At 51.5% G+C, this 72,089-nt stretch overlaps 1 protein-coding gene across 1 annotated transcript; it reads right to left on the bottom strand.

Moving 5' to 3' along the window:
- Positions 1–48,392: 48,392 nt before the first annotated feature.
- LOC135404885 (uncharacterized) lies at positions 48,393–64,914 on the bottom strand. The gene is made up of 2 exons (XM_064639613.1): positions 64,888–64,914; positions 48,393–49,088 (listed from the first exon to the last, which is right to left on the bottom strand). Exons 1-2 carry the CDS (start codon positions 64,912–64,914, stop codon positions 48,393–48,395), a joined length of 723 nt encoding a protein of 240 aa, XP_064495683.1.
- Positions 64,915–72,089: the final 7,175 nt, after the last annotated feature.

The raw sequence follows: 72,089 nt of genomic DNA, 5'->3' as shown, positions 1-72,089 counted from the left end.
TAGAATGGTTATTTCTTCCCCACTCTCCACCTAAGACTGTTTGGACCGTTAATGACATGCTTGCTAAGCTCATTATGAAAGGTAGAGGACATCTGCAGGAGATGGATGGAAGGGATCCTGAGACGATCTACATTCCAGCCACAAAAGACAACTTAGACTGGCTTCTTGCAGAGGACGCTGGGTTTCAGACTGCATTAGCGGACTTCCACGGTAATATTTCCATTCACTTCCCGAAACATAAACTCTGGGCGGAAATAGGAAATCTACCCCTGATGGCCACGCGTCGCTGCAAACTACGACCAGTAAATGGAGTCACAGTCTTCACTGATGCATCTGGACGATCGAAAAAAGCCATCGTGACATGGAAGAACCCTGCCACAGGACAATGGGACAATAAGGTACAAACCTTGGACCAAGGTTCTGTACAGGTTTTAGAACTAGCAGCTATCCGCATGGCATTTGAATTGTTCCATGATCAACCTATGAATGTTGTCACAGATTCTCACTATGCAGCAGGGTTGGTCTCACGTCTCGAAGCCTCCTTCCTTCGAGATGTCACTAATCCTCACTTATTTACAGAAATTCGTACCATATGGTTTCTTATCAACCACAGAAAATTTGATTTTTACATAATGCACACTCGGTCACACACAGAACTTCCAGGACCCATAGCAGAGGGCAATCAAAAAGCTGATGCAACTGCTATGGCAACTACAGTTCCCAAAATTCTGGAACAGGCTAAAGTCTCACACCAGTTCTTCCACCAAAATGCACGTTCATTAAAGAGACAATTCCAAATTACAATAAACCAGACCAGAGACATAATTATGTCATGCTCTGACTGCCAGCGAATTACCCCCATGCCAGCTAAGGAAGGGGTTAATCCCAGGGGCATAACAGCCAATGAAATCTGGCAGACAGACCTTACACATATAGCTGAATTCGGTAAACTAAAATATGTCCATGTTACAGTAGACATGTATTCCAGATACATTAATGCAACAGCACACACGGGAGAAAAAGCCAAAGACGTTATCAGACACTGGCTCAGTTGTTTCGCAATCCTAGGAATTCCAAAAACCATAAAAACCGACAATGGCCCTGCTCATTGTTCTGAAAAAATCAAAACATTTCTCACAGATTGGGGAATACTCCATTCCATAGGTATACCGCATTCACCCACAGGACAAGCGATTGTAGAAAGAGCTCACCGTACACTAAAAGAAATGCTTCAAAGACAAAAAAGAGGGGAGTCGGTATATAGCCCCCAGGAACGCTTACGGAAAGCGTCATATGTTCTAAATTTCTTAAACTGTGATGATACAGACCATAGCAAGTATGAACGCCAAGAGAAAACTCAAATACTTTCATCTTCCAAACCACCAGTTATGATCAAAGATCTAATATCTGGGCAATGGTCAGGACCAGTAGATCTCATAACATGGGGAAGGGGATATGCCTGTGTATCCAAGGGTACCAAATTACAATGGGTCCCTTCTAGATGTGTCAGGCCTTATATTAGCCCTCCACCACAACAGGAGCAACCACCAGAAGAAATAAGTGAAGGATTTGGATTAGAAGAAACACGACCAACAATAGTAAACACATCACACAGTGGGGAGAAAAAAAAAAAAAAAAAAAAAGGGGAAAAGAGATATGGGTCTGTTCCCTATGTGTGTAAATCTACATTAACATTTCCTTAAAACAGGGAGAATCACAAAGAAGCAGTAAATGATACAACAGAACCAAAAGAAACATATAAACAGTAACCAATGCAGAACCAAAAGAAACACATAAACAGTAACCAATACAGAACCAAAACTCCATGAGTCAAACACAATAAAGGGTTTAAGAGTGCATTGTAAGGAGAGAATGAAACGGTGGCCACCGGAGTATGAATGAGAAAGTTGAGTGGAAGCATGTATTTGTGTGTGAAAGCAAGTACACTTTATAGCAAGACATCTTAAACACTACTTCAGACAACACCACCTCAGACACAACATCTACAACCCAACACATTTCCCTTTTAAATAAAGATGATGCCATTACACAAAGTCACCCTCAGATAAAAGGTTATCCACACCTACAAACCCTGGGTAATTTGAGATTGCTTGAATATTGCACGAACCAATAAAGTTGTCAACAGTTCAATAAAGGCCTTGTGACGATAGGCCCTGTTTTTTATAATTAGTTGAAATAAGATTGGTTCTAATAAGAATGTTAAAAACATAGTGTTTCTCAACTTGTTAATAAAAAGAGGAGGGAGATGTGGCAGGAAGAATGTAGCAATGAACCATGGGAGTTGTGGTCTCCCGGGTTCTCAGACAATATTTGATTGTCATTGGTTAGAGGGTCACGTGACATGTTCAGGCGTGGTATTTAAACCTGGGCAGTTTGAATAAACGGTAATTCTGCTCTGGCACTTGTTCGTGTCAGAGTGGGGTTCGTGCCTTGAACAGCACCTCAGGGAAGCCCCAGCATTACTGCTGTCTCTATGACACAATGGGAGGCCCGACATTCCATCCCTGGAGACGCTCCAAGAGGAGCATCCAGACCTGTGTCCAGTCAACAGAAGCGACCGGCCACCGAGCGTGACGGACCATGGCCCTGTCAGCTCTGTGGCGCCGCTCTGTGAGCTGGAGATCAGCCCTGACCCGGCTCGTGCAGCTCTTCCGCTCCCCCCAAAGCTCCGGCACCAAAGGTGAGGACAGAGCCTGACCCCGAAAGCCCCGCAGTGCACGGTGGGGACATTCACAGCCCTTCCTCCTCTGCACCTCGCCCTCCTCCTCCTCCTCCTCAGTCCTCTCAGCGCCTGATGGCCCCAGCTCGGGATGTGACTTCCAGGCTTTGCTCTTTCTCACAGGCTCAGCCAACCTGCCTCCACCAGCCCCACTGGCAAGCAGCCCTGGCGTTGCTGTAACATCCAACACTGCCCGGGGGGGGCCCCAGGGCAGTGGGAAGCCCCTGGCTGGGGCAGACCAACGTGCCCCCCAGGGTCAACTGCAGCCCTACCACCATCAGGGGAGAGCAGTGGCCCCGGTCCCAGCAGCGCGGCACAGCCAGCGCAGCCCTGCCAGCTCAGCCAACCCCTCCGGGACACCCCTGGGCAGTGGCAGCCCCCCAGACGGGAGCACCCCCATGGATGTGGACGTCACCCCGGCACTTAACATCAGCCTGGCCAGTGACGTCTCCATGGAGGAGGACGCCCCCCGCGGCTGCGACCTCTCACTGGCCACCGACGTCCCCATGGAGGAGGACACCGCCCGCGGCTGCGACCTCTCGCTGGCCAGCGACGTCTCCATGGAGGAGGACGCCCCCCGAGGCTGCGACCTCTCGCTGGCCAGCGATGTCGCCATGGAGGAGGACACCTCCCCGCCCAGGCACACCACCGCCAGCCCCTCAGCCGCACCCCAGCTCCAAGCCACCAGGGAGCCTGGGGTGACTCCAACCAGCCGCGCTCTGCTGAGTGGGAAGGTCCTGCCGCAGGGGACTCAGGGGCACTTGGCTTCCTCCCCGGGGGCTGCAGGGACCAGCCAGGATGGTGGCAGCAGCGTCCCCGCGCCCACGAACAGTGGAGATGCCAAGCTGGAAAGGCGCGGGGCGAAGAGGAAGGGGGGCTCTGAGCCAGGGCCTGCCATCAAGATCAAGGCTCCCGCAGCCGGGGCTGGGGCAGGAAGATTGGCTTAGGCCTGTTAAAGGGATAGGTCGTTTGGGGACCTATCCCTGTTTGAGGGATAGGTCGTTTGGGGACCTATCCCAGGTTGAGGCATAGATCGTTTGGGGATCTATGCCAGTTGGAGGGATAGATCGTTTGGGGATCTATCCCAGCGGGAGGGAGGGAGGGTGTTTATGTGGGGAAGATGTAGATAGAGATGTAGGGAAGATGTAGAGATAGATGTAGACGTAGATGTCGGTGGACAGAAATTGTGTGAACAATTTCAGTTGCATTTCTGAGACCTTCCCCTTGGCATGGCTGGGTGCAGAGAGTAAAAAATACTGCGCCACTAATATGGCGCAGGCCTTGTGCCAAGGTGAAGGAGGAGTTGTTCTGGCAGGAAAACAAGGCTTATGGACACCTGCTGATATCCAATTAGTACTGTACACCACAGTATGTTTGCCTTATGTATCCAATGTAACCTGGGGAAGAACCACATGTCTGTGTGTCGCAGGCAGCATATGAGCTGTCTGTCCTCTAATAAAGCGGACATTTTTGCCAATCCCGTGGATTTGTGTGCATTTCTGTCTGACCCCCTCCGCCGTTCCGTAGATATAGTTAACAGTTTTCTTCTGGTTACGGAAGAAAAGATTTTATTCCAACACCTGCCTGTGTCTGCCTGGAATGGGGAGGGAGTGCAGGGTGGCCCCAGCAAATGGCAGCAAGCAGATCCAGCAAGGCGCAAAGGGCACCAAGGGCACCCAAAGGGCACCCCGGGCCTGAGTCACTGCCAGAGGTGCAGGCTCTCACGCAGGGTCACTCCCCTGTCCCCTTCGCCTGGGGAAGCAGCCCTTTGGCGTGGCAGCCAGGACACATGGGTCCCGTGCAGGACTCGCGCAGACGGCCCCACGCCCAAAGCAGCCCTGAGCAGAGCCTGGGCACCATCCTGCCGCTCTGGGGCTTTGGAAGGCTGCTCCCAGTGAGCCCACCGTGTCCCCGGTCACCCCAGTGCAGCCTCAGACAGGGCTCCTCCGGGCTGCCCTGGGGCTGCATTGGACAGGGCCCATAAGGGAGAGGGAAGAATGCGCTGGCAACCACATGCGGGGCCTCACAGGAGCCCAGGGAGACGACATCCGTAGATCTCGGGGAGGTGACACTCGGAAGGTCTCGACCTCTGTCTTGGGGGGGATGGCGAGCCACTCAGGAGTTGATGGGTCAGGATCAAAGGGCGGGCAGGCTGGGAATGGGCACACTGCTGTGGGGGTTTGCTCCAGGCCTCCTGAGCAGGAGCAAGATGGGGAGGAGACCTCTACAGGCAGCTTGAAGCAGCCTCCAGGTCACAGTCCCTGCTTCTCGTGGAGACTTCAACTGCCCTGGTGCTTTCCCCGGAGGGTGGTCGGGCACTGGAACGGGCTGCCCAGGGCAGTGGTCACGGCCCCAAGGCTGCCAGAGCTCAAGGAGCGTTTGGACAACGCTCTCAGGCACACGGTGGGATGGCTGTGCTGTCCTGCACAGGGCCAGGAGTTGGACTGGGCGACCCTTGTGGGTCCCTTCCAAGGCAGGATGTTATGTGATTCGAGCTCTTTGGTTAAGCCTTCCTCTGGCCAGGAAGAGCTGGCAAAGCTGTTGGGGGTGGGGCAGAAGAAGGGAAGTGTGGCAGGAAGAATGTAGCAATGAACCATGGGAGTTGTGGTCTCCCGGGTTCTCAGACAATATTTGATTGTCTTTGGTTAGAGGGTCACGTGACATGTTCAGGCGTGGTATTTAAACCTGGGCAGTTTGAATAAATGGTATTTCTGCTCTGGCACTTGTTCGTGTCAGAGTGGGGTTCGTGCCTTGAACAGCACCTCAAATGGAGCCCGAACAGGGTCTTCAGCAGGTTACCGGCAACCAGGAGCAGAAGCTCTGGGGAACCTGTCCGGGGGTGTCCATATCGCCAAAACCAAAAGGAAGAAAAGAAAGAATTCAGCGCGCTGGGTTACCTCTGCAAAAAGGAACAAAAAAGGAAGAAAAAAGGACCAGAAGAAAGGACAACAGAGCTTCCGCACAGAGGTAACCAAAAATTGGCGAATATGGGAGGGTGGTTTACCCGTCAGGAGGGAATTACTCCAAAAATCAAACAAACAGCAGAAGCTGTCTCTCAACTTTTACAAGAACAACCATAGAAGAAAGTAAGTTATGGGACTTGTTATATTGGATTTCGTTGCCTGAACCTGCATTCCCTCTGACTGGACCTTGTCAAGTGTCATCTTGGAGGAAAATAGGGAACAAAATTATTGAAAAAGCCAGTGAGGGAAAAACAGACGCCCTCAAGAATTTGGCTACATGGAAAGACATTATGATAGCCTTGAATAAGCACTACAGAAAGGCAAATGCACCCGGGAGAGTGGACTTCCCCCCCCTTCACTCCTTTCCCCTCAACCCCCCCCCTTCAACCCCAGCCCCCCCACCGACCGAGTGGGGCAGGGGGGGAATGCACGTTGGTCAGGGGGGATGAGGGGGAGGGGGAGCCCTTGGGGGGAACAGTGCAGTGGCAGCGTGTGGTGTGAAGGAGCATGGCTTGGGGGCTGGCAGCATGAGCATGGCAGCCGGGGGGGATGCTGGCTTTATGCCAGCGCCCATGGCTGCAGCTGAGACCATGCCATACAGAGCAGCAAGCAGTGCTGTTGGAGCCGAGGACCATTACAGAGCAGCGCCGACCCCTGGACCGTTACGGGGCGACCGTGACACGGTGGTTGCACAGTCAATGTGCAGAAGGAGAGTGGCACCGGAGGCACCGCCATGTTGCCCCTGCCGTGTGCCGGAAGTGAAGCCGCCACCCCCAGGTTCAGGCATTTCGCCGGGAAGGGGGGAGGATGACTGTGACGGACAAATAGACAGCGAGTCTATAGAGGACACAGAAGAGAATCTGCTAGCTCCCTTTAGCCAGGGCGCTCCACTAACACCCTTTGGCTGCGCAGCGGCCATGAGACCGCTGCAGAACAACCACGCAGCAACATGGACGCAGCAAGCTTACTCCGGCCGTGAGGCGGAAGTGAAAGTGCCTCTTCCGTCACCACCAGTTCAACCAACTCACAACAAATGCACAACAGTTAAAGCATCACTGTGGCTCTCCTACCCAGAAACCAACCCACAGCCCTCACCAGCCTCAGAACAGCTTCTATGCCGAAGATGGCCTGATGGAGGAGGAAGAAGAGATATTGACTCCCTAGAAAGCTTAGCTGAGCTGTGGCAAACTGAACTCAGTGAGACAAGAGAACCAGAAAAAGGACAAGCAGTTTTGAATCCTGCAAAAGAGGAAGAACAGCAAACATGGCTACGGCTACTACTTCAGCTCGAGGAAGAAGATGTAGACTGGGAAAGCACACAGAACATCTGCCTACCCAAGCCCAGACCATCAGCAAAGTCAAAGCTACCAACGTTGAAGTGGACAGCACGTGTACTGACGGCGTTGCTGGCAATGACAGTGGTTGGTTTTGTACTGCGAGAATTTCAGCTGGGACAACACCATCCACCTCCTGACAGAACCAACAACCTAGAGGTAGCATTGCAAAACACAGCAGACATACAGCTATCAACTACCATGTTTAATTTTCTAAGTCACAGAAGGGCAACTTTACTAATTGACAGATGATCTGCTATTATAAAAAGTTCTTTTGTGTTACAGAGGGTAAGAATAATAATAAGAGGGGCCCCAAATCAAGTATTTACTTCTCACTATTTTAAAATGCTGTTAGACAAGATGCCATACACAACATGGAAAGCCAAACTTAAACAAGTAGCAAACAAACAACCAGTTACAATTTCAACTGCAGAAACACATAACTCTTTATACACAGTCACTGCAAGAGCCTTGAGAAAGCAAAACAAACAAAACCTTCATACAACACAAGCCCAAAGATGCTCCACAAAGTTGCAACATACAGCAATACACACCTCTAGATCTACTCAAAACACAAACATGCATAAATTGACCTATACCCAAATTGAACAATTAGAATGGGAGGCAAAGACAGGAATATCAAACATCCTGATAGCAGCAAAACACGGGACTGAACTACAATCCACCTTGACTGCCTTAACTGACGCCATCCAAAAAGCAGGTCTGCAGCTTGCCCCAGAAAAAATTCAACGCACCCAACCTTGGACCTACCTCGGATGGAGGATCACTCAACAGGAAATCATGCCACAACCAGTGACTTTCAAAGTAACGGACACTATGACCCTGAATGATTTGCAAGGGCTTTTAGGAGCCATTAACTGGCTGAGGCCTGTCTTGGGCATCACAACAGAGGAATTGCACCCCCTCTTCGAGCTACTTAAAGGTGACCCAACTCTCACATCTATTCGATCCCTAACCCCAGAAGCAAAACAAGCTCTGGAAGTATGCTCCCAAGCTGTCGAAAACAGGCAAAGCAGACGACAACCCCCTGACCTGCACATTCGCCTCGCCATCATATCCAGCAAGTTCCAACCTTTTGCTGTCCTTTTCCAATGGGATCAGGCAGAATCTGACCCTTTGAGAATTCTAGAATGGTTATTTCTTCCCCACTCTCCACCTAAGACTGTTTGGACCGTTAATGACATGCTTGCTAAGCTCATTATGAAAGGTAGAGGACATCTGCAGGAGATGGATGGAAGGGATCCTGAGACGATCTACATTCCAGCCACAAAAGACAACTTAGACTGGCTTCTTGCAGAGGACGCTGGGTTTCAGACTGCATTAGCGGACTTCCACGGTAATATTTCCATTCACTTCCCGAAACATAAACTCTGGGCGGAAATAGGAAATCTACCCCTGATGGCCACGCGTCGCTGCAAACTACGACCAGTAAATGGAGTCACAGTCTTCACTGATGCATCTGGACGATCGAAAAAAGCCATCGTGACATGGAAGAACCCTGCCACAGGACAATGGGACAATAAGGTACAAACCTTGGACCAAGGTTCTGTACAGGTTTTAGAACTAGCAGCTATCCGCATGGCATTTGAATTGTTCCATGATCAACCTATGAATGTTGTCACAGATTCTCACTATGCAGCAGGGTTGGTCTCACGTCTCGAAGCCTCCTTCCTTCGAGATGTCACTAATCCTCACTTATTTACAGAAATTCGTACCATATGGTTTCTTATCAACCACAGAAAATTTGATTTTTACATAATGCACACTCGGTCACACACAGAACTTCCAGGACCCATAGCAGAGGGCAATCAAAAAGCTGATGCAACTGCTATGGCAACTACAGTTCCCAAAATTCTGGAACAGGCTAAAGTCTCACACCAGTTCTTCCACCAAAATGCACGTTCATTAAAGAGACAATTCCAAATTACAATAAACCAGACCAGAGACATAATTATGTCATGCTCTGACTGCCAGCGAATTACCCCCATGCCAGCTAAGGAAGGGGTTAATCCCAGGGGCATAACAGCCAATGAAATCTGGCAGACAGACCTTACACATATAGCTGAATTCGGTAAACTAAAATATGTCCATGTTACAGTAGACATGTATTCCAGATACATTAATGCAACAGCACACACGGGAGAAAAAGCCAAAGACGTTATCAGACACTGGCTCAGTTGTTTCGCAATCCTAGGAATTCCAAAAACCATAAAAACCGACAATGGCCCTGCTCATTGTTCTGAAAAAATCAAAACATTTCTCACAGATTGGGGAATACTCCATTCCATAGGTATACCGCATTCACCCACAGGACAAGCGATTGTAGAAAGAGCTCACCGTACACTAAAAGAAATGCTTCAAAGACAAAAAAGAGGGGAGTCGGTATATAGCCCCCAGGAACGCTTACGGAAAGCGTCATATGTTCTAAATTTCTTAAACTGTGATGATACAGACCATAGCAAGTATGAACGCCAAGATAAAACTCAAATACTTTCATCTTCCAAACCACCAGTTATGATCAAAGATCTAATATCTGGGCAATGGTCAGGACCAGTAGATCTCATAACATGGGGAAGGGGATATGCCTGTGTATCCAAGGGTACCAAATTACAATGGGTCCCTTCTAGATGTGTCAGGCCTTATATTAGCCCTCCACCACAATAGGAGCAACCACCAGAAGAAATAAGTGAAGGATTTGGATTAGAAGAAACACGACCAACACATCACACAGTGGGGAGAAAAAAAAAAAAAAAAAAAAAAGGGGAAAAGAGATATGGGTCTGTTCCCTATGTGTGTAAATCTACATTAACATTTCCTTAAAACAGGGAGAATCACAAAGAAGCAGTAAATGATACAACAGAACCAAAAGAAACATATAAACAGTAACCAAGGCAGAACCAAAAGAAACACATAAACAGTAACCAATACAGAACCAAAACTCCATGAGTCAAACACAATAAAGGGTTTAAGAGTGCATTGTAAGGAGAGAATGAAACGGTGGCCACCGGAGTATGAATGAGAAAGTTGAGTGGAAGCATGTATATGTGTGTGAAAGCAAGTACACTTTATAGCAAGACATCTTAAACACTACTTCAGACAACACCACCTCAGACACAACATCTACAACCCAACACATTTCCCTTTTAAATAAAGATGATGCCATTACACAAAGTCACCCTCAGATAAAAGGTTATCCACACCTACAAACCCTGGGTAATTTGAGATTGCTTGAATATTGCACGAACCAATAAAGTTGTCAACAGTTCAATAAAGGCCTTGTGACGATAGGCCCTGTTTTTTATAATTAGTTGAAATAAGATTGGTTCTAATAAGAATGTTAAAAACATAGTGTTTCTCAACTTGTTAATAAAAAGAGGAGGGAGATGTGGCAGGAAGAATGTAGCAATGAACCATGGGAGTTGTGGTCTCCCGGGTTCTCAGACAATATTTGATTGTCATTGGTTAGAGGGTCACGTGACATGTTCAGGCGTGGTATTTAAACCTGGGCAGTTTGAATAAACGGTATTTCTGCTCTGGCACTTGTTCGTGTCAGAGTGGGGTTCGTGCCTTGAACAGCACCTCAGGGAAGCCCCAGCATTACTGCTGTCTCTATGACACAATGGGAGGCCCAACATTCCATCCCTGGAGACGCTCCAAGAGGAGCATCCAGACCTGTGTCCAGTCAACAGAAGCGACCGGCCACCGAGCGTGACTGACCATGGCCCTGTCAGCTCTGTGGCGCCGCTCTGTGAGCTGGAGATCAGCCCTGACCCGGCTCGTGCAGCTCTTCCGCTCCCCCCAAAGCTCCGGCACCAAAGGTGAGGACAGAGCCTGACCCCGAAAGCCCCGCAGTGCACGGTGGGGACATTCACAGCCCTTCCTCCCCTGCACCTCGCACTCCTCCTCCTCCTCCTCAGTCCTCTCAGCGCCTGATGGCCCCAGCTCGGGATGTGACTTCCAGGCTTTGCTCTTTCTCACAGGCTCAGCCAACCTGCCTCCACCAGCCCCACTGGCAAGCAGCCCTGGCGTTGCTGTAACATCCAACACTGCCCGGGGGGGGCCCCAGGGCAGTGGGAAGCCCCTGGCTGGGGCAGACCAACGTGCCCCCCAGGGTCAACTGCAGCCCTACCACCATCAGGGGAGAGCAGTGGCCCCGGTCCCAGCAGCGCGGCACAGCCAGCGCAGCCCTGCCAGCTCAGCCAACCCCTCCGGGACACCCCTGGGCAGTGGCAGCCCCCCAGACGGGAGCACCCCCATGGATGTGGACGTCACCCCGGCACTTAACATCAGCCTGGCCAGTGACGTCTCCATGGAGGAGGACGCCCCCCGCGGCTGCGACCTCTCACTGGCCACCGACGTCTCCATGGAGGAGGACACCGCCCGCGGCTGCGACCTCTCACTGGCCACCGACGTCTCCATGGAGGAGGACGCCCCCCGAGGCTGCGACCTCTCGCTGGCCAGCGATGTCGCCATGGAGGAGGACACCTCCCCGCCCAGGCACACCACCGCCAGCCCCTCAGCCGCACCCCAGCTCCAAGCCACCAGGGAGCCTGGGGTGACTCCAACCAGCCGCGCTCTGCTGAGTGGGAAGGTCCTGCCGCAGGGGACTCAGGGGCACTTGGCTTCCTCCCCGGGGGCTGCAGGGACCAGCCAGGATGGTGGCAGCAGCGTCCCCGCGCCCACGAACAGTGGAGACGCCAAACTGGAAAGGCGGGGGGCGAAGAGGAAGGGGGGCTCTGAGCCAGGGCCTGCCATCAAGATCAAGGCTCCCGCAGCCGGGGCTGGGGCAGGAAGATTGGCTTAGGCCTGTTAAAGGGATAGGTCGTTTGGGGACCTATCCCTGTTTGAGGGATAGGTCGTTTGGGGACCTATCCCAGGTTGAGGCATAGATCGTTTGGGGATCTATGCCAGTTGGAGGGATAGATCGTTTGGGGATCTATCCCAGCGGGAGGGAGGGAGGGTGTTTATGTGGGGAAGATGTAGATAGAGATGTAGGGAAGATGTAGAGATAGATGTAGACGCAGATGTCGGTGGACAGAAATTGTGTGAACAATTTCAGTTGCATTTCTGAGACCTTCCCCTTGGCATGGCTGGGTGCAGAGAGTAAAAAATACTGCGCCACTAATATGGCGCAGGCCTTGTGCCAAGGTGAAGGAGGAGTTGTTCTGGCAGGAAAACAAGGCTTATGGACACCTGCTGATATCCAATTAGTACTGTACACCACAGTATGTTTGCCTTATGTATCCAATGTAACCTGGGGAAGAACCACATGTCTGTGTGTCGCAGGCAGCATATGAGCTGTCTGTCCTCTAATAAAGCGGACATTTTTGCCAATCCTGTTGATTTGTGTGCATTTCTGTCTGACCCCCTCCGCCGTTCCGTAGATATAGTTAACAGTTTTCTTCTGGTTACGGAAGAAAAGATTTTATTCCAACACCTGCCTGTGTCTGCCTGCAATGGGGAGGGAGTGCAGGGTGGCCCCAGCAAATGGCAGCAAGCAGATCCAGCAAGGCCCAAAGGGCACCAAGGGCACCCAAAGGGCACCCCGGGCCTGAGTCACTGCCAGAGGTGCAGGCTCTCACGCAGGGTCACTCCCCTGTCCCCTTCGCCTGGGGAAGCAGCCCTTTGGCGTGGCAGCCAGGACACATGGGTCCCGTGCAGGACTCGCGCAGACGGCCCCACGCCCAAAGCAGCCCTGAGCAGAGCCTGGGCACCATCCTGCCGCTCTGGGGCTTTGGAAGGCTGCTCCCAGTGAGCCCACCGTGTCCCCGGTCACCCCAGCGCAGCCCCAGACAGGGCTCCTCCGGGCTGCCCTGGGGCTGCATTGGACAGGGCCCATAAGGGAGAGGGAAGAATGCGCTGGCAACCACATGCGGGGCCTCACAGGAGCCCAGGGAGACGACATCCGTAGATCTCGGGGAGGTGACACTCGGAAGGTCTCGACCTCTGTCTTGGGGGGAATGGCGAGCCACTCAGGAGTTGATGGGTCAGGATCAAAGGGCGGGCAGGCTGGGAATGGGCACACTGCTGTGGGGGTTTGCTCCAGGCCTCCTGAGCAGGAGCAAGATGGGGAGGAGACCTCTACAGGCAGCTTGAAGCAGCCTCCAGGTCACAGTCCCTGCTTCTCGTGGAGACTTCAACTGCCCTGGTGCTTTCCCCGGAGGGTGGTCGGGCACTGGAACGGGCTGCCCAGGGCAGTGGTCACGGCCCCAAGGCTGCCAGAGCTCAAGGAGCGTTTGGACAACGCTCTCAGGCACACGGTGGGATGGCTGTGCTGTCCTGCACAGGGCCAGGAGTTGGACTGGGCGACCCTTGTGGGTCCCTTCCAAGGCAGGATGTTATGTGATTCGAGCTCTTTGGTTAAGCCTTCCTCTGGCCAGGAAGAGCTGGCAAAGCTGTTGGGGGTGGGGCAGAAGAAGGGAAGTGTGGCAGGAAGAATGTAGCAATGAACCATGGGAGTTGTGGTCTCCCGGGTTCTCAGACAATATTTGATTGTCTTTGGTTAGAGGGTCACGTGACATGTTCAGGCGTGGTATTTAAACCTGGGCAGTTTGAATAAATGGTATTTCTGCTCTGGCACTTGTTCGTGTCAGAGTGGGGTTCGTGCCTTGAACAGCACCTCAAATGGAGCCCGAACAGGGTCTTCAGCAGGTTACCGGCAACCAGGAGCAGAAGCTCTGGGGAACCTGTCCGGGGGTGTCCATATCGCCAAAACCAAAAGGAAGAAAAGAAAGAATTCAGCGCGCTGGGTTACCTCTGCAAAAAGGAACAAAAAAGGAAGAAAAAAGGACCAGAAGAAAGGACAACAGAGCTTCCGCACAGAGGTAACCAAAAATTGGCGAATATGGGAGGGTGGTTTACCCGTCAGGAGGGAATTACTCCAAAAATCAAACAAACAGCAGAAGCTGTCTCTCAACTTTTACAAGAACAACCATAGAAGAAAGTAAGTTATGGGACTTGTTATATTGGATTTCGTTGCCTGAACCTGCATTCCCTCTGACTGGACCTTGTCAAGTGTCATCTTGGAGGAAAATAGGGAACAAAATTATTGAAAAAGCCAGTGAGGGAAAAACAGACGCCCTCAAGAATTTGGCTACATGGAAAGACATTATGATAGCCTTGAATAAGCACTAGAGAAAGACAAATGCACCCGGGAGAGTGGACTTCCCCCCCCTTCACTCCTTTCCCCTCAACCCCCCCCCCTTCAACCCCAGCCCCCCCACCGACCGAGTGGGGCAGGGGGGGAATGCACGTTGGTCAGGGGGGATGAGGGGGAGGGGGAGCCCTTGGGGGGAACAGTGCAGTGGCAGCGTGTGGTGTGAAGGAGCATGGCTTGGGGGCTGGCAGCATGAGCATGGCAGCCGGGGGGGATGCTGGCTTTATGCCAGCGCCCATGGCTGCAGCTGAGACCATGCCATACAGAGCAGCAAGCAGTGCTGTTGGAGCCGAGGACCATTACAGAGCAGTGCCGACCCCTGGACCGTTACGGGGCGACCGCTACACGGTGGTTGCACAGTCAATGTGCAGAAGGAGAGTGGCACCGGAGGCACCGCCATGTTGCCCCTGCCGTGTGCCGGAAGTGAAGCCGCCACCCCCAGGTTCAGGCATTTCGCCGGGAAGGGGGGAGGATGACTGTGACGGACAAATAGACAGCGAGTCTATAGAGGACACAGAAGAGAATCTGCTAGCTCCCTTTAGCCAGGGCGCTCCACTAACACCCTTTGGCTGCGCAGCGGCCATGAGACCGCTGCAGAACAACCACGCAGCAACATGGATGCAGCAAGCTTACTCCGGCCGTGAGGCGGAAGTGAAAGTGCCTCTTCCGTCACCACCAGTTCAACCAACTCACAACAAATGCACAACAGTTAAAGCATCACTGTGGCTCTCCTACCCAGAAACCAACCCACAGCCCTCACCAGCCTCAGAACAGCTTCTATGCCGAAGATGGCCTGATGGAGGAGGAAGAAGAGATATTGACTCCCTAGAAAGCTTAGCTGAGCTGTGGCAAACTGAACTCAGTGAGACAAGAGAACCAGAAAAAGGACAAGCAGTTTTGAATCCTGCAAAAGAGGAAGAACAGCAAACATGGCTACGGCTACTACTTCAGCTCGAGGAAGAAGATGTAGACTGGGAAAGCACACAGAACATCTGCCTACCCAAGCCCAGACCATCAGCAAAGTCAAAGCTACCAACGTTGAAGTGGACAGCACGTGTACTGACGGCGTTGCTGGCAATGACAGTGGTTGGTTTTGTACTGCGAGAATTTCAGCTGGGACAACACCATCCACCTCCTGACAGAACCAACAACCTAGAGGTAGCATTGCAAAACCCAGCAGACATACAGCTATCAACTACCATGTTTAATTTTCTAAGTCACAGAAGGACAACTTTACTAATTGACAGATGATCTGCTATTATAAAAAGTTCTTTTGTGTTACAGAGGGTAAGAATAATAATAAGAGGGGCCCCAAATCAAGTATTTACTTCTCACTATTTTAAAATGCTGTTAGACAAGATGCCATACACAACATGGAAAGCCAAACTTAAACAAGTAGCAAACAAACAACCAGTTACAATTTCAACTGCAGAAACACATAACTCTTTATACACAGTCACTGCAAGAGCCTTGAGAAAGCAAAACAAACAAAACCTTCATACAACACAAGCCCAAAGATGCTCCACAAAGTTGCAACATACAGCAATACACACCTCTAGATCTACTCAAAACACAAACATGCATAAATTGACCTATACCCAAATTGAACAATTAGAATGGGAGGCAAAGACAGGAATATCAAACATCCTGATAGCAGCAAAACACGGGACTGAACTACAATCCACCTTGACTGCCTTAACTGACGCCATCCAAAAAGCAGGTCTGCAGCTTGCCCCAGAAAAAATTCAACGCACCCAACCTTGGACCTACCTCGGATGGAGGATCACTCAACAGGAAATCATGCCACAACCAGTGACTTTCAAAGTAACGGACACTATGACCCTGAATGATTTGCAAGGGCTTTTAGGAGCCATTAACTGGCTGAGGCCTGTCTTGGGCATCACAACAGAGGAATTGCACCCCCTCTTCGAGCTACTTAAAGGCGACCCAACTCTCACATCTATTCGATCCCTAACCCCAGAAGCAAAACAAGCTCTGGAAGTATGCTCCCAAGCTGTCGAAAACAGGCAAAGCAGACGACAACCCCCTGACCTGCACATTCGCCTCGCCATCATATCCAGCAAGTTCCAACCTTTTGCTGTCCTTTTCCAATGGGATCAGGCAGAATCTGACCCTTTGAGAATTCTAGAATGGTTATTTCTTCCCCACTCTCCACCTAAGACTGTTTGGACCGTTAATGACATGCTTGCTAAGCTCATTATGAAAGGTAGAGGACATCTGCAGGAGATGGATGGAAGGGATCCTGAGACGATCTACATTCCAGCCACAAAAGACAACTTAGACTGGCTTCTTGCAGAGGACGCTGGGTTTCAGACTGCATTAGCGGACTTCCACGGTAATATTTCCATTCACTTCCCGAAACATAAACTCTGGGCGGAAATAGGAAATCTACCCCTGATGGCCACGCGTCGCTGCAAACTACGACCAGTAAATGGAGTCACAGTCTTCACTGATGCATCTGGACGATCGAAAAAAGCCATCGTGACATGGAAGAACCCTGCCACAGGACAATGGGACAATAAGGTACAAACCTTGGACCAAGGTTCTGTACAGGTTTTAGAACTAGCAGCTATCCGCATGGCATTTGAATTGTTCCATGATCAACCTATGAATGTTGTCACAGATTCTCACTATGCAGCAGGGTTGGTCTCACGTCTCGAAGCCCCCTTCCTTCGAGATGTCACTAATCCTCACTTATTTACAGAAATTCGTACCATATGGTTTCTTATCAACCACAGAAAATTTGATTTTTACATAATGCACACTCAGTCACACACAGAACTTCCAGGACCCATAGCAGAGGGCAATCAAAAAGCTGATGCAACTGCTATGGCAACTACAGTTCCCAAAATTCTGGAACAGGCTAAAGTCTCACACCAGTTCTTCCACCAAAATGCACGTTCATTAAAGAGACAATTCCAAATTACAATAAACCAGACCAGAGACATAATTATGTCATGCTCTGACTGCCAGCGAATTACCCCCATGCCAGCTAAGGAAGGGGTTAATCCCAGGGGCATAACAGCCAATGAAATCTGGCAGACAGACCTTACACATATAGCTGAATTCGGTAAACTAAAATATGTCCATGTTACAGTAGACATGTATTCCAGATACATTAATGCAACAGCACACACGGGAGAAAAAGCCAAAGACGTTATCAGACACTGGCTCAGTTGTTTCGCAATCCTAGGAATTCCAAAAACCATAAAAACCGACAATGGCCCTGCTCATTGTTCTGAAAAAATCAAAACATTTCTCACAGATTGGGGAATACTCCATTCCATAGGTATACCGCATTCACCCACAGGACAAGCGATTGTAGAAAGAGCTCACCGTACACTAAAAGAAATGCTTCAAAGACAAAAAAGAGGGGAGTCGGTATATAGCCCCCAGGAACGCTTACGGAAAGCGTCATATGTTCTAAATTTCTTAAACTGTGATGATACAGACCATAGCAAGTATGAACGCCAAGATAAAACTCAAATACTTTCATCTTCCAAACCACCAGTTATGATCAAAGATCTAATATCTGGGCAATGGTCAGGACCAGTAGATCTCATAACATGGGGAAGGGGATATGCCTGTGTATCCAAGGGTACCAAATTACAATGGGTCCCTTCTAGATGTGTCAGACCTTATATTAGCCCTCCACCACAACAGGAGCAACCACCAGAAGAAATAAGTGAAGGATTTGGATTAGAAGAAACACGACCAACAATAGTAAACACATCACACAGTGGGGAGAAAAAAAAAAAAAAAAAAAAAAGGGGAAAAGAGATATGGGTCTGTTCCCTATGTGTGTAAATCTACATTAACATTTCCTTAAAACAGGGAGAATCACAAAGAAGCAGTAAATGATACAACAGAACCAAAAGAAACATATAAACAGTAACCAAGGCAGAACCAAAAGAAACACATAAACAGTAACCAATACAGAACCAAAACTCCATGAGTCAAACACAATAAAGGGTTTAAGAGTGCATTGTAAGGAGAGAATGAAACGGTGGCCACCGGAGTATGAATGAGAAAGTTGAGTGGAAGCATGTATTTGTGTGTGAAAGCAAGTACACTTTATAGCAAGACATCTTAAACACTACTTCAGACAACACCACCTCAGACACAACATCTACAACCCAACGCATTTCCCTTTTAAATAAAGATGATGCCATTACACAAAGTCACCCTCAGATAAAAGGTTATCCACACCTACAAACCCTGGGTAATTTGAGATTGCTTGAATATTGCACGAACCAATAAAGTTGTCAACAGTTCAATAAAGGCCTTGTGACGATAGGCCCTGTTTTTTATAATTAGTTGAAATAAGATTGGTTCTAATAAGAATGTTAAAAACATAGTGTTTCTCAACTTGTTAATAAAAAGAGGAGGGAGATGTGGCAGGAAGAATGTAGCAATGAACCATGGGAGTTGTGGTCTCCCGGGTTCTCAGACAATATTTGATTGTCATTGGTTAGAGGGTCACGTGACATGTTCAGGCGTGGTATTTAAACCTGGGCAGTTTGAATAAACGGTAATTCTGCTCTGGCACTTGTTCGTGTCAGAGTGGGGTTCGTGCCTTGAACAGCACCTCAGGGAAGCCCCAGCATTACTGCTGTCTCTATGACACAATGGGAGGCCCGACATTCCATCCCTGGAGACGCTCCAAGAGGAGCATCCAGACCTGTGTCCAGTCAACAGAAGCGACCGGCCACCGAGCGTGACGGACCATGGCCCTGTCAGCTCTGTGGCGCCGCTCTGTGAGCTGGAGATCAGCCCTGACCCGGCTCGTGCAGCTCTTCCGCTCCCCCCAAAGCTCCGGCACCAAAGGTGAGGACAGAGCCTGACCCCGAAAGCCCCGCAGTGCACGGTGGGGACATTCACAGCCCTTCCTCCCCTGCACCTCGCCCTCCTCCTCCTCCTCCTCAGTCCTCTCAGCGCCTGATGGCCCCAGCTCGGGATGTGACTTCCAGGCTTTGCTCTTTCTCACAGGCTCAGCCAACCTGCCTCCACCAGCCCCACTGGCAAGCAGCCCTGGCGTTGCTGTAACATCCAACACTGCCCGGGGGGGGCCCCAGGGCAGTGGGAAGCCCCTGGCTGGGGCAGACCAACGTGCCCCCCAGGGTCAACTGCAGCCCTACCACCATCAGGGGAGAGCAGTGGCCCCGGTCCCAGCAGCGCGGCACAGCCAGCGCAGCCCTGCCAGTTCAGCCAACCCCTCCGGGACACCCCTGGGCAGTGGCAACCCCCCAGACGGGAGCACCCCCATGGATGTGGACGTCACCCCGGCACTTAACATCAGCCTGGCCAGTGACGTCTCCATGGAGGAGGACGCCCCCCGCGGCTGCGACCTCTCACTGGCCACCGACGTCCCCATGGAGGAGGACACCGCCCGCGGCTGCGACCTCTCGCTGGCCAGCGATGTCGCCATGGAGGAGGACACCTCCCCGCCCAGGCACACCACCGCCAGCCCCTCAGCCGCACCCCAGCTCCAAGCCACCAGGGAGCCTGGGGTGACTCCAACCAGCCGCGCTCTGCTGAGTGGGAAGGTCCTGCCGCAGGGGACTCAGGGGCACTTGGCTTCCTCCCCGGGGGCTGCAGGGACCAGCCAGGATGGTGGCAGCAGCGTCCCCGCGCCCACGAACAGTGGAGACGCCAAGCTGGAAAGGCGGGGGGCGAAGAGGAAGGGGGGCTCTGAGCCAGGGCCTGCCATCAAGATCAAGGCTCCCGCAGCCGGGGCTGGGGCAGGAAGATTGGCTTAGGCCTGTTAAAGGGATAGGTCGTTTGGGGACCTATCCCTGTTTGAGGGATAGGTCGTTTGGGGACCTATCCCAGGTTGAGGCATAGATCGTTTGGGGATCTATGCCAGTTGGAGGGATAGATCGTTTGGGGATCTATCCCAGCGGGAGGGAGGGAGGGTGTTTATGTGGGGAAGATGTAGATAGAGATGTAGGGAAGATGTAGAGATAGATGTAGACGTAGATGTCGGTGGACAGAAATTGTGTGAACAATTTCAGTTGCATTTCTGAGACCTTCCCCTTGGCATGGTTGGGTGCAGAGAGTAAAAAAATACTGCGCCACTTCTATGGCTGCAGGCCTTGTGCCAAGGTAAAGGAGGAGTTGTTCTGGCAGGAAAACAAGGCTTATGGACACCTGCTGATATCCAATTAGTACTGTACACCACAGTATGTTTGCCTTATGTATCCAATGTAACCTGGGGAAGAACCACATGTCTGTGTGTCGCAGGCAGCATATGAGCTGTCTGTCCTCTAATAAAGCGGACATTTTTGCCAATCCTGTTGATTTGTGTGCATTTCTGTCTGACCCCCTCCGCCGTTCCGTAGATATAGTTAACAGTTTTCTTCTGGTTACGGAAGAAAAGATTTTATTCCAACACCTGCCTGTGTCTGCCTGGAATGGGGAGGGAGTGCAGGGTGGCCCCAGCAAATGGCAGCAAGCAGATCCAGCAAGGCCCAAAGGGCACCAAGGGCACCCAAAGGGCACCCCGGGCCTGAGTCACTGCCAGAGGTGCAGGCTCTCACGCAGGGTCACTCCCCTGTCCCCTTCGCCTGGGGAAGCAGCCCTTTGGCGTGGCAGCCAGGACACATGGGTCCCGTGCAGGACTCGCGCAGACGGCCCCACGCCCAAAGCAGCCCTGAGCAGAGCCTGGGCACCATCCTGCCGCTCTGGGGCTTTGGAAGGCTGCTCCCAGTGAGCCCACCGTGTCCCCGGTCACCCCAGCGCAGCCTCAGACAGGGCTCCTCCGGGCTGCCCTGGGGCTGCATTGGACAGGGCCCATAAGGGAGAGGGAAGAATGCGCTGGCAACCACATGCGGGGCCTCACAGGAGCCCAGGGAGACGACATCCGTAGATCTCGGGGAGGTGACACTCGGAAGGTCTCGACCTCTGTCTTGGGGGGGATGGCGAGCCACTCAGGAGTTGATGGGTCAGGATCAAAGGGCGGGCAGGCTGGGAATGGGCACACTGCTGTGGGGGTTTGCTCCAGGCCTCCTGAGCAGGAGCAAGATGGGGAGGAGACCTCTACAGGCAGCTTGAAGCAGCCTCCAGGTCACAGTCCCTGCTTCTCGTGGAGACTTCAACTGCCCTGGTGCTTTCCCCGGAGGGTGGTCGGGCACTGGAATGGGCTGCCCAGGGCAGTGGTCACGGCCCCAAGGCTGCCAGAGCTCAAGGAGCGTTTGGACAACGCTCTCAGGCACACGGTGGGATGGCTGTGCTGTCCTGCACAGGGCCAGGAGTTGGACTGGGCGACCCTTGTGGGTCCCTTCCAAGGCAGGATGTTATGTGATTCGAGCTCTTTGGTTAAGCCTTCCTCTGGCCAGGAAGAGCTGGCAAAGCTGTTGGGGGTGGGGCAGAAGAAGGGAAGTGTGGCAGGAAGAATGTAGCAATGAACCATGGGAGTTGTGGTCTCCCGGGTTCTCAGACAATATTTGATTGTCTTTGGTTAGAGGGTCACGTGACATGTTCAGGCGTGGTATTTAAACCTGGGCAGTTTGAATAAATGGTATTTCTGCTCTGGCACTTGTTCGTGTCAGAGTGGGGTTCGTGCCTTGAACAGCACCTCAAATGGAGCCCGAACAGGGTCTTCAGCAGGTTACCGGCAACCAGGAGCAGAAGCTCTGGGGAACCTGTCCGGGGGTGTCCATATCGCCAAAACCAAAAGGAAGAAAAGAAAGAATTCAGCGCGCTGGGTTACCTCTGCAAAAAGGAACAAAAAAGGAAGAAAAAAGGACCAGAAGAAAGGACAACAGAGCTTCCGCACAGAGGTAACCAAAAATTGGCGAATATGGGAGGGTGGTTTACCCGTCAGGAGGGAATTACTCCAAAAATCAAACAAACAGCAGAAGCTGTCTCTCAACTTTTACAAGAACAACCATAGAAGAAAGTAAGTTATGGGACTTGTTATATTGGATTTCGTTGCCTGAACCTGCATTCCCTCTGACTGGACCTTGTCAAGTGTCATCTTGGAGGAAAATAGGGAACAAAATTATTGAAAAAGCCAGTGAGGGAAAAACAGACGCCCTCAAGAATTTGGCTACATGGAAAGACATTATGATAGCCTTGAATAAGCACTACAGAAAGGCAAATGCACCCGGGAGAGTGGACTTCCCCCCCCTTCACTCCTTTCCCCTCAACCCCCCCCCCTTCAACCCCAGCCCCCCCACCGACCGAGTGGGGCAGGGGGGGAATGCACGTTGGTCGGGGGGATGGGGGGGAGGGGGAGCCCTTGGGGGGAACAGTGCAGTGGCAGCGTGTGGTGTGAAGGAGCATGGCTTGGGGGCTGGCAGCATGAGCATGGCAGCCGGGGGGGATGCTGGCTTTATGCCAGCGCCCATGGCTGCAGCTGAGACCATGCCATACAGAGCAGCAAGCAGTGCTGCTGGAGCCGAGGACCATTACAGAGCAGCGCCGACCCCTGGACCGTTACGGGGCGACCGCTACACGGTGGTTGCACAGTCAATGTGCAGAAGGAGAGTGGCACCGGAGGCACCGCCATGTTGCCCCTGCCGTGTGCCGGAAGTGAAGCCGCCACCCCCAGGTTCAGGCATTTCGCCGGGAAGGGGGGAGGATGACTGTGACGGACAAATAGACAGCGAGTCTATAGAGGACACAGAAGAGAATCTGCTAGCTCCCTTTAGCCAGGGCGCTCCACTAACACCCTTTGGCTGCGCAGCGGCCATGAGACCGCTGCAGAACAACCACGCAGCAACATGGACGCAGCAAGCTTACTCCGGCCGTGAGGCGGAAGTGAAAGTGCCTCTTCCGTCACCACCAGTTCAACCAACTCACAACAAATGCACAACAGTTAAAGCATCACTGTGGCTCTCCTACCCAGAAACCAACCCACAGCCCTCACCAGCCTCAGAACAGCTTCTATGCCGAAGATGGCCTGATGGAGGAGGAAGAAGAGATATTGACTCCCTAGAAAGCTTAGCTGAGCTGTGGCAAACTGAACTCAGTGAGACAAGAGAACCAGAAAAAGGACAAGCAGTTTTGAATCCTGCAAAAGAGGAAGAACAGCAAACATGGCTACGGCTACTACTTCAGCTCGAGGAAGAAGATGTAGACTGGGAAAGCACACAGAACATCTGCCTACCCAAGCCCAGACCATCAGCAAAGTCAAAGCTACCAACGTTGAAGTGGACAGCACGTGTACTGACGGCGTTGCTGGCAATGACAGTGGTTGGTTTTGTACTGCGAGAATTTCAGCTGGGACAACACCATCCACCTCCTGACAGAACCAACAACCTAGAGGTAGCATTGCAAAACACAGCAGACATACAGCTATCAACTACCATGTTTAATTTTCTAAGTCACAGAAGGACAACTTTACTAATTGACAGATGATCTGCTATTATAAAAAGTTCTTTTGTGTTACAGAGGGTAAGAATAATAATAAGAGGGGCCCCAAATCAAGTATTTACTTCTCACTATTTTAAAATGCTGTTAGACAAGATGCCATACACAACATGGAAAGCCAAACTTAAACAAGTAGCAAACAAACAACCAGTTACAATTTCAACTGCAGAAACACATAACTCTTTATACACAGTCACTGCAAGAGCCTTGAGAAAGCAAAACAAACAAAACCTTCATACAACACAAGCCCAAAGATGCTCCACAAAGTTGCAACATACAGCAATACACACCTCTAGATCTACTCAAAACACAAACATGCATAAATTGACCTATACCCAAATTGAACAATTAGAATGGGAGGCAAAGACAGGAATATCAAACATCCTGATAGCAGCAAAACACGGGACTGAACTACAATCCACCTTGACTGCCTTAACTGACGCCATCCAAAAAGCAGGTCTGCAGCTTGCCCCAGAAAAAATTCAACGCACCCAACCTTGGACCTACCTCGGATGGAGGATCACTCAACAGGAAATCATGCCACAACCAGTGACTTTCAAAGTAACGGACACTATGACCCTGAATGATTTGCAAGGGCTTTTAGGAGCCATTAACTGGCTGAGGCCTGTCTTGGGCATCACAACAGAGGAATTGCACCCCCTCTTCGAGCTACTTAAAGGCGACCCAACTCTCACATCTATTCGATCCCTAACCCCAGAAGCAAAACAAGCTCTGGAAGTATGCTCCCAAGCTGTCGAAAACAGGCAAAGCAGACGACAACCCCCTGACCTGCACATTCGCCTCGCCATCATATCCAGCAAGTTCCAACCTTTTGCTGTCCTTTTCCAATGGGATCAGGCAGAATCTGACCCTTTGAGAATTCTAGAATGGTTATTTCTTCCCCACTCTCCACCTAAGACTGTTTGGACCGTTAATGACATGCTTGCTAAGCTCATTATGAAAGGTAGAGGACATCTGCAGGAGATGGATGGAAGGGATCCTGAGACGATCTACATTCCAGCCACAAAAGACAACTTAGACTGGCTTCTTGCAGAGGACGCTGGGTTTCAGACTGCATTAGCGGACTTCCACGGTAATATTTCCATTCACTTCCCGAAACATAAACTCTGGGCGGAAATAGGAAATCTACCCCTGATGGCCACGCGTCGCTGCAAACTACGACCAGTAAATGGAGTCACAGTCTTCACTGATGCATCTGGACGATCGAAAAAAGCCATCGTGACATGGAAGAACCCTGCCACAGGACAATGGGACAATAAGGTACAAACCTTGGACCAAGGTTCTGTACAGGTTTTAGAACTAGCAGCTATCCGCATGGCATTTGAATTGTTCCATGATCAACCTATGAATGTTGTCACAGATTCTCACTATGCAGCAGGGTTGGTCTCACGTCTCGAAGCCTCCTTCCTTCGAGATGTCACTAATCCTCACTTATTTACAGAAATTCGTACCATATGGTTTCTTATCAACCACAGAAAATTTGATTTTTACATAATGCACACTCGGTCACACACAGAACTTCCAGGACCCATAGCAGAGGGCAATCAAAAAGCTGATGCAACTGCTATGGCAACTACAGTTCCCAAAATTCTGGAACAGGCTAAAGTCTCACACCAGTTCTTCCACCAAAATGCACGTTCATTAAAGAGACAATTCCAAATTACAATAAACCAGACCAGAGACATAATTATGTCATGCTCTGACTGCCAGCGAATTACCCCCATGCCAGCTAAGGAAGGGGTTAATCCCAGGGGCATAACAGCCAATGAAATCTGGCAGACAGACCTTACACATATAGCTGAATTCGGTAAACTAAAATATGTCCATGTTACAGTAGACATGTATTCCAGATACATTAATGCAACAGCACACACGGGAGAAAAAGCCAAAGACGTTATCAGACACTGGCTCAGTTGTTTCGCAATCCTAGGAATTCCAAAAACCATAAAAACCGACAATGGCCCTGCTCATTGTTCTGAAAAAATCAAAACATTTCTCACAGATTGGGGAATACTCCATTCCATAGGTATACTGCATTCACCCACAGGACAAGCGATTGTAGAAAGAGCTCACCGTACACTAAAAGAAATGCTTCAAAGACAAAAAAGAGGGGAGTCGGTATATAGCCCCCAGGAACGCTTACGGAAAGCGTCATATGTTCTAAATTTCTTAAACTGTGATGATACAGACCATAGCAGGTATGAACGCCAACAGAAAACTCAAATACTTTCATCTTCCAAACCACCAGTTATGATCAAAGATCTAATATCTGGGCAATGGTCAGGACCAGTAGATCTCATAACATGGGGAAGGGGATATGCCTGTGTATCCAAGGGTACCAAATTACAATGGGTCCCTTCTAGATGTGTCAGGCCTTATATTAGCCCTCCACCACAACAGGAGCAACCACCAGAAGAAATAAGTGAAGGATTTGGATTAGAAGAAACACGACCAACAATAGTAAACACATCACACAGTGGGGAGAAAAAAAAAAAAAAAAAAAAAAGGGGAAAAGAGATATGGGTCTGTTCCCTATGTGTGTAAATCTACATTAACATTTCCTTAAAACAGGGAGAATCACAAAGAAGCAGTAAATGATACAACAGAACCAAAAGAAACATATAAACAGTAACCAAGGCAGAACCAAAAGAAACACATAAACAGTAACCAATACAGAACCAAAACTCCATGAGTCAAACACAATAAAGGGTTTAAGAGTGCATTGTAAGGAGAGAATGAAACGGTGGCCACCGGAGTATGAATGAGAAAGTTGAGTGGAAGCATGTATTTGTGTGTGAAAGCAAGTACACTTTATAGCAAGACATCTTAAACACTACTTCAGACAACACCACCTCAGACACAACATCTACAACCCAACACATTTCCCTTTTAAATAAAGATGATGCCATTACACAAAGTCACCCTCAGATAAAAGGTTATCCACACCTACAAACCCTGGGTAATTTGAGATTGCTTGAATATTGCACGAACCAATAAAGTTGTCAACAGTTCAATAAAGGCCTTGTGACGATAGGCCCTGTTTTTTATAATTAGTTGAAATAAGATTGGTTCTAATAAGAATGTTAAAAACATAGTGTTTCTCAACTTGTTAATAAAAAGAGGAGGGAGATGTGGCAGGAAGAATGTAGCAATGAACCATGGGAGTTGTGGTCTCCCGGGTTCTCAGACAATATTTGATTGTCATTGGTTAGAGGGTCACGTGACATGTTCAGGCGTGGTATTTAAACCTGGGCAGTTTGAATAAACGGTATTTCTGCTCTGGCACTTGTTCGTGTCAGAGTGGGGTTCGTGCCTTGAACAGCACCTCAGGGAAGCCCCAGCATTACTGCTGTCTCTATGACACAATGGGAGGCCCAACATTCCATCCCTGGAGACGCTCCAAGAGGAGCATCCAGACCTGTGTCCAGTCAACAGAAGCGACCGGCCACCGAGCGTGACGGACCATGGCCCTGTCAGCTCTGTGGCGCCGCTCTGTGAGCTGGAGATCAGCCCTGACCCGGCTCGTGCAGCTCTTCCGCTCCCCCCAAAGCTCCGGCACCAAAGGTGAGGACAGAGCCTGACCCCGAAAGCCCCGCAGTGCACGGTGGGGACATTCACAGCCCTTCCTCCCCTGCACCTCGCCCTCCTCCTCCTCCTCCTCAGTCCTCTCAGCGCCTGATGGCCCCAGCTCGGGATGTGACTTCCAGGCTTTGCTCTTTCTCACAGGCTCAGCCAACCTGCCTCCACCAGCCCCACTGGCAAGCAGCCCTGGCGTTGCTGTAACATCCAACACTGCCCGGGGGGGGCCCCAGGGCAGTGGGAAGCCCCTGGCTGGGGCAGACCAACGTGCCCCCCAGGGTCAACTGCAGCCCTACCACCATCAGGGGAGAGCAGTGGCCCCGGTCCCAGCAGCGCGGCACAGCCAGCGCAGCCCTGCCAGTTCAGCCAACCCCTCCGGGACACCCCTGGGCAGTGGCAGCCCCCCAGACGGGAGCACCCCCATGGATGTGGACGTCACCCCGGCACTTAACATCAGCCTGGCCAGTGACGTCTCCATGGAGGAGGACACCGCCCGCGGCTGTGACCTCTCGCTGGCCAGCGACGTCTCCATGGAGGAGGACACCGCCCGCGGCTGCGACCTCTCGCTGGCCAGCGACGTCTCCATGGAGGAGGACGCCCCCCGAGGCTGCGACCTCTCGCTGGCCAGCGATGTCGCCATGGAGGAGGACACCTCCCCGCCCAGGCACACCACCGCCAGCCCCTCAGCCGCACCCCAGCTCCAAGCCACCAGGGAGCCTGGGGTGACTCCAACCAGCCGCGCTCTGCTGAGTGGGAAGGTCCTGCCGCAGGGGACTCAGGGGCACTTGGCTTCCTCCCCGGGGGCTGCAGGGACCAGCCAGGATGGTGGCAGCAGCGTCCCCGCGCCCACGGACCGCGGAGACACCAAGCTGGAAAGGCGCGGGGCGAAGAGGAAGGGGGGCTCTGAGCCAGGGCCTGCCATCAAGATCAAGGCTCCCGCAGCCGGGGCTGGGGCAGGAAGATTGGCTTAGGCCTGTTAAAGGGATAGGTCGTTTGGGGACCTATCCCTGTTTGAGGGATAGGTCGTTTGGGGACCTATCCCAGGTTGAGGCATAGATCGTTTGGGGATCTATGCCAGTTGGAGGGATAGATCGTTTGGGGATCTATCCCAGCGGGAGGGAGGGAGGGTGTTTATGTGGGGAAGATGTAGATAGAGATGTAGGGAAGATGTAGAGATAGATGTAGACGTAGATGTCGGTGGACAGAAATTGTGTGAACAATTTCAGTTGCATTTCTGAGACCTTCCCCTTGGCATGGCTGGGTGCAGAGAGTAAAAAATACTGCGCCACTAATATGGCGCAGGCCTTGTGCCAAGGTGAAGGAGGAGTTGTTCTGGCAGGAAAACAAGGCTTATGGACACCTGCTGATATCCAATTAGTACTGTACACCACAGTATGTTTGCCTTATGTATCCAATGTAACCTGGGGAAGAACCACATGTCTGTGTGTCGCAGGCAGCATATGAGCTGTCTGTCCTCTAATAAAGCGGACATTTTTGCCAATCCTGTTGATTTGTGTGCATTTCTGTCTGACCCCCTCCGCCGTTCCGTAGATATAGTTAACAGTTTTCTTCTGGTTACGGAAGAAAAGATTTTATTCCAACACCTGCCTGTGTCTGCCTGGAATGGGGAGGGAGTGCAGGGTGGCCCCAGCAAATGGCAGCAAGCAGATCCAGCAAGGCCCAAAGGGCACCAAGGGCACCCAAAGGGCACCCCGGGCCTGAGTCACTGCCAGAGGTGCAGACTCTCACGCAGGGTCACTCCCCTGTCCCCTTCGCCTGGGGAAGCAGCCCTTTGGCGTGGCAGCCAGGACACATGGGTCCCGTGCAGGACTCGCGCAGACGGCCCCACGCCCAAAGCAGCCCTGAGCAGAGCCTGGGCACCATCCTGCCGCTCTGGGGCTTTGGAAGGCTGCTCCCAGTGAGCCCACCGTGTCCCCGGTCACCCCAGCGCAGCCTCAGACAGGGCTCCTCCGGGCTGCCCTGGGGCTGCATTGGACAGGGCCCATAAGGGAGAGGGAAGAATGCGCTGGCAACCACATGCGGGGCCTCACAGGAGCCCAGGGAGACGACATCCGTAGATCTCGGGGAGGTGACACTCGGAAGGTCTCGACCTCTGTCTTGGGGGGGATGGCGAGCCACTCAGGAGTTGATGGGTCAGGATCAAAGGGCGGGCAGGCTGGGAATGGGCACACTGCTGTGGGGGTTTGCTCCAGGCCTCCTGAGCAGGAGCAAGATGGGGAGGAGACCTCTACAGGCAGCTTGAAGCAGCCTCCAGGTCACAGTCCCTGCTTCTCGTGGAGACTTCAACTGCCCTGGTGCTTTCCCCGGAGGGTGGTCGGGCACTGGAACGGGCTGCCCAGGGCAGTGGTCACGGCCCCAAGGCTGCCAGAGCTCAAGGAGCGTTTGGACAACGCTCTCAGGCACACGGTGGGATGGCTGTGCTGTCCTGCACAGGGCCAGGAGTTGGACTGGGCGACCCTTGTGGGTCCCTTCCAAGGCAGGATGTTATGTGATTCGAGCTCTTTGGTTAAGCCTTCCTCTGGCCAGGAAGAGCTGGCAAAGCTGTTGGGGGTGGGGCAGAAGAAGGGAAGTGTGGCAGGAAGAATGTAGCAATGAACCATGGGAGTTGTGGTCTCCCGGGTTCTCAGACAATATTTGATTGTCTTTGGTTAGAGGGTCACGTGACATGTTCAGGCGTGGTATTTAAACCTGGGCAGTTTGAATAAATGGTATTTCTGCTCTGGCACTTGTTCGTGTCAGAGTGGGGTTCGTGCCTTGAACAGCACCTCAAATGGAGCCCGAACAGGGTCTTCAGCAGGTTACCGGCAACCAGGAGCAGAAGCTCTGGGGAACCTGTCCGGGGGTGTCCATATCGCCAAAACCAAAAGGAAGAAAAGAAAGAATTCAGCGTGCTGGGTTACCTCTGCAAAAAGGAACAAAAAAGGAAGAAAAAAGGACCAGAAGAAAGGACAACAGAGCTTCCGCACAGAGGTAACCAAAAATTGGCGAATATGGGAGGGTGGTTTACCCGTCAGGAGGGAATTACTCCAAAAATCAAACAAACAGCTGAAGTTGTCTCTCAACTTTTACAAGAACAACCATAGAAGAAAGTAAGTTATGGGACTTGTTATATTGGATTTCGTTGCCTGAACCTGCATTCCCTCTGACTGGACCTTGTCAAGTGTTATCTTGGAGGAAAATAGGGAACAAAATTATTGAAAAAGCCAGTGAGGGAAAAACAGACGCCCTCAAGAATTTGGCTACATGGAAAGACATTATGATAGCCTTGAATAAGCACTACAGAAAGGCAAATGCACCCGGGAGAGTGGACTTCCCCCCCCTTCACTCCTTTCCCCTCAACCCCCCCCCCTTCAACCCCAGCCCCCCCACCGACCGAGTGGGGCAGGGGGGGAATGCACGTTGGTCAGGGGGGATGAGGGGGAGGGGGAGCCCTTGGGGGGAACAGTGCAGTGGCAGCGTGTGGTGTGAAGGAGCATGGCTTGGGGGCTGGCAGCATGAGCATGGCAGCCGGGGGGGATGCTGGCTTTATGCCAGCGCCCATGGCTGCAGCTGAGACCATGCCATACAGAGCAGCAAGCAGTGCTGCTGGAGCCGAGGACCATTACAGAGCAGTGCCGACCCCTGGACCGTTACGGGGCGACCGCTACACGGTGGTTGCACAGTCAACGTGCAGAAGGAGAGTGGCACCGGAGGCACCGCCATGTTGCCCCTGCCGTGTGCCGGAAGTGAAGCCGCCACCCCCAGGTTCAGGCATTTCGCCGGGAAGGGGGGAGGATGACTGTGACGGACAAATAGACAGCGAGTCTATAGAGGACACAGAAGAGAATCTGCTAGCTCCCTTTAGCCAGGGCGCTCCACTAACACCCTTTGGCTGCGCAGCGGCCATGAGACCGCTGCAGAACAACCACGCAGCAACATGGATGCAGCAAGCTTACTCCGGCCGTGAGGCGGAAGTGAAAGTGCCTCTTCCGTCACCACCAGTTCAACCAACTCACAACAAATGCACAACAGTTAAAGCATCACTGTGGCTCTCCTACCCAGAAACCAACCCACAGCCCTCACCAGCCTCAGAACAGCTTCTATGCCGAAGATGGCCTGATGGAGGAGGAAGAAGAGATATTGACTCCCTAGAAAGCTTAGCTGAGCTGTGGCAAACTGAACTCAGTGAGACAAGAGAACCAGAAAAAGGACAAGCAGTTTTGAATCCTGCAAAAGAGGAAGAACAGCAAACATGGCTACGGCTACTACTTCAGCTCGAGGAAGAAGATGTAGACTGGGAAAGCACACAGAACATCTGCCTACCCAAGCCCAGACCATCAGCAAAGTCAAAGCTACCAACGTTGAAGTGGACAGCACGTGTACTGACGGCGTTGTTGGCAATGACAGTGGTTGGTTTTGTACTGCGAGAATTTCAGCTGGGACAACACCATCCACCTCCTGACAGAACCAACAACCTAGAGGTAGCATTGCAAAACCCAGCAGACATACAGCTATCAACTACCATGTTTAATTTTCTAAGTCACAGAAGGGCAACTTTACTAATTGACAGATGATCTGCTATTATAAAAAGTTCTTTTGTGTTACAGAGGGTAAGAATAATAATAAGAGGGGCCCCAAATCAAGTATTTACTTCTCACTATTTTAAAATGCTGTTAGACAAGATGCCATACACAACATGGAAAGCCAAACTTAAACAAGTAGCAAACAAACAACCAGTTACAATTTCAACTGCAGAAACACATAACTCTTTATACACAGTCACTGCAAGAGCCTTGAGAAAGCAAAACAAACAAAACCTTCATACAACACAAGCCCAAAGATGCTCCACAAAGTTGCAACATACAGCAATACACACCTCTAGATCTACTCAAAACACAAACATGCATAAATTGACCTATACCCAAATTGAACAATTAGAATGGGAGGCAAAGACAGGAATATCAAACATCCTGATAGCAGCAAAACACGGGACTGAACTACAATCCACCTTGACTGCCTTAACTGACGCCATCCAAAAAGCAGGTCTGCAGCTTGCCCCAGAAAAAATTCAACGCACCCAACCTTGGACCTACCTCGGATGGAGGATCACTCAACAGGAAATCATGCCACAACCAGTGACTTTCAAAGTAACGGACACTATGACCCTGAATGATTTGCAAGGGCTTTTAGGAGCCATTAACTGGCTGAGGCCTGTCTTGGGCATCACAACAGAGGAATTGCACCCCCTCTTCGAGCTACTTAAAGGCGACCCAACTCTCACATCTATTCGATCCCTAACCCCAGAAGCAAAACAAGCTCTGGAAGTATGCTCCCAAGCTGTCGAAAACAGGCAAAGCAGACGACAACCCCCTGACCTGCACATTCGCCTCGCCATCATATCCAGCAAGTTCCAACCTTTTGCTGTCCTTTTCCAATGGGATCAGGCAGAATCTGACCCTTTGAGAATTCTAGAATGGTTATTTCTTCCCCACTCTCCACCTAAGACTGTTTGGACCGTTAATGACATGCTTGCTAAGCTCATTATGAAAGGTAGAGGACATCTGCAGGAGATGGATGGAAGGGATCCTGAGACGATCTACATTCCAGCCACAAAAGACAACTTAGACTGGCTTCTTGCAGAGGACGCTGGGTTTCAGACTGCATTAGCGGACTTCCACGGTAATATTTCCATTCACTTCCCGAAACATAAACTCTGGGCGGAAATAGGAAATCTACCCCTGATGGCCACGCGTCGCTGCAAACTACGACCAGTAAATGGAGTCACAGTCTTCACTGATGCATCTGGACGATCGAAAAAAGCCATCGTGACATGGAAGAACCCTGCCACAGGACAATGGGACAATAAGGTACAAACCTTGGACCAAGGTTCTGTACAGGTTTTAGAACTAGCAGCTATCCGCATGGCATTTGAATTGTTCCATGATCAACCTATGAATGTTGTCACAGATTCTCACTATGCAGCAGGGTTGGTCTCACGTCTCGAAGCCTCCTTCCTTCGAGATGTCACTAATCCTCACTTATTTACAGAAATTCGTACCATATGGTTTCTTATCAACCACAGAAAATTTGATTTTTACATAATGCACACTCGGTCACACACAGAACTTCCAGGACCCATAGCAGAGGGCAATCAAAAAGCTGATGCAACTGCTATGGCAACTACAGTTCCCAAAATTCTGGAACAGGCTAAAGTCTCACACCAGTTCTTCCACCAAAATGCACGTTCATTAAAGAGACAATTCCAAATTACAATAAACCAGACCAGAGACATAATTATGTCATGCTCTGACTGCCAGCGAATTACCCCCATGCCAGCTAAGGAAGGGGTTAATCCCAGGGGCATAACAGCCAATGAAATCTGGCAGACAGACCTTACACATATAGCTGAATTCGGTAAACTAAAATATGTCCATGTTACAGTAGACATGTATTCCAGATACATTAATGCAACAGCACACACGGGAGAAAAAGCCAAAGACGTTATCAGACACTGGCTCAGTTGTTTCGCAATCCTAGGAATTCCAAAAACCATAAAAACCGACAATGGCCCTGCTCATTGTTCTGAAAAAATCAAAACATTTCTCACAGATTGGGGAATACTCCATTCCATAGGTATACCGCATTCACCCACAGGACAAGCGATTGTAGAAAGAGCTCACCGTACACTAAAAGAAATGCTTCAAAGACAAAAAAGAGGGGAGTCGGTATATAGCCCCCAGGAACGCTTACGGAAAGCGTCATATGTTCTAAATTTCTTAAACTGTGATGATACAGACCATAGCAAGTATGAACGCCAAGATAAAACTCAAATACTTTCATCTTCCAAACCACCAGTTATGATCAAAGATCTAATATCTGGGCAATGGTCAGGACCAGTAGATCTCATAACATGGGGAAGGGGATATGCCTGTGTATCCAAGGGTACCAAATTACAATGGGTCCCTTCTAGATGTGTCAGGCCTTATATTAGCCCTCCACCACAACAGGAGCAACCACCAGAAGAAATAAGTGAAGGATTTGGATTAGAAGAAACACGACCAACAATAGTAAACACATCACACAGTGGGGAGAAAAAAAAAAAAAAAAAAAAAGGGGAAAAGAGATATGGGTCTGTTCCCTATGTGTGTAAATCTACATTAACATTTCCTTAAAACAGGGAGAATCACAAAGAAGCAGTAAATGATACAACAGAACCAAAAGAAACATATAAACAGTAACCAAGGCAGAACCAAAAGAAACACATAAACAGTAACCAATACAGAACCAAAACTCCATGAGTCAAACACAATAAAGGGTTTAAGAGTGCATTGTAAGGAGAGAATGAAACGGTGGCCACCGGAGTATGAATGAGAAAGTTGAGTGGAAGCATGTATTTGTGTGTGAAAGCAAGTACACTTTATAGCAAGACATCTTAAACACTACTTCAGACAACACCACCTCAGACACAACATCTACAACCCAACACATTTCCCTTTTAAATAAAGATGATGCCATTACACAAAGTCACCCTCAGATAAAAGGTTATCCACACCTACAAACCCTGGGTAATTTGAGATTGCTTGAATATTGCACGAACCAATAAAGTTGTCAACAGTTCAATAAAGGCCTTGTGACGATAGGCCCTGTTTTTTATAATTAGTTGAAATAAGATTGGTTCTAATAAGAATGTTAAAAACATAGTGTTTCTCAACTTGTTAATAAAAAGAGGAGGGAGATGTGGCAGGAAGAATGTAGCAATGAACCATGGGAGTTGTGGTCTCCCGGGTTCTCAGACAATATTTGATTGTCATTGGTTAGAGGGTCACGTGACATGTTCAGGCGTGGTATTTAAACCTGGGCAGTTTGAATAAACGGTAATTCTGCTCTGGCACTTGTTCGTGTCAGAGTGGGGTTCGTGCCTTGAACAGCACCTCAGGGAAGCCCCAGCATTACTGCTGTCTCTATGACACAATGGGAGGCCCGACATTCCATCCCTGGAGACGCTCCAAGAGGAGCATCCAGACCTGTGTCCAGTCAACAGAAGCGACCGGCCACCGAGCGTGACGGACCATGGCCCTGTCAGCTCTGTGGCGCCGCTCTGTGAGCTGGAGATCAGCCCTGACCCGGCTCGTGCAGCTCTTCCGCTCCCCCCAAAGCTCCGGCACCAAAGGTGAGGACAGAGCCTGACCCCGAAAGCCCCGCAGTGCACGGTGGGGACATTCACAGCCCTTCCTCCTCTGCACCTCGCCCTCCTCCTCCTCCTCCTCAGTCCTCTCAGCGCCTGATGGCCCCAGCTCGGGATGTGACTTCCAGGCTTTGCTCTTTCTCACAGGCTCAGCCAACCTGCCTCCACCAGCCCCACTGGCAAGCAGCCCTGGCGTTGCTGTAACATCCAACACTGCCCGGGGGGGGGCCCCAGGGCAGTGGGAAGCCCCTGGCTGGGGCAGACCAACGTGCCCCCCAGGGTCAACTGCAGCCCTACCACCATCAGGGGAGAGCAGTGGCCCCGGTCCCAGCAGCGCGGCACAGCCAGCGCAGCCCTGCCAGTTCAGCCAACCCCTCCGGGACACCCCTGGGCAGTGGCAACCCCCCAGACGGGAGCACCCCCATGGATGTGGACGTCACCCCGGCACTTAACATCAGCCTGGCCAGTGACGTCTCCATGGAGGAGGACGCCCCCCGCGGCTGCGACCTCTCACTGGCCACCGACGTCCCCATGGAGGAGGACACCGCCCGCGGCTGCGACCTCTCGCTGGCCAGCGACGTCTCCATGGAGGAGGATGCCCCCCGAGGCTGCGACCTCTCGCTGGCCAGCGATGTCGCCATGGAGGAGGACACCTCCCCGCCCAGGCACACCACCGCCAGCCCCTCAGCCGCACCCCAGCTCCAAGCCACCAGGGAGCCTGGGGTGACTCCAACCAGCCGCGCTCTGCTGAGTGGGAAGGTCCTGCCGCAGGGGACTCAGGGGCACTTGGCTTCCTCCCCGGGGGCTGCAGGGACCAGCCAGGATGGTGGCAGCAGCGTCCCCGCGCCCACGAACAGTGGAGACGCCAAGCTGGAAAGGCGGGGGGCGAAGAGGAAGGGGGGCTCTGAGCCAGGGCCTGCCATCAAGATCAAGGCTCCCGCAGCCGGGGCTGGGGCAGGAAGATTGGCTTAGGCCTGTTAAAGGGATAGGTCGTTTGGGGACCTATCCCTGTTTGAGGGATAGGTCGTTTGGGGACCTATCCCAGGTTGAGGCATAGATCGTTTGGGGATCTATGCCAGTTGGAGGGATAGATCGTTTGGGGATCTATCCCAGCGGGAGGGAGGGAGGGTGTTTATGTGGGGAAGATGTAGATAGAGATGTAGGGAAGATGTAGAGATAGATGTAGACGTAGATGTCGGTGGACAGAAATTGTGTGAACAATTTCAGTTGCATTTCTGAGACCTTCCCCTTGGCATGGCTGGGTGCAGAGAGTAAAAAATACTGCGCCACTAATATGGCGCAGGCCTTGTGCCAAGGTGAAGGAGGAGTTGTTCTGGCAGGAAAACAAGGCTTATGGACACCTGCTGATATCCAATTAGTACTGTACACCACAGTATGTTTGCCTTATGTATCCAATGTAACCTGGGGAAGAACCACATGTCTGTGTGTCGCAGGCAGCATATGAGCTGTCTGTCCTCTAATAAAGCGGACATTTTTGCCAATCCTGTTGATTTGTGTGCATTTCTGTCTGACCCCCTCCGCCGTTCCGTAGATATAGTTAACAGTTTTCTTCTGGTTACGGAAGAAAAGATTTTATTCCAACACCTGCCTGTGTCTGCCTGGAATGGGGAGGGAGTGCAGGGTGGCCCCAGCAAATGGCAGCAAGCAGATCCAGCAAGGCCCAAAGGGCACCAAGGGCACCCAAAGGGCACCCCGGGCCTGAGTCACTGCCAGAGGTGCAGGCTCTCACGCAGGGTCACTCCCCTGTCCCCTTCGCCTGGGGAAGCAGCCCTTTGGCGTGGCAGCCAGGACACATGGGTCCCGTGCAGGACTCGCGCAGACGGCCCCACGCCCAAAGCAGCCCTGAGCAGAGCCTGGGCACCATCCTGCCGCTCTGGGGCTTTGGAAGGCTGCTCCCAGTGAGCCCACCGTGTCCCCGGTCACCCCAGCGCAGCCTCAGACAGGGCTCCTCCGGGCTGCCCTGGGGCTGCATTGGACAGGGCCCATAAGGGAGAGGGAAGAATGCGCTGGCAACCACATGCGGGGCCTCACAGGAGCCCAGGGAGACGACATCCGTAGATCTCGGGGAGGTGACACTCGGAAGGTCTCGACCTCTGTCTTGGGGGGGATGGCGAGCCACTCAGGAGTTGATGGGTCAGGATCAAAGGGCGGGCAGGCTGGGAATGGGCACACTGCTGTGGGGGTTTGCTCCAGGCCTCCTGAGCAGGAGCAAGATGGGGAGGAGACCTCTACAGGCAGCTTGAAGCAGCCTCCAGGTCACAGTCCCTGCTTCTCGTGGAGACTTCAACTGCCCTGGTGCTTTCCCCGGAGGGTGGTCGGGCACTGGAACGGGCTGCCCAGGGCAGTGGTCACGGCCCCAAGGCTGCCAGAGCTCAAGGAGCGTTTGGACAACGCTCTCAGGCACACGGTGGGATGGCTGTGCTGTCCTGCACAGGGCCAGGAGTTGGACTGGGCGACCCTTGTGGGTCCCTTCCAAGGCAGGATGTTATGTGATTCGAGCTCTTTGGTTAAGCCTTCCTCTGGCCAGGAAGAGCTGGCAAAGCTGTTGGGGGTGGGGCAGAAGAAGGGAAGTGTGGCAGGAAGAATGTAGCAATGAACCATGGGAGTTGTGGTCTCCCGGGTTCTCAGACAATATTTGATTGTCTTTGGTTAGAGGGTCACGTGACATGTTCAGGCGTGGTATTTAAACCTGGGCAGTTTGAATAAATGGTATTTCTGCTCTGGCACTTGTTCGTGTCAGAGTGGGGTTCGTGCCTTGAACAGCACCTCAAATGGAGCCCGAACAGGGTCTTCAGCAGGTTACCGGCAACCAGGAGCAGAAGCTCTGGGGAACCTGTCCGGGGGTGTCCATATCGCCAAAACCAAAAGGAAGAAAAGAAAGAATTCAGCGTGCTGGGTTACCTCTGCAAAAAGGAACAAAAAAGGAAGAAAAAAGGACCAGAAGAAAGGACAACAGAGCTTCCGCACAGAGGTAACCAAAAATTGGCGAATATGGGAGGGTGGTTTACCCGTCAGGAGGGAATTACTCCAAAAATCAAACAAACAGCTGAAGTTGTCTCTCAACTTTTACAAGAACAACCATAGAAGAAAGTAAGTTATGGGACTTGTTATATTGGATTTCGTTGCCTGAACCTGCATTCCCTCTGACTGGACCTTGTCAAGTGTCATCTTGGAGGAAAATAGGGAACAAAATTATTGAAAAAGCCAGTGAGGGAAAAACAGACGCCCTCAAGAATTTGGCTACATGGAAAGACATTATGATAGCCTTGAATAAGCACTACAGAAAGGCAAATGCACCCGGGAGAGTGGACTTCCCCCCCCTTCACTCCTTTCCCCTCAACCCCCCCCCTTCAACCCCAGCCCCCCCACCGACCGAGTGGGGCAGGGGGGGAATGCACGTTGGTCAGGGGGGATGAGGGGGAGGGGGAGCCCTTGGGGGGAACAGTGCAGTGGCAGCGTGTGGTGTGAAGGAGCATGGCTTGGGGGCTGGCAGCATGAGCATGGCAGCCGGGGGGGATGCTGGCTTTATGCCAGCGCCCATGGCTGCAGCTGAGACCATGCCATACAGAGCAGCAAGCAGTGCTGCTGGAGCCGAGGACCATTACAGAGCAGCGCCGACCCCTGGACCGTTACGGGGCGACCGTGACACGGTGGTTGCACAGTCAATGTGCAGAAGGAGAGTGGCACCGGAGGCACCGCCATGTTGCCCCTGCCGTGTGCCGGAAGTGAAGCCGCCACCCCCAGGTTCAGGCATTTCGCCGGGAAGGGGGGAGGATGACTGTGACGGACAAATAGACAGCGAGTCTATAGAGGACACAGAAGAGAATCTGCTAGCTCCCTTTAGCCAGGGCGCTCCACTAACACCCTTTGGCTGCGCAGCGGCCATGAGACCGCTGCAGAACAACCACGCAGCAACATGGATGCAGCAAGCTTACTCCGGCCGTGAGGCGGAAGTGAAAGTGCCTCTTCCGTCACCACCAGTTCAACCAACTCACAACAAATGCACAACAGTTAAAGCATCACTGTGGCTCTCCTACCCAGAAACCAACCCACAGCCCTCACCAGCCTCAGAACAGCTTCTATGCCGAAGATGGTCTGATGGAGGAGGAAGAAGAGATATTGACTCCCTAGAAAGCTTAGCTGAGCTGTGGCAAACTGAACTCAGTGAGACAAGAGAACCAGAAAAAGGACAAGCAGTTTTGAATCCTGCAAAAGAGGAAGAACAGCAAACATGGCTACAGCTACTACTTCAGCTCGAGGAAGAAGATGTAGACTGGGAAAGCACACAGAACATCTGCCTACCCAAGCCCAGACCATCAGCAAAGTCAAAGCTACCAACGTTGAAGTGGACAGCACGTGTACTGACGGCGTTGCTGGCAATGACAGTGGTTGGTTTTGTACTGCGAGAATTTCAGCTGGGACAACACCATCCACCTCCTGACAGAACCAACAACCTAGAGGTAGCATTGCAAAACTCAGCAGACATACAGCTATCAACTACCATGTTTAATTTTCTAAGTCACAGAAGGACAACTTTACTAATTGACAGATGATCTGCTATTATAAAAAGTTCTTTTGTGTTACAGAGGGTAAGAATAATAATAAGAGGGGCCCCAAATCAAGTATTTACTTCTCACTATTTTAAAATGCTGTTAGACAAGATGCCATACACAACATGGAAAGCCAAACTTAAACAAGTAGCAAACAAACAACCAGTTACAATTTCAACTGCAGAAACACATAACTCTTTATACACAGTCACTGCAAGAGCCTTGAGAAAGCAAAACAAACAAAACCTTCATACAACACAAGCCCAAAGATGCTCCACAAAGTTGCAACATACAGCAATACACACCTCTAGATCTACTCAAAACACAAACATGCATAAATTGACCTATACCCAAATTGAACAATTAGAATGGGAGGCAAAGACAGGAATATCAAACATCCTGATAGCAGCAAAACACGGGACTGAACTACAATCCACCTTGACTGCCTTAACTGACGCCATCCAAAAAGCAGGTCTGCAGCTTGCCCCAGAAAAAATTCAACGCACCCAACCTTGGACCTACCTCGGATGGAGGATCACTCAACAGGAAATCATGCCACAACCAGTGACTTTCAAAGTAACGGACACTATGACCCTGAATGATTTGCAAGGGCTTTTAGGAGCCATTAACTGGCTGAGGCCTGTCTTGGGCATCACAACAGAGGAATTGCACCCCCTCTTCGAGCTACTTAAAGGCGACCCAACTCTCACATCTATTCGATCCCTAACCCCAGAAGCAAAACAAGCTCTGGAAGTATGCTCCCAAGCTGTCGAAAACAGGCAAAGCAGACGACAACCCCCTGACCTGCACATTCGCCTCGCCATCATATCCAGCAAGTTCCAACCTTTTGCTGTCCTTTTCCAATGGGATCAGGCAGAATCTGACCCTTTGAGAATTCTAGAATGGTTATTTCTTCCCCACTCTCCACCTAAGACTGTTTGGACCGTTAATGACATGCTTGCTAAGCTCATTATGAAAGGTAGAGGACATCTGCAGGAGATGGATGGAAGGGATCCTGAGACGATCTACATTCCAGCCACAAAAGACAACTTAGACTGGCTTCTTGCAGAGGACGCTGGGTTTCAGACTGCATTAGCGGACTTCCACGGTAATATTTCCATTCACTTCCCGAAACATAAACTCTGGGCGGAAATAGGAAATCTACCCCTGATGGCCACGCGTCGCTGCAAACTACGACCAGTAAATGGAGTCACAGTCTTCACTGATGCATCTGGACGATCGAAAAAAGCCATCGTGACATGGAAGAACCCTGCCACAGGACAATGGGACAATAAGGTACAAACCTTGGACCAAGGTTCTGTACAGGTTTTAGAACTAGCAGCTATCCGCATGGCATTTGAATTGTTCCATGATCAACCTATGAATGTTGTCACAGATTCTCACTATGCAGCAGGGTTGGTCTCACGTCTCGAAGCCTCCTTCCTTCGAGATGTCACTAATCCTCACTTATTTACAGAAATTCGTACCATATGGTTTCTTATCAACCACAGAAAATTTGATTTTTACATAATGCACACTCGGTCACACACAGAACTTCCAGGACCCATAGCAGAGGGCAATCAAAAAGCTGATGCAACTGCTATGGCAACTACAGTTCCCAAAATTCTGGAACAGGCTAAAGTCTCACACCAGTTCTTCCACCAAAATGCACGTTCATTAAAGAGACAATTCCAAATTACAATAAACCAGACCAGAGACATAATTATGTCATGCTCTGACTGCCAGCGAATTACCCCCATGCCAGCTAAGGAAGGGGTTAATCCCAGGGGCATAACAGCCAATGAAATCTGGCAGACAGACCTTACACATATAGCTGAATTCGGTAAACTAAAATATGTCCATGTTACAGTAGACATGTATTCCAGATACATTAATGCAACAGCACACACGGGAGAAAAAGCCAAAGACGTTATCAGACACTGGCTCAGTTGTTTCGCAATCCTAGGAATTCCAAAAACCATAAAAACCGACAATGGCCCTGCTCATTGTTCTGAAAAAATCAAAACATTTCTCACAGATTGGGGAATACTCCATTCCATAGGTATACCGCATTCACCCACAGGACAAGCGATTGTAGAAAGAGCTCACCGTACACTAAAAGAAATGCTTCAAAGACAAAAAAGAGGGGAGTCGGTATATAGCCCCCAGGAACGCTTACGGAAAGCGTCATATGTTCTAAATTTCTTAAACTGTGATGATACAGACCATAGCAAGTATGAACGCCAAGATAAAACTCAAATACTTTCATCTTCCAAACCACCAGTTATGATCAAAGATCTAATATCTGGGCAATGGTCAGGACCAGTAGATCTCATAACATGGGGAAGGGGATATGCCTGTGTATCCAAGGGTACCAAATTACAATGGGTCCCTTCTAGATGTGTCAGGCCTTATATTAGCCCTCCACCACAACAGGAGCAACCACCAGAAGAAATAAGTGAAGGATTTGGATTAGAAGAAACACGACCAACAATAGTAAACACATCACACAGTGGGGAGAAAAAAAAAAAAAAAAAAAAAGGGGAAAAGAGATATGGGTCTGTTCCCTATGTGTGTAAATCTACATTAACATTTCCTTAAAACAGGGATAATCACAAAGAAGCAGTAAATGATACAACAGAACCAAAAGAAACATATAAACAGTAACCAAGGCAGAACCAAAAGAAACACATAAACAGTAACCAATACAGAACCAAAACTCCATGAGTCAAACACAATAAAGGGTTTAAGAGTGCATTGTAAGGAGAGAATGAAACGGTGGCCACCGGAGTATGAATGAGAAAGTTGAGTGGAAGCATGTATTTGTGTGTGAAAGCAAGTACACTTTATAGCAAGACATCTTAAACACTACTTCAGACAACACCACCTCAGACACAACATCTACAACCCAACACATTTCCCTTTTAAATAAAGATGATGCCATTACACAAAGTCACCCTCAGATAAAAGGTTATCCACACCTACAAACCCTGGGTAATTTGAGATTGCTTGAATATTGCACGAACCAATAAAGTTGTCAACAGTTCAATAAAGGCCTTGTGACGATAGGCCCTGTTTTTTATAATTAGTTGAAATAAGATTGGTTCTAATAAGAATGTTAAAAACATAGTGTTTCTCAACTTGTTAATAAAAAGAGGAGGGAGATGTGGCAGGAAGAATGTAGCAATGAACCATGGGAGTTGTGGTCTCCCGGGTTCTCAGACAATATTTGATTGTCATTGGTTAGAGGGTCACGTGACATGTTCAGGCGTGGTATTTAAACCTGGGCAGTTTGAATAAACGGTAATTCTGCTCTGGCACTTGTTCGTGTCAGAGTGGGGTTCGTGCCTTGAACAGCACCTCAGGGAAGCCCCAGCATTACTGCTGTCTCTATGACACAATGGGAGGCCCGACATTCCATCCCTGGAGACGCTCCAAGAGGAGCATCCAGACCTGTGTCCAGTCAACAGAAGCGACCGGCCACCGAGCGTGACGGACCATGGCCCTGTCAGCTCTGTGGCGCCGCTCTGTGAGCTGGAGATCAGCCCTGACCCGGCTCGTGCAGCTCTTCCGCTCCCCCCAAAGCTCCGGCACCAAAGGTGAGGACAGAGCCTGACCCCGAAAGCCCCGCAGTGCACGGTGGGGACATTCACAGCCCTTCCTCCTCTGCACCTCGCCCTCCTCCTCCTCCTCCTCAGTCCTCTCAGCGCCTGATGGCCCCAGCTCGGGATGTGACTTCCAGGCTTTGCTCTTTCTCACAGGCTCAGCCAACCTGCCTCCACCAGCCCCACTGGCAAGCAGCCCTGGCGTTGCTGTAACATCCAACACTGCCCGGGGGGGGCCCCAGGGCAGTGGGAAGCCCCTGGCTGGGGCAGACCAACGTGCCCCCCAGGGTCAACTGCAGCCCTACCACCATCAGGGGAGAGCAGTGGCCCCGGTCCCAGCAGCGCGGCACAGCCAGCGCAGCCCTGCCAGTTCAGCCAACCCCTCCGGGACACCCCTGGGCAGTGGCAACCCCCCAGACGGGAGCACCCCCATGGATGTGGACGTCACCCCGGCACTTAACATCAGCCTGGCCAGTGACGTCTCCATGGAGGAGGACGCCCCCCGCGGCTGCGACCTCTCACTGGCCACCGACGTCCCCATGGAGGAGGACACCGCCCGCGGCTGTGACCTCTCGCTGGCCACCGACGTCCCCATGGAGGAGGACGCCCCCTGAGGCTGCGACCTCTCGCTGGCCAGCGACGTCTCCGTGGAGGAGGACGCCCCCTGAGGCTGCGACCTCTCGCTGGCCAGCGATGTCGCCATGGAGGAGGACACCTCCCCGCCCAGGCACACCACCGCCAGCCCCTCAGCCGCACCCCAGCTCCAAGCCACCAGGGAGCCTGGGGTGACTCCAACCAGCCGCGCTCTGCTGAGTGGGAAGGTCCTGCCGCAGGGGACTCAGGGGCACTTGGCTTCCTCCCCGGGGGCTGCAGGGACCAGCCAGGATGGTGGCAGCAGCGTCCCCGCGCCCACGAACAGTGGAGACGCCAAGCTGGAAAGGCGGGGGGCGAAGAGGAAGGGGGGCTCTGAGCCAGGGCCTGCCATCAAGATCAAGGCTCCCGCAGCCGGGGCTGGGGCAGGAAGATTGGCTTAGGCCTGTTAAAGGGATAGGTCGTTTGGGGACCTATCCCTGTTTGAGGGATAGGTCGTTTGGGGACCTATCCCAGGTTGAGGCATAGATCGTTTGGGGATCTATGCCAGTTGGAGGGATAGATCGTTTGGGGATCTATCCCAGCGGGAGGGAGGGAGGGTGTTTATGTGGGGAAGATGTAGATAGAGATGTAGGGAAGATGTAGAGATAGATGTAGACGTAGATGTCGGTGGACAGAAATTGTGTGAACAATTTCAGTTGCATTTCTGAGACCTTCCCCTTGGCATGGCTGGGTGCAGAGAGTAAAAAATACTGCGCCACTAATATGGCGCAGGCCTTGTGCCAAGGTGAAGGAGGAGTTGTTCTGGCAGGAAAACAAGGCTTATGGACACCTGCTGATATCCAATTAGTACTGTACACCACAGTATGTTTTCCTTATGTATCCAATGTAACCTGGGGAAGAACCACATGTCTGTGTGTCGCAGGCAGCATATGAGCTGTCTGTCCTCTAATAAAGCGGACATTTTTGCCAATCCTGTTGATTTGTGTGCATTTCTGTCTGACCCCCTCCGCCGTTCCGTAGATATAGTTAACAGTTTTCTTCTGGTTACGGAAGAAAAGATTTTATTCCAACACCTGCCTGTGTCTGCCTGGAATGGGGAGGGAGTGCAGGGTGGCCCCAGCAAATGGCAGCAAGCAGATCCAGCAAGGCCCAAAGGGCACCAAGGGCACCCAAAGGGCACCCCAGGCCTGAGTCACTGCCAGAGGTGCAGGCTCTCACGCAGGGTCACTCCCCTGTCCCCTTCGCCTGGGGAAGCAGCCCTTTGGCGTGGCAGCCAGGACACATGGGTCCCGTGCAGGACTCGCGCAGACGGCCCCACGCCCAAAGCAGCCCTGAGCAGAGCCTGGGCACCATCCTGCCGCTCTGGGGCTTTGGAAGGCTGCTCCCAGTGAGCCCACCGTGTCCCCGGTCACCCCAGCGCAGCCCCAGACAGGGCTCCTCCGGGCTGCCCTGGGGCTGCATTGGACAGGGCCCATAAGGGAGAGGGAAGAATGCGCTGGCAACCACATGCGGGGCCTCACAGGAGCCCAGGGAGACGACATCCGTAGATCTCGGGGAGGTGACACTCGGAAGGTCTCGACCTCTGTCTTGGGGGGGATGGCGAGCCACTCAGGAGTTGATGGGTCAGGATCAAAGGGCGGGCAGGCTGGGAATGGGCACACTGCTGTGGGGGTTTGCTCCAGGCCTCCTGAGCAGGAGCAAGATGGGCAGGAGACCTCTACAGGCAGCTTGAAGCAACCTCCAGGTCACAGTCCCTGCTTCTCGTGGAGACTTCAACTGCCCTGGCGGGAGCTGGAGAAGCAACACAGCCAAGCACCAAGAGTCCAGCAGGTTCCCAGAAAGCGGTGACGACAACTTCCTGGCCCAGGGGGCTGGAGCCTCTGACAAGCCAAAGGAATGCTGTGCTGCTCCACCTCTTCCTAACACACAGCAAAGACCTTGTTGGAGATGGGAAGGTGCGGGACAGCCGGGGCTGTAGAGACCATGGGATTGTGGTCGTCTGAAATTCCAGCCAGTGGGAAACACAGAAATAGCCAGGAGATCGAGGAGCCGACGAAAAAAAATAAACTTTTATTGCAATAAAAGGGAGACTTCACTGGACAAACCGCAGTGAGGTGGCTCAGCTCAGTGCAGGTCGCAGCCCCCTTTTAGCCCCTTTTTGAGTGGCGGTCTGAAAAATAAAAGTTAGACACGTTCCCAGTATGGGGAACTGGAATAGTTTATTGAACACGAGAACACTATTGTAAAGGCATCTGGGGCTGTATGTTAATGAAGGGGCCAACCTATGTTAATTGGGGAGTTACACAAATTTTTACTGCAATTTCCAAATAGTTAATTTTTCTTCTAGTAGGATTACATGGGGGACAGAGGGATTACAGGGGTTTAGACATGGTTTGATACAATCATCTCAAAAGTCCTTTCTGATTTCTGCTGGAGCCAAGCTTGATCCATGAGGTAGAACTTTAACAGGTCTTCTGAGAAGGGTCCAGCTCCTTCAGATCATGAGGTTTTTGTCAGCCCTTGTTTTCCTTTGCTGAAAGCTGGGTTTGGGTTCCCACACCTTTGCCCCTTTTTTTTTTATTTTTCTAAAAAACAAAAAAACTTGGAAAAAACTTTGATCAAACGTTTGCTAATGCAAGGCAAAATACAAGGGAATACAAATATTACCATAAATGTTTTCTTTAACTAGACTATTAAATTTATCATGCTAACTAAACATGTAATCTAAGTTTTGATTACTATTTTTTTCTGCAACTATCAATGCTTTGATCTATCGGTTCAGAGTGAGGTAATAACAAATTCTATAGCTGCATTTTAGAAGCAAATGTATTCTTAAATGGATCTAACAAGAAATATTGCAGTCTTACTTTTCATACCACAAGTGAAATTAATTTTAACATGGAAGCTCCTTTTTCAAGGCAATGTACAGCCTTTTATATACCTGAGATGGAAAGTATGATTATGTAAAGGCATTGTGTGTCAGAATAGTTTGGGCCACAAGGTTTGGCATTATAAAGGCATGTGAAGGAATCATAGCTGTTTTAAGGCATTCTGCATATTGCTACATAAATTATTTTCTTAAACTTAGCACTAACATTAAAAGCATTAAACCAATCAAAAAGACTATTAGATACTTTTGGATATAGAAAAGTAAACAAGGAACAAAATGCAAGAAGGAAGAATTCCCAACAATGCTAAACTAAATAACTCTGGATTAATATAAAACTTGTTTAAACAACTTAACTTATTTCTATTATTTCTTATTAGAAATTACTCTTATAAAATCTTTTTTAAGCTATTCTCTAAAGATTCTGTTGACTTATAAGCGATTGATTTTGAACCAAACTTAATAACTTGATGACTTCAGGGTTCGTGTGCTCCTGACTTTTACCTGAAAGTGTTTTTTAGTGTTTGTTTTTGAAAACTTTTATTTAACCTAAAACATTTCTGCAAATGAAATTCTATTCAACTCAGGATGATATGTTTTCTGTTCTTTATCTAAGGGTGTTTGTGCATGTGTGAGGTAATGTGCATTTGTGTATAAATCAGAACATATTAATTATTGTATTTTCGCACGCATGCATACATTCACACATTCATACTCGATGGCCATCGAACACACATCATACAAACATACTTTTGGGTTTCATTTTACAGTGTCTTTTGGTTATGAACTGAGAAATTGGCGTTTTTTGTTTCTCACCCTTAGATTAGTAATATATGTTTTCTGTTTTTTATGATAGTATAACCTGTAAAAACATAAGCATATTTTACTTCATGTTTAATTTAAATTTCAAATACATATGAACATTCCTATAGTTCAAGGATAAAATATATACTTCTTCTATTTTTAAGGCAAATATATGTCTTTCTGCGTTAATTTGGCTTTTGGACTTAAGGAAAATTGTTATTGTGAGAACTTTAAAATTTTCAAAAATACAGCTATGCATACATTTAAAAACAATTTTGGCTATTAGCTATGGAAGGGTATCTTCATTCAGCAAAGGGTCTTTGCTTTCCTTCGCTTTTCCCTTTTTTTTTTTCTTTCTTTGTTTTTGCGCAGGGGGACAATCTCTCCATTGGTAGCGTTTTGTTCGCCTTACTCACACTGTTAAACTGAAACAGTTAGATTAATAAACAAAAGGGTTTCTAAAAAAAGACCAGTTCTTAGTTTAGGCTGCAAAGAAAAAGGAAAAAAGTCAAGGAAGGGGGTTTTTGCTGCCTCGACTACTGCTGAAGTCGGCAGCTTTGTGTCTGCCCCACTCCGTTTGTCTCTCGGGTCCCTCTGTTCCTGGGTTTCTCTCGTGCTGCTGCCGCTGGGCTTCCGCTCGCTCCCTCCTTCGCCGACGGTCCCGCTTGGGCTCTTTCCTCCCTCGGACCTTTCCCGGAGCCCCCCAGGGATTCTGTGGGATCCTCTTCTCCGCTCACGCTCCATAGCCCCGGTTTTTGCATACCTCCTGCTCTGCTTGTCTTTGTTTTTCCCGGTGCCTCTTTCGATTCCGGGTCCTTCCTGCCTTCTGAGTGGTTCCCGCTGGGGTCCCGCTGCTGCTTCCGCCGGCGCGGGTCTCTCGATCTCGTTGTTTGCTGGGGCGCCGGAGGTGGTGGTCCTTCCTCAGGGACCTGCTCCTGGGTGTTGACCTCGCGCCTCTGGCCGCTGCTTGGCTGCTGCTGCTGAGCGCGGTAGCGGGCGGCGATACAGGAACTTGCCGAGGCAGCGCGGCAGTTCGCTGGCGCTGGCTTCCACCCTGACCCTGCCCGGGGTGGCTGCAGCGGCGGTGGCCATGGTTCTGTCTCACACGGCTCTCTCCGGGCAGCGTGTGTCGGGCTGCAGTGTGCTTGTGCGCTCCGCTCAGGGGCTGGGGCCCGTCCCGGGGAGCAGCTGCTGAGGTTTGTTGGAGACGGGAAGGTCCGGGACAGCCGGGGCTGTAGGGACCATGGGATTGTGGTCGTCTGAAATTCCAGCCAGTGGGAAACACAGAAATAGCCAGGAGATTGAGGAGCCGACGAAAAAAAAATAAACTTTTATTGCAATAAAAGGGAGACTTCACTGGACAAACCTCAGTGAGGTGGCTCAGCTCAGTGCAGGTCGCAGCCCCCTTTTAGCCCCTTTGAGTGGCGGTCTGAAAAATAAAAGCTAGACACGATCCCAGTATGGGGAACTGGAATAGTTTATTGAACACGAGAACACTATTTTAAAGGCATCTGGGGTTGTATGTTAATGAAGGGGACAACCTATGTTAATTGGGGAGTTACACAAATTTTTACTGCAATTTCCAAATAGTTAATTTTTCTTCTAGTAGGCCTTGAGCCTCTTCAGGGATCTTCTTCCTTCTTGCCTGAAATCCCTTTTTTCCCCTCACTCACTGCTCTTGCTGCCCAGCCTCACTTCCTGCAACACCTTCACCCATTTTCAGTCTGGTTCTCTCACTACTTCTTTTAATCCCCAGCTTTTCTCCAGAACAGCCAATTGACATCCACGGAATCACTACGCCCAGAAGCGCCAGGAGAGCTCCACAAGTTCAGAAGTTCAAGTGGGCAGAACCCCTCTTGGACATCCCCTTCCCTGCTTGGAACATCTGATTCCACGGGAGGAGCCAGATGCTGAGCAGTCCCGAAAGCCCTCGTTTTCTAGACAGGAGCTCAACTCCAACAGATCACAGCACAGACCTATAAAGCGCCTTTGACCCCGAGCGGACAGAACCCTGTTCTTCTTGTCCGCACTTGTCTTCCCATGGAATGGAGAGCCGAAAAAAACCTCTCCAGGGTAGGGCCAGAACTGACAGGTTTACGGCAGAGGGGCAGAAATTGCCCTGTCATTGCCTCCAGGATGATATGCTTGCTCCAGGATCCTTCCATCAGGGAGCTTTTGTCGGATTGTTTGGTCAATTTTAGGTCAATTTCTATGGCTTTCAGCAATGTCAGCTTCCAGTGGTGAGAAGTCATGAGAGTAGTCCCCAGAATCGGGTGATGCCCCTTGGTAACAAGACTTTGTGTTTAAGTGGCAAATGTTTTTATTCACCTCCTGGCTTCTGCAGAAGTCTCCTGTTTTTCAAGACTCCTAGACTCCTAGAGCAGTTGGTGTTGGAAGGAAGGGACCTGAAAGCTCATCTGCTTCCAACCACCCCTCTGCCACGGGCAGGGACACCTTCCGCTAGACCAGTGTCGTGGTTTGAACCTTGTTTTCCCCCAGAGGGCTGAGAAAAAGTGGTAGACCCCAAGGGGTGGAAACCCTTGGAAGTTTTGAAGTTCTGTCCAATGGGCGCTCCTGCAGAAATGTAAACATATCACAACCAGACCGGAAGAGATGAGTTGTAGTTTGGGTTGTAGTAGGAGAGGTGGCCATGTTGTGATCCACGAGGTAGGGGCTCTGTGCCCCTTGGGGCCTCTGGCCCCCTCCCAGCCCCGGCTGGGGGGCTGCAGGGACCTGGAACAGCATAAGCTGGGCTAGGTGCCTGTAGTTATGCCGGAAGATGCTTTTCTCCATGGGCACAGAGCAGCAACTGACGCTGACCAGAGAAACGGTGGCAGAGAGCCAGGACTGATAAGACCTGAACTGAAGGAGCAGCAGAAACAACATGCAGCGCCGGAGAGAAGACTTCTGGAAAGGGAGGAGAAAGAGAGCCAGCAGCAGAGAGAGAGAGTTTGGGGTAAGACTGTACCAGCCCCTCAAACTCCTTTGAGACCTCCGAGAAAGGAGGAGTAGACGGACTCCTATTTTAGAGGAGCCTTGGAGGACAGCAGCACTAGAGAGAGAGAGAGAGAGGAGCTGAGAAGCTCAGAGACGTCCTGGAGCTGGACCGGGACGGCCAGATGGAATGCAGGGGGGAGTGACCTTGGCTCCCCCCCTCGCACTGCTGCCACGGTGGCAGCCTGAGAGACAGGGCACAGAGGCCCTGCAAAAGATACCAGACTGTCACGAAGACCCCCCTGTGTCTTCGTGATATGACGTGGTGAAACGACCTTGTCTGGGGTTACGAAGCCCACGGAAGAACCCTCAGTTGAGGCGATGGGGCCGAGGGAGGTTGGATATCTCCCTCGTTGAGTGCTGGCAGAAAGCCAGCTATCAGCTGCTGCATGTGGAGAAGACAGACAGACTGCTGCCTCAGAAGATGCTGCTGCTCAGAGACTGGAAGGGATCTATCCTTCTTTCCCTCCTAGACTTTTATTCGGAGGGGAGAAGAGATCTGATCCATTGTAAATACTATATGTCATAGTAGAGATAGTTGTGATCGTGTGTATAATGTGATATGGTATTTATATGTACAGTCATTGTAATATATTCCCTTTTCCCCCACTTTGAGTCTGGCATGTTCTGTCTGGAAAAACCCATCTCACATTGGGTTGAGATGTGGGAGGGGGGATGGACCTAGGGAATTGGATTTGGGGACTATCTCAAACCATGACAACCAGCTTGCTCCAAGCCGCGTCCAACCTGGCCCTGAACAATTCCAGGGATGGGGCAGCCACAGCTTCTCTGGACAACCTGTGCCAGGGCCCCACCACTCTCCCCGGGAAGGCTTTCTTTCCCATATGCCATCTAAGCCTGCCCTCTGCCAGCGCCAAGCCATTGCCCCTTGGTCTGTCGCTCCAGTCCCTTGGAAACAGTCTCTCTTAGCCAAAGCCTTCTTGGTCCTCCCTGTTGTGTTGCAAAATTTGCAAGCTGATGTTGTGCCAGGTGGCACCAGCCAAGCCCTGAGCCAGGTGCAGGACCTTGCACTTGAGGTCTGAGGTCACTGGGGCTGTTGAGCCTGGAGAAGAGGAGACTGAGGTCAGATCTCCTGGGGGGCTGCAGCTTCCTGCCAAGGGGCAGCGACCATTTCTGCTCTGTGGGACCAGGGACAGGAGCCGAGGGAACGGCCGGAGCTGTGTCAGCGGAGGCTTAGGTTGGACATTAGGAAAAGGTGCTTTCCCCGGAGGGTGGTCAGGCACTGGAACGGGCTGCCCAGGGCAGTGGTCACGGCCCCAAGGCTGCCAGAGCTCAAGGAGCGTTTGGACAACGCTCTCAGGCACACGGTGGGATGACTGTGCTGTCCTGCACAGGGCCAGGAGTTGGACTGGGCGACCCTTGTGGGTCCCTTCCAAGGCAGGATGTTATGTGATTCGAGCTCTTTGGTTAAGGCTTCCTCTGGCCAGGAAGAGCTGGCAAAGCTGTTGGGGGTGGGGCAGAAGAAGGGAAGCCCCAGCATTACTGCTGTCTCTATGACACAATGGGAGGCCCGACATTCCATCCCTGGAGACGCTCCAAGAGGAGCATCCACACCTGTGTCCAGTCAACAGAAGCGACCGGCCACCGAGCGTGACGGACCATGGCCCTGTCAGCTCTGTGGCGCCGCTCTGTGAGCTGGAGATCAGCCCTGACCCGGCTCGTGCAGCTCTTCCGCTCCCCCCAAAGCTCCGGCACCAAAGGTGAGGACAGAGCCTGACCCCGAAAGCCCCGCAGTGCACGGTGGGGACATTCACAGCCCTTCCTCCCCTGCACCTCGCCCTCCTCCTCCTCCTCCTCAGTCCTCTCAGCGCCTGATGGCCCCAGCTCGGGATGTGACTTCCAGGCTTTGCTCTTTCTCACAGGCTCAGCCAACCTGCCTCCACCAGCCCCACTGGCAAGCAGCCCTGGCGTTCCTGTTCCATCCAACAATGCCCGGGGGGGGCCCCAGGGCAGTGGGAAGCCCCTGGCTGGGGCAGACCAACGTGCCCCCCAGGGTCAACTGCAGCCCTACCACCATCAGGGGAGAGCAGTGGCCCCGGTCCCAGCAGCGCGGCACAGCCAGCGCAGCCCTGCCAGCTCAGCCAACCCCTCCGGGACACCCCTGGGCAGTGGCAGCCCCCCAGACGGGAGCACCCCCATGGATGTGGACGTCACCCCGGCACTTAACATCAGCCTGGCCAGTGACGTCTCCATGGAGGAGGACACCGCCCGCGGCTGCGACCTCTCGCTGGCCAGCGACGTCCCCATGGAGGAGGACACCGCCCGCGGCTGTGACCTCTCGCTGGCCAGCGACGTCTCCGTGGAGGAGGACGCCCCCCGAGGCTGCGACCTCTCGCTGGCCAGCGATGTCGCCATGGAGGAGGACACCTCCCCGCCCAGGCACACCACCGCCAGCCACTCAGCCGCACCCCAGCTCCAAGCCACCAGGGAGCCTGGGGTGACTCCAACCAGCCGCGCTCTGCTGAGTGGGAAGGTCCTGCCGCAGGGGACTCAGGGGCACTTGGCTTCCTCCCCGGGGGCTGCAGGGACCAGCCAGGATGGTGGCAGCAGCGTCCCCGCGCCCACGGACCGCGGAGACACCAAGCTGGAAAGGCGCGGGGCGAAGAGGAAGGGGGGCTCTGAGCCAGGGCCTGCCATCAAGATCAAGGCTCCCGCAGCCGGGGCTGGGGCAGGAAGATTGGCTTAGGCCTGTTAAAGGGATAGGTCGTTTGGGGACCTATCCCTGTTTGAGGGATAGGTCGTTTGGGGACCTATCCCAGGTTGAGGCATAGATCGTTTGGGGATCTATGCCAGTTGGAGGGATAGATCGTTTGGGGATCTATCCCAGCGGGAGGGAGGGAGGGTGTTTATGTGGGGAAGATGTAGATAGAGATGTAGGGAAGATGTAGAGATAGATGTAGACGTAGATGTCGGTGGACAGAAATTGTGTGAACAATTTCAGTTGCATTTCTGAGACCTTCCCCTTGGCATGGCTGGGTGCAGAGAGTAAAAAAATACTGCACCACTTCTATGGCTGCAGGCCTTGTGCCAAGGTAAAGGAGGAGTTGTTCTGGCAGGAAAACAAGGCTTATGGACACCTGCTGATATCCAATTAGTACTGTACACCACAGTATGTTTGCCTTATGTATCCAATGTAACCTGGGGAAGAACCACATGTCTGTGTGTCGCAGGCAGCATATGAGCTGTCTGTCCTCTAATAAAGTGGACATTTTTGCCAATCCTGTTGATTTGTGTGCATTTCTGTCTGACCCCCTCCGCCGTTCCGTAGATATAGTTAACAGTTTCCTTCTGGTTACGGAAGAAAAGATTTTATTCCAACACCTGCCTGTGTCTGCCTGGAATGGGGAGGGAGTGCAGGGTGGCCCCAGCAAATGGCAGCAAGCAGATCCAGCAAGGCCCAAAGGGCACCAAGGGCACCCAAAGGGCACCCCAGGCCTGAGTCACTGCCAGAGGTGCAGGCTCTCACGCAGGGTCACTGCCCTGTCCCCTTCGCCTGGGGAAGCAGCCCTTTGGCGTGGCAGCCAGGACACATGGGTCCCGTGCAGGACTCGCGCAGACGGCCCCACGCCCAAAGCAGCCCTGAGCAGAGCCTGGGCACCATCCTGCCGCTCTGGGGCTTTGGAAGGCTGCTCCCAGTGAGCCCACCGTGTCCCCGGTCACCCCAGCGCAGCCTCAGACAGGGCTCCTCCGGGCTGCCCTGGGGCTGCATTGGACAGGGCCCATAAGGGAGAGGGAAGAATGCGCTGGCAACCACATGCGGGGCCTCACAGGAGCCCAGGGAGACGACATCCGTAGATCTCGGGGAGGTGACACTCGGAAGGTCTCGACCTCTGTCTTGGGGGGGATGGCGAGCCACTCAGGAGTTGATGGGTCAGGATCAAAGGGCGGGCAGGCTGGGAATGGGCACACTGCTGTGGGGGTTTGCTCCAGGCCTCCTGAGCAGGAGCAAGATGGGCAGGAGACCTCTACAGGCAGCTTGAAGCAGCCTCCAGGTCACAGTCCCTGCTTCTCGTGGAGACTTCAACTGCCCTGGTGCTTTCCCCGGAGGGTGGTCGGGCACTGGAACGGGCTGCCCAGGGCAGTGGTCACGGCCCCAAGGCTGCCAGAGCTCAAGGAGCGTTTGGACAACGCTCTCAGGCACACGGTGGGATGGCTGTGCTGTCCTGCACAGGGCCAGGAGTTGGACTGGGCGACCCTTGTGGGTCCCTTCCAAGGCAGGATGTTATGTGATTCGAGCTCTTTGGTTAAGCCTTCCTCTGGCCAGGAAGAGCTGGCAAAGCTGTTGGGGGTGGGGCAGAAGAAGGGAAGTGTGGCAGGAAGAATGTAGCAATGAACCATGGGAGTTGTGGTCTCCCGGGTTCTCAGACAATATTTGATTGTCTTTGGTTAGAGGGTCACGTGACATGTTCAGGCGTGGTATTTAAACCTGGGCAGTTTGAATAAATGGTATTTCTGCTCTGGCACTTGTTCGTGTCAGAGTGGGGTTCGTGCCTTGAACAGCACCTCAAATGGAGCCCGAACAGGGTCTTCAGCAGGTTACCGGCAACCAGGAGCAGAAGCTCTGGGGAACCTGTCCGGGGGTGTCCATATCGCCAAAACCAAAAGGAAGAAAAGAAAGAATTCAGCGCGCTGGGTTACCTCTGCAAAAAGGAACAAAAAAGGAAGAAAAAAGGACCAGAAGAAAGGACAATAGAGCTTCCGCACAGAGGTAACCAAAAATTGGCGAATATGGGAGGGTGGTTTACCCGTCAGGAGGGAATTACTCCAAAAATCAAACAAACAGCAGAAGCTGTCTCTCAACTTTTACAAGAACAACCATAGAAGAAAGTAAGTTATGGGACTTGTTATATTGGATTTCGTTGCCTGAACCTGCATTACCTCTGACTGGACCTTGTCAAGTGTCATCTTGGAGGAAAATAGGGAACAAAATTATTGAAAAAGCCAGTGAGGGAAAAACAGACGCCCTCAAGAATTTGGCTACATGGAAAGACATTATGATAGCCTTGAATAAGCACTACAGAAAAGCAAATGCACCCGGGAGAGTGGACTTCCCCCCCCTTCACTCCTTTCCCCTCAACCCCCCCCCTTCAACCCCAGCCCCCCCACCGACCGAGTGGGGCAGGGGGGGAATGCACGTTGGTCAGGGGGGATGGGGGGGAGGGGGAGCCCTTGGGGGGAACAGTGCAGTGGCAGCGTGTGGTGTGAAGGAGCATGGCTTGGGGGCTGGCAGCATGAGCATGGCAGCCGGGGGGGATGCTGGCTTTATGCCAGCGCCCATGGCTGCAGCTGAGACCATGCCATACAGAGCAGCAAGCAGTGCTGTTGGAGCCGAGGACCATTACAGAGCAGCGCCGACCCCTGGACCGTTACGGGGCGACCGCTACACGGTGGTTGCACAGTCAATGTGCAGAAGGAGAGTGGCACCAGAGGCACCGCCATGTTGCCCCTGCCGTGTGCCGGAAGTGAAGCCGCCACCCCCAGGTTCAGGCATTTCGCCGGGAAGGGGGGAGGATGACTGTGACGGACAAATAGACAGCGAGTCTATAGAGGACACAGAAGAGAATCTGCTAGCTCCCTTTAGCCAGGGCGCTCCACTAACACCCTTTGGCTGCGCAGCGGCCATGAGACCGCTGCAGAACAACCACGCAGCAACATGGACGCAGCAAGCTTACTCCGGCCGTGAGGCGGAAGTGAAAGTGCCTCTTCCGTCACCACCAGTTCAACCAACTCACAACAAATGCACAACAGTTAAAGCATCACTGTGGCTCTCCTACCCAGAAACCAACCCACAGCCCTCACCAGCCTCAGAACAGCTTCTATGCCGAAGATGGCCTGATGGAGGAGGAAGAAGAGATATTGACTCCCTAGAAAACTTAGCTGAGCTGTGGCAAACTGAATTCAGTGAGACAAGAGAACCAGAAAAAGGACAAGCAGTTTTGAATCCTGCAAAAGAGGAAGAACAGCAAACATGGCTACGGCTACTACTTCAGCTCGAGGAAGAAGATGTAGACTGGGAAAGCACACAGAACATCTGCCTACCCAAGCCCAGACCATCAGCAAAGTCAAAGCTACCAACGTTGAAGTGGACAGCACGTGTACTGACGGCGTTGCTGGCAATGACAGTGGTTGGTTTTGTACTGCGAGAATTTCAGCTGGGACAACACCATCCACCTCCTGACAGAACCAACAACCTAGAGGTAGCATTGCAAAACACAGCAGACATACAGCTATCAACTACCATGTTTAATTTTCTAAGTCACAGAAGGGCAACTTTACTAATTGACAGATGATCTGCTATTATAAAAAGTTCTTTTGTGTTACAGAGGGTAAGAATAATAATAAGAGGGGCCCCAAATCAAGTATTTACTTCTCACTATTTTAAAATGCTGTTAGACAAGATGCCATACACAACATGGAAAGCCAAACTTAAACAAGTAGCAAACAAACAACCAGTTACAATTTCAACTGCAGAAACACATAACTCTTTATACACAGTCACTGCAAGAGCCTTGAGAAAGCAAAACAAACAAAACCTTCATACAACACAAGCCCAAAGATGCTCCACAAAGTTGCAACATACAGCAATACACACCTCTAGATCTACTCAAAACACAAACATGCATAAATTGACCTATACCCAAATTGAACAATTAGAATGGGAGGCAAAGACAGGAATATCAAACATCCTGATAGCAGCAAAACACGGGACTGAACTACAATCCACCTTGACTGCCTTAACTGACGCCATCCAAAAAGCAGGTCTGCAGCTTGCCCCAGAAAAAATTCAACGCACCCAACCTTGGACCTACCTCGGATGGAGGATCACTCAACAGGAAATCATGCCACAACCAGTGACTTTCAAAGTAACGGACACTATGACCCTGAATGATTTGCAAGGGCTTTTAGGAGCCATTAACTGGCTGAGGCCTGTCTTGGGCATCACAACAGAGGAATTGCACCCCCTCTTCGAGCTACTTAAAGGCGACCCAACTCTCACATCTATTCGATCCCTAACCCCAGAAGCAAAACAAGCTCTGGAAGTATGCTCCCAAGCTGTCGAAAACAGGCAAAGCAGACGACAACCCCCTGACCTGCACATTCGCCTCGCCATCATATCCAGCAAGTTCCAACCTTTTGCTGTCCTTTTCCAATGGGATCAGGCAGAATCTGACCCTTTGAGAATTCTAGAATGGTTATTTCTTCCCCACTCTCCACCTAAGACTGTTTGGACCGTTAATGACATGCTTGCTAAGCTCATTATGAAAGGTAGAGGACATCTGCAGGAGATGGATGGAAGGGATCCTGAGACGATCTACATTCCAGCCACAAAAGACAACTTAGACTGGCTTCTTGCAGAGGACGCTGGGTTTCAGACTGCATTAGCGGACTTCCACGGTAATATTTCCATTCACTTCCCGAAACATAAACTCTGGGCGGAAATAGGAAATCTACCCCTGATGGCCACGCGTCGCTGCAAACTACGACCAGTAAATGGAGTCACAGTCTTCACTGATGCATCTGGACGATCGAAAAAAGCCATCGTGACATGGAAGAACCCTGCCACAGGACAATGGGACAATAAGGTACAAACCTTGGACCAAGGTTCTGTACAGGTTTTAGAACTAGCAGCTATCCGCATGGCATTTGAATTGTTCCATGATCAACCTATGAATGTTGTCACAGATTCTCACTATGCAGCAGGGTTGGTCTCACGTCTCGAAGCCTCCTTCCTTCGAGATGTCACTAATCCTCACTTATTTACAGAAATTCGTACCATATGGTTTCTTATCAACCACAGAAAATTTGATTTTTACATAATGCACACTCGGTCACACACAGAACTTCCAGGACCCATAGCAGAGGGCAATCAAAAAGCTGATGCAACTGCTATGGCAACTACAGTTCCCAAAATTCTGGAACAGGCTAAAGTCTCACACCAGTTCTTCCACCAAAATGCACGTTCATTAAAGAGACAATTCCAAATTACAATAAACCAGACCAGAGACATAATTATGTCATGCTCTGACTGCCAGCGAATTACCCCCATGCCAGCTAAGGAAGGGGTTAATCCCAGGGGCATAACAGCCAATGAAATCTGGCAGACAGACCTTACACATATAGCTGAATTCGGTAAACTAAAATATGTCCATGTTACAGTAGACATGTATTCCAGATACATTAATGCAACAGCACACACGGGAGAAAAAGCCAAAGACGTTATCAGACACTGGCTCAGTTGTTTCGCAATCCTAGGAATTCCAAAAACCATAAAAACCGGCAATGGCCCTGCTTATTGTTCTGAAAAAATCAAAACATTTCTCACAGATTGGGGAATACTCCATTCCATAGGTATACCGCATTCACCCACAGGACAAGCGATTGTAGAAAGAGCTCACCGTACACTAAAAGAAATGCTTCAAAGACAAAAAAGAGGGGAGTCGGTACATAGCCCCCAGGAACGCTTACGGAAAGCGTCATATGTTCTAAATTTCTTAAACTGTGATGATACAGACCATAGCAAGTATGAACGCCAACAGAAAACTCAAATACTTTCATCTTCCAAACCACCAGTTATGATCAAAGATCTAATATCTGGGCAATGGTCAGGACCAGTAGATCTCATAACATGGGGAAGGGGATATGCCTGTGTATCCAAGGGTACCAAATTACAATGGGTCCCTTCTAGATGTGTCAGGCCTTATATTAGCCCTCCACCACAACAGGAGCAACCACCAGAAGAAATAAGTGAAGGATTTGGATTAGAAGAAACACGACCAACAATAGTAAACACATCACACAGTGGGGAGAAAAAAAAAAAAAAAAAGGGGGAAAAGAGATATGGGTCTGTTCCCTATGTGTGTAAATCTACATTAACATTTCCTTAAAACAGGGAGAATCACAAAGAAGCAGTAAATGATACAACAGAACCAAAAGAAACATATAAACAGTAACCAATGCAGAACCAAAAGAAACACATAAACAGTAACCAATACAGAACCAAAACTCCATGAGTCAAACACAATAAAGGGTTTAAGAGTGCATGTGTAAGGAGAGAATGAAACGGTGGCCACCGGAGTATGAATGAGAAAGTTGAGTGGAAGCATGTATGTGTGTGTGAAAGCAAGTACACTTTATAGCAAGACATCTTAAACACTACTTCAGACAACACCACCTCAGACACAACATCTACAACCCAACGCATTTCCCTTTTAAATAAAGATGATGCCATTACACAAAGTCACCCTCAGATAAAAGGTTATCCACACCTACAAACCCTGGGTAATTTGAGATTGCTTGAATATTGCACGAACCAATAAAGTTGTCAACAGTTCAATAAAGGCCTTGTGACGATAGGCCCTGTTTTTTATAATTAGTTGAAATAAGATTGGTTCTAATAAGAATGTTAAAAACATAGTGTTTCTCAACTTGTTAATAAAAAGAGGAGGGAGATGTGGCAGGAAGAATGTAGCAATGAACCATGGGAGTTGTGGTCTCCCGGGTTCTCAGACAATATTTGATTGTCATTGGTTAGAGGGTCACGTGACATGTTCAGGCGTGGTATTTAAACCTGGGCAGTTTGAATAAACGGTAATTCTGCTCTGGCACTTGTTCGTGTCAGAGTGGGGTTCGTGCCTTGAACAGCACCTCAGGGAAGCCCCAGCATTACTGCTGTCTCTATGACACAATGGGAGGCCCGACATTCCATCCCTGGAGACGCTCCAAGAGGAGCATCCAGACCTGTGTCCAGTCAACAGAAGCGACCGGCCACCGAGCGTGACGGACCATGGCCCTGTCAGCTCTGTGGCGCCGCTCTGTGAGCTGGAGATCAGCCCTGACCCGGCTCGTGCAGCTCTTCTGCTCCCCCCAAAGCTCCGGCACCAAAGGTGAGGACAGAGCCTGACCCCGAAAGCCCCGCAGTGCACGGTGGGGACATTCACAGCCCTTCCTCCTCTGCACCTCGCCCTCCTCCTCCTCCTCCTCAGTCCTCTCAGCGCCTGACGGCCCCAGCTCGGGATGTGACTTCCAGGCTTTGCTCTTTCTCACAGGCTCAGCCAACCTGCCTCCACCAGCCCCACTGGCAAGCAGCCCTGGCGTTGCTGTAACATCCAACACTGCCCGGGGGGGGCCCCAGGGCAGTGGGAAGCCCCTGGCTGGGGCAGACCAACGTGCCCCCCAGGGTCAACTGCAGCCCTACCACCATCAGGGGAGAGCAGTGGCCCCGGTCCCAGCAGCGCGGCACAGCCAGCGCAGCCCTGCCAGTTCAGCCAACCCCTCCGGGACACCCCTGGGCAGTGGCAACCCCCCAGACGGGAGCACCCCCATGGATGTGGACGTCACCCCGGCACTTAACATCAGCCTGGCCAGTGACGTCTCCATGGAGGAGGACGCCCCCCGCGGCTGCGACCTCTCACTGGCCACCGACGTCCCCATGGAGGAGGACACCGCCCGCGGCTGTGACCTCTCGCTGGCCAGCGACGTCTCCGTGGAGGAGGACGCCCCCTGAGGCTGCGACCTCTCGCTGGCCAGCGATGTCGCCATGGAGGAGGACACCTCCCCGCCCAGGCACACCACCGCCAGCCCCTCAGCCGCACCCCAGCTCCAAGCCACCAGGGAGCCTGGGGTGACTCCAACCAGCCGCGCTCTGCTGAGTGGGAAGGTCCTGCCGCAGGGGACTCAGGGGCACTTGGCTTCCTCCCCGGGGGCTGCAGGGACCAGCCAGGATGGTGGCAGCAGCGTCCCCGCGCCCACGAACAGTGGAGACGCCAAGCTGGAAAGGCGGGGGGCGAAGAGGAAGGGGGGCTCTGAGCCAGGGCCTGCCATCAAGATCAAGGCTCCCGCAGCCGGGGCTGGGGCAGGAAGATTGGCTTAGGCCTGTTAAAGGGATAGGTCGTTTGGGGACCTATCCCTGTTTGAGGGATAGGTCGTTTGGGGACCTATCCCAGGTTGAGGCATAGATCGTTTGGGGATCTATGCCAGTTGGAGGGATAGATCGTTTGGGGATCTATCCCAGCGGGAGGGAGGGAGGGTGTTTATGTGGGGAAGATGTAGATAGAGATGTAGGGAAGATGTAGAGATAGATGTAGACGTAGATGTCGGTGGACAGAAATTGTGTGAACAATTTCAGTTGCATTTCTGAGACCTTCCCCTTGGCATGGCTGGGTGCAGAGAGTAAAAAATACTGCGCCACTAATATGGCGCAGGCCTTGTGCCAAGGTGAAGGAGGAGTTGTTCTGGCAGGAAAACAAGGCTTATGGACACCTGCTGATATCCAATTAGTACTGTACACCACAGTATGTTTTCCTTATGTATCCAATGTAACCTGGGGAAGAACCACATGTCTGTGTGTCGCAGGCAGCATATGAGCTGTCTGTCCTCTAATAAAGCGGACATTTTTGCCAATCCTGTTGATTTGTGTGCATTTCTGTCTGACCCCCTCCGCCGTTCCGTAGATATAGTTAACAGTTTTCTTCTGGTTACGGAAGAAAAGATTTTATTCCAACACCTGCCTGTGTCTGCCTGGAATGGGGAGGGAGTGCAGGGTGGCCCCAGCAAATGGCAGCAAGCAGATCCAGCAAGGCCCAAAGGGCACCAAGGGCACCCAAAGGGCACCCCAGGCCTGAGTCACTGCCAGAGGTGCAGGCTCTCACGCAGGGTCACTCCCCTGTCCCCTTCGCCTGGGGAAGCAGCCCTTTGGCGTGGCAGCCAGGACACATGGGTCCCGTGCAGGACTCGCGCAGACGGCCCCACGCCCAAAGCAGCCCTGAGCAGAGCCTGGGCACCATCCTGCCGCTCTGGGGCTTTGGAAGGCTGCTCCCAGTGAGCCCACCGTGTCCCCGGTCACCCCAGCGCAGCCCCAGACAGGGCTCCTCCGGGCTGCCCTGGGGCTGCATTGGACAGGGCCCATAAGGGAGAGGGAAGAATGCGCTGGCAACCACATGCGGGGCCTCACAGGAGCCCAGGGAGACGACATCCGTAGATCTCGGGGAGGTGACACTCGGAAGGTCTCGACCTCTGTCTTGGGGGGGATGGCGAGCCACTCAGGAGTTGATGGGTCAGGATCAAAGGGCGGGCAGGCTGGGAATGGGCACACTGCTGTGGGGGTTTGCTCCAGGCCTCCTGAGCAGGAGCAAGATGGGCAGGAGACCTCTACAGGCAGCTTGAAGCAACCTCCAGGTCACAGTCCCTGCTTCTCGTGGAGACTTCAACTGCCCTGGCGGGAGCTGGAGAAGCAACACAGCCAAGCACCAAGAGTCCAGCAGGTTCCCAGAAAGCGGTGACGACAACTTCCTGGCCCAGGGGGCTGGAGCCTCTGACAAGCCAAAGGAATGCTGTGCTGCTCCACCTCTTCCTAACACACAGCAAAGACCTTGTTGGAGATGGGAAGGTGCGGGACAGCCGGGGCTGTAGAGACCATGGGATTGTGGTCGTCTGAAATTCCAGCCAGTGGGAAACACAGAAATAGCCAGGAGATCGAGGAGCCGACGAAAAAAAATAAACTTTTATTGCAATAAAAGGGAGACTTCACTGGACAAACCGCAGTGAGGTGGCTCAGCTCAGTGCAGGTCGCAGCCCCCTTTTAGCCCCTTTTTGAGTGGCGGTCTGAAAAATAAAAGTTAGACACGTTCCCAGTATGGGGAACTGGAATAGTTTATTGAACACGAGAACACTATTGTAAAGGCATCTGGGGCTGTATGTTAATGAAGGGGCCAACCTATGTTAATTGGGGAGTTACACAAATTTTTACTGCAATTTCCAAATAGTTAATTTTTCTTCTAGTAGGATTACATGGGGGACAGAGGGATTACAGGGGTTTAGACATGGTTTGATACAATCATCTCAAAAGTCCTTTCTGATTTCTGCTGGAGCCAAGCTTGATCCATGAGGTAGAACTTTAACAGGTCTTCTGAGAAGGGTCCAGCTCCTTCAGATCATGAGGTTTTTGTCAGCCCTTGTTTTCCTTTGCTGAAAGCTGGGTTTGGGTTCCCACACCTTTGCCCCTTTTTTTTTTATTTTTCTAAAAAACAAAAAAACTTGGAAAAAACTTTGATCAAACGTTTGCTAATGCAAGGCAAAATACAAGGGAATACAAATATTACCATAAATGTTTTCTTTAACTAGACTATTAAATTTATCATGCTAACTAAACATGTAATCTAAGTTTTGATTACTATTTTTTTCTGCAACTATCAATGCTTTGATCTATCGGTTCAGAGTGAGGTAATAACAAATTCTATAGCTGCATTTTAGAAGCAAATGTATTCTTAAATGGATCTAACAAGAAATATTGCAGTCTTACTTTTCATACCACAAGTGAAATTAATTTTAACATGGAAGCTCCTTTTTCAAGGCAATGTACAGCCTTTTATATACCTGAGATGGAAAGTATGATTATGTAAAGGCATTGTGTGTCAGAATAGTTTGGGCCACAAGGTTTGGCATTATAAAGGCATGTGAAGGAATCATAGCTGTTTTAAGGCATTCTGCATATTGCTACATAAATTATTTTCTTAAACTTAGCACTAACATTAAAAGCATTAAACCAATCAAAAAGACTATTAGATACTTTTGGATATAGAAAAGTAAACAAGGAACAAAATGCAAGAAGGAAGAATTCCCAACAATGCTAAACTAAATAACTCTGGATTAATATAAAACTTGTTTAAACAACTTAACTTATTTCTATTATTTCTTATTAGAAATTACTCTTATAAAATCTTTTTTAAGCTATTCTCTAAAGATTCTGTTGACTTATAAGCGATTGATTTTGAACCAAACTTAATAACTTGATGACTTCAGGGTTCGTGTGCTCCTGACTTTTACCTGAAAGTGTTTTTTAGTGTTTGTTTTTGAAAACTTTTATTTAACCTAAAACATTTCTGCAAATGAAATTCTATTCAACTCAGGATGATATGTTTTCTGTTCTTTATCTAAGGGTGTTTGTGCATGTGTGAGGTAATGTGCATTTGTGTATAAATCAGAACATATTAATTATTGTATTTTCGCACGCATGCGTACATTCACACATTCATACTCGATGGCCATCGAACACACATCATACAAACATACTTTTGGGTTTCATTTTACAGTGTCTTTTGGTTATGAACTGAGAAATTGGCGTTTTTTGTTTCTCACCCTTAGATTAGTAATATATGTTTTCTGTTTTTTATGATAGTATAACCTGTAAAAACATAAGCATATTTTACTTCATGTTTAATTTAAATTTCAAATACATATGAACATTCCTATAGTTCAAGGATAAAATATATACTTCTTCTATTTTTAAGGCAAATATATGTCTTTCTGCGTTAATTTGGCTTTTGGACTTAAGGAAAATTGTTATTGTGAGAACTTTAAAATTTTCAAAAATACAGCTATGCATACATTTAAAAACAATTTTGGCTATTAGCTATGGAAGGGTATCTTCATTCAGCAAAGGGTCTTTGCTTTCCTTCGCTTTTCCCTTTTTTTTTTTCTTTCTTTGTTTTTGCGCAGGGGGACAATCTCTCCATTGGTAGCGTTTTGTTCGCCTTACTCACACTGTTAAACTGAAACAGTAAGATTAATAAACAAAAGGGTTTCTAAAAAAAGACCAGTTCTTAGTTTAGGCTGCAAAGAAAAAGGAAAAAAGTCAAGGAAGGGGGTTTTTGCTGCCTCGACTACTGCTGAAGTCGGCAGCTTTGTGTCTGCCCCACTCCGTTTGTCTCTCGGGTCCCTCTGTTCCTGGGTTTCTCTCGTGCTGCTGCCGCTGGGCTTCCGCTCGCTCCCTCCTTCGCCGACGGTCCCGCTTGGGCTCTTTCCTCCCTCGGACCTTTCCCGGAGCCCCCCAGGGATTCTGTGGGATCCTCTTCTCCGCTCACGCTCCATAGCCCCGGTTTTTGCATACCTCCTGCTCTGCTTGTCTTTGTTTTTCCCGGTGCCTCTTTCGATTCCGGGTCCTTCCTGCCTTCTGAGTGGTTCCCGCTGGGGTCCCGCTGCTGCTTCCGCCGGCGCGGGTCTCTCGATCTCGTTGTTTGCTGGGGCGCCGGAGGTGGTGGTCCTTCCTCAGGGACCTGCTCCTGGGTGTTGACCTCGCGCCTCTGGCCGCTGCTTGGCTGCTGCTGCTGAGCGCGGTAGCGGGCGGCGATACAGGAACTTGCCGAGGCAGCGCGGCAGTTCGCTGGCGCTGGCTTCCACCCTGACCCTGCCCGGGGTGGCTGCAGCGGCGGTGGCCATGGTTCTGTCTCACACGGCTCTCTCCGGGCAGCGTGTGTCGGGCTGCAGTGTGCTTGTGCGCTCCGCTCAGGGGCTGGGGCCCGTCCCGGGGAGCAGCTGCTGAGGTTTGTTGGAGACGGGAAGGTCCGGGACAGCCGGGGCTGTAGGGACCATGGGATTGTGGTCGTCTGAAATTCCAGCCAGTGGGAAACACAGAAATAGCCAGGAGATTGAGGAGCCGACGAAAAAAAAATAAACTTTTATTGCAATAAAAGGGAGACTTCACTGGACAAACCTCAGTGAGGTGGCTCAGCTCAGTGCAGGTCGCAGCCCCCTTTTAGCCCCTTTGAGTGGCGGTCTGAAAAATAAAAGCTAGACACGATCCCAGTATGGGGAACTGGAATAGTTTATTGAACACGAGAACACTATTTTAAAGGCATCTGGGGTTGTATGTTAATGAAGGGGACAACCTATGTTAATTGGGGAGTTACACAAATTTTTACTGCAATTTCCAAATAGTTAATTTTTCTTCTAGTAGGCCTTGAGCCTCTTCAGGGATCTTCTTCCTTCTTGCCTGAAATCCCTTTTTTCCCCTCACTCACTGCTCTTGCTGCCCAGCCTCACTTCCTGCAACACCTTCACCCATTTTCAGTCTGGTTCTCTCACTACTTCTTTTAATCCCCAGCTTTTCTCCAGAACAGCCAATTGACATCCACGGAATCACTACGCCCAGAAGCGCCAGGAGAGCTCCACAAGTTCAGAAGTTCAAGTGGGCAGAACCCCTCTTGGACATCCCCTTCCCTGCTTGGAACATCTGATTCCACGGGAGGAGCCAGATGCTGAGCAGTCCCGAAAGCCCTCGTTTTCTAGACAGGAGCTCAACTCCAACAGATCACAGCACAGACCTATAAAGCGCCTTTGACCCCGAGCGGACAGAACCCTGTTCTTCTTGTCCGCACTTGTCTTCCCATGGAATGGAGAGCCGAAAAAAACCTCTCCAGGGTAGGGCCAGAACTGACAGGTTTACGGCAGAGGGGCAGAAATTGCCCTGTCATTGCCTCCAGGATGATATGCTTGCTCCAGGATCCTTCCATCAGGGAGCTTTTGTCGGATTGTTTGGTCAATTTTAGGTCAATTTCTATGGCTTTCAGCAATGTCAGCTTCCAGTGGTGAGAAGTCATGAGAGTAGTCCCCAGAATCGGGTGATGCCCCTTGGTAACAAGACTTTGTGTTTAAGTGGCAAATGTTTTTATTCACCTCCTGGCTTCTGCAGAAGTCTCCTGTTTTTCAAGACTCCTAGACTCCTAGAGCAGTTGGTGTTGGAAGGAAGGGACCTGAAAGCTCATCTGCTTCCAACCACCCCTCTGCCACGGGCAGGGACACCTTCCGCTAGACCAGTGTCGTGGTTTGAACCTTGTTTTCCCCCAGAGGGCTAAGAAAAAGTGGTAGACCCCAAGGGGTGGAAACCCTTGGAAGTTTTGAAGTTCTGTCCAATGGGCGCTCCTGCAGAAATGTAAACATATCACAACCAGACCGGAAGAGATGAGTTGTAGTTTGGGTTGTAGTAGGAGAGGTGGCCATGTTGTGATCCACGAGGTAGGGGCTCTGTGCCCCTTGGGGCCTCTGGCCCCCTCCCAGCCCCGGCTGGGGGGCTGCAGGGACCTGGAACAGCATAAGCTGGGCTAGGTGCCTGTAGTTATGCCGGAAGATGCTTTTCTCCATGGGCACAGAGCAGCAACTGACGCTGACCAGAGAAACGGTGGCAGAGAGCCAGGACTGATAAGACCTGAACTGAAGGAGCAGCAGAAACAACATGCAGCGCCGGAGAGAAGACTTCTGGAAAGGGAGGAGAAAGAGAGCCAGCAGCAGAGAGAGAGAGTTTGGGGTAAGACTGTACCAGCCCCTCAAACTCCTTTGAGACCTCCGAGAAAGGAGGAGTAGACGGACTCCTATTTTAGAGGAGCCTTGGAGGACAGCAGCACTAGAGAGAGAGAGAGAGAGGAGCTGAGAAGCTCAGAGACGTCCTGGAGCTGGACCGGGACGGCCAGATGGAATGCAGGGGGGAGTGACCTTGGCTCCCCCCCTCGCACTGCTGCCACGGTGGCAGCCTGAGAGACAGGGCACAGAGGCCCTGCAAAAGATACCAGACCGTCACGAAGACCCCCCTGTGTCTTCGTGATATGACGTGGTGAAACGACCTTGTCTGGGGTTACGAAGCCCACGGAAGAACCCTCAGTTGAGGCGATGGGGCCGAGGGAGGTTGGATATCTCCCTCGTTGAGTGCTGGCAGAAAGCCAGCTATCAGCTGCTGCATGTGGAGAAGACAGACAGACTGCTGCCTCAGAAGATGCTGCTGCTCAGAGACTGGAAGGGATCTATCCTTCTTTCCCTCCTAGACTTTTATTCGGAGGGGAGAAGAGATCTGATCCATTGTAAATACTATATGTCATAGTAGAGATAGTTGTGATCGTGTGTATAATGTGATATGGTATTTATATGTACAGTCATTGTAATATATTCCCTTTTCCCCCACTTTGAGTCTGGCATGTTCTGTCTGGAAAAACCCATCTCACATTGGGTTGAGATGTGGGAGGGGGGATGGACCTAGGGAATTGGATTTGGGGACTATCTCAAACCATGACAACCAGCTTGCTCCAAGCCGCGTCCAACCTGGCCCTGAACAATTCCAGGGATGGGGCAGCCACAGCTTCTCTGGACAACCTGTGCCAGGGCCCCACCACTCTCCCCGGGAAGGCTTTCTTTCCCATATGCCATCTAAGCCTGCCCTCTGCCAGCGCCAAGCCATTGCCCCTTGGTCTGTCGCTCCAGTCCCTTGGAAACAGTCTCTCTTAGCCAAAGCCTTCTTGGTCCTCCCTGTTGTGTTGCAAAATTTGCAAGCTGATGTTGTGCCAGGTGGCACCAGCCAAGCCCTGAGCCAGGTGCAGGACCTTGCACTTGAGGTCTGAGGTCACTGGGGCTGTTGAGCCTGGAGAAGAGGAGACTGAGGTCAGATCTCCTGGGGGGCTGCAGCTTCCTGCCAAGGGGCAGCGGCCATTTCTGCTCTGTGGGACCAGGGACAGGAGCCGAGGGAACGGCCGGAGCTGTGTCAGCGGAGGCTTAGGTTGGACATTAGGAAAAGGTGCTTTCCCCGGAGGGTGGTCAGGCACTGGAACGGGCTGCCCAGGGCAGTGGTCACGGCCCCAAGGCTGCCAGAGCTCAAGGAGCGTTTGGACAACGCTCTCAGGCACACGGTGGGATGGCTGTGCTGTCCTGCACAGGGCCAGGAGTTGGACTGGGCGACCCTTGTGGGTCCCTTCCAAGGCAGGATGTTATGTGATTCGAGCTCTTTGGTTAAGGCTTCCTCTGGCCAGGAAGAGCTGGCAAAGCTGTTGGGGGTGGGGCAGAAGAAGGGAAGCCCCAGCATTACTGCTGTCTCTATGACACAATGGGAGGCCCGACATTCCATCCCTGGAGACGCTCCAAGAGGAGCATCCACACCTGTGTCCAGTCAACAGAAGCGACCGGCCACCGAGCGTGACGGACCATGGCCCTGTCAGCTCTGTGGCGCCGCTCTGTGAGCTGGAGATCAGCCCTGACCCGGCTCGTGCAGCTCTTCCGCTCCCCCCAAAGCTCCGGCACCAAAGGTGAGGACAGAGCCTGACCCCGAAAGCCCCGCAGTGCACGGTGGGGACATTCACAGCCCTTCCTCCCCTGCACCTCGCCCTCCTCCTCCTCCTCCTCAGTCCTCTCAGCGCCTGATGGCCCCAGCTCGGGATGTGACTTCCAGGCTTTGCTCTTTCTCACAGGCTCAGCCAACCTGCCTCCACCAGCCCCACTGGCAAGCAGCCCTGGCGTTCCTGTTCCATCCAACAATGCCCGGGGGGGGCCCCAGGGCAGTGGGAAGCCCCTGGCTGGGGCAGACCAACGTGCCCCCCAGGGTCAACTGCAGCCCTACCACCATCAGGGGAGAGCAGTGGCCCCGGTCCCAGCAGCGCGGCACAGCCAGCGCAGCCCTGCCAGCTCAGCCAACCCCTCCGGGACACCCCTGGGCAGTGGCAGCCCCCCAGACGGGAGCACCCCCATGGATGTGGACGTCACCCCGGCACTTAACATCAGCCTGGCCAGTGACGTCTCCATGGAGGAGGACGCCCCCCGCGGCTGCGACCTCTCACTGGCCACCGACGTCTCCATGGAGGAGGACACCGCCCGCGGCTGCGACCTCTCGCTGGCCAGCGACGTCTCCATGGAGGAGGACACCGCCCGCGGCTGTGACCTCTCGCTGGCCAGCGACGTCTCCATGGAGGAGGACACCGCCCGCGGCTGCGACCTCTCGCTGGCCAGCGACGTCCCCATGGAGGAGGACACCGCCCGCGGCTGTGACCTCTCGCTGGCCAGCGACGTCTCCGTGGAGGAGGACGCCCCCCGAGGCTGCGACCTCTCGCTGGCCAGCGATGTCGCCATGGAGGAGGACACCTCCCCGCCCAGGCACACCACCGCCAGCCACTCAGCCGCACCCCAGCTCCAAGCCACCAGGGAGCCTGGGGTGACTCCAACCAGCCGCGCTCTGCTGAGTGGGAAGGTCCTGCCGCAGGGGACTCAGGGGCACTTGGCTTCCTCCCCGGGGGCTGCAGGGACCAGCCAGAATGGTGGCAGCAGCGTCCCCGCGCCCACGAACAGTGGAGACGCCAAGCTGGAAAGGCGCGGGGCGAAGAGGAAGGGGGGCTCTGAGCCAGGGCCTGCCATCAAGATCAAGGCTCCCGCAGCCGGGGCTGGGGCAGGAAGATTGGCTTAGGCCTGTTAAAGGGATAGGTCGTTTGGGGACCTATCCCTGTTTGAGGGATAGGTCGTTTGGGGACCTATCCCAGGTTGAGGCATAGATCGTTTGGGGATCTATGCCAGTTGGAGGGATAGATCGTTTGGGGATCTATCCCAGCGGGAGGGAGGGAGGGTGTTTATGTGGGGAAGATGTAGATAGAGATGTAGGGAAGATGTAGAGATAGATGTAGACGTAGATGTCGGTGGACAGAAATTGTGTGAACAATTTCAGTTGCATTTCTGAGACCTTCCCCTTGGCATGGCTGGGTGCAGAGAGTAAAAAAATACTGCACCACTTCTATGGCTGCAGGCCTTGTGCCAAGGTAAAGGAGGAGTTGTTCTGGCAGGAAAACAAGGCTTATGGACACCTGCTGATATCCAATTAGTACTGTACACCACAGTATGTTTGCCTTATGTATCCAATGTAACCTGGGGAAGAACCACATGTCTGTGTGTCGCAGGCAGCATATGAGCTGTCTGTCCTCTAATAAAGTGGACATTTTTGCCAATCCTGTTGATTTGTGTGCATTTCTGTCTGACCCCCTCCGCCGTTCCGTAGATATAGTTAACAGTTTCCTTCTGGTTACGGAAGAAAAGATTTTATTCCAACACCTGCCTGTGTCTGCCTGGAATGGGGAGGGAGTGCAGGGTGGCCCCAGCAAATGGCAGCAAGCAGATCCAGCAAGGCCCAAAGGGCACCAAGGGCACCCAAAGGGCACCCCAGGCCTGAGTCACTGCCAGAGGTGCAGGCTCTCACGCAGGGTCACTGCCCTGTCCCCTTCGCCTGGGGAAGCAGCCCTTTGGCGTGGCAGCCAGGACACATGGGTCCCGTGCAGGACTCGCGCAGACGGCCCCACGCCCAAAGCAGCCCTGAGCAGAGCCTGGGCACCATCCTGCCGCTCTGGGGCTTTGGAAGGCTGCTCCCAGTGAGCCCACCGTGTCCCCGGTCACCCCAGCGCAGCCTCAGACAGGGCTCCTCCGGGCTGCCCTGGGGCTGCATTGGACAGGGCCCATAAGGGAGAGGGAAGAATGCGCTGGCAACCACATGCGGGGCCTCACAGGAGCCCAGGGAGACGACATCCGTAGATCTCGGGGAGGTGACACTCGGAAGGTCTCGACCTCTGTCTTGGGGGGGATGGCGAGCCACTCAGGAGTTGATGGGTCAGGATCAAAGGGCGGGCAGGCTGGGAATGGGCACACTGCTGTGGGGG

Source organism: Pseudopipra pipra, chromosome W (genome assembly GCF_036250125.1).
Source record: "Pseudopipra pipra isolate bDixPip1 chromosome W, bDixPip1.hap1, whole genome shotgun sequence".
Lineage (NCBI taxonomy): Eukaryota > Metazoa > Chordata > Aves > Passeriformes > Pipridae > Pseudopipra > Pseudopipra pipra.
The sequence above is the reverse complement of the archived record's forward strand: the minus strand, read 5'-3'. Positions and strand labels throughout refer to the sequence as shown.

Coding starts and splice junctions, on each gene's coding strand:
- LOC135404885 (XM_064639613.1), bottom strand. CDS start 64,914: ATGGCCATCGAGTATGAATGTGTGAAT. Junction 49,089..64,887: donor TCGAGTATGAATGTGTGAAT/GTACGCATGCGT, acceptor TGGTCCCTACAG/CCCCGGCTGTCCCGGACCTT.